This window comes from Asparagus officinalis, chromosome 6 (genome assembly GCF_001876935.1).
Source record: "Asparagus officinalis chromosome 6, Aspof.V1, whole genome shotgun sequence".
In the NCBI taxonomy this organism is placed as follows: domain Eukaryota; kingdom Viridiplantae; phylum Streptophyta; class Magnoliopsida; order Asparagales; family Asparagaceae; genus Asparagus; species Asparagus officinalis.
In genome coordinates this window covers 44,272,775-44,344,863 of record NC_033799.1, presented here as the reverse complement: position 1 = coordinate 44,344,863, position 72,089 = coordinate 44,272,775, and the positions used below count along the sequence as shown (strand labels likewise).

The 72,089-nt window shown below is 35.8% G+C and overlaps 1 protein-coding gene and 1 long non-coding RNA gene across 4 annotated transcripts in view; one reads left to right on the top strand and one right to left on the bottom strand.

Moving 5' to 3' along the window:
* Positions 1-12,144, bottom strand: part of LOC109845421 — a 30,535-nt gene extending 18,391 nt beyond the window's left edge. The window contains exons 1-4 of the long non-coding RNA XR_002248347.1: positions 11,867-12,144; positions 11,634-11,793; positions 11,230-11,397; positions 10,158-10,347 (exon numbers count right to left, since the gene is read on the bottom strand). This is a non-coding gene — a long non-coding RNA (uncharacterized LOC109845421). The remainder of the gene's footprint in view (positions 1-10,157; positions 10,348-11,229; positions 11,398-11,633; positions 11,794-11,866) is intronic.
* Positions 33,685-62,463, top strand: LOC109846491. Of its 3 annotated transcripts, none has more exons than XM_020415750.1 (12): positions 33,685-33,993; positions 36,679-36,778; positions 39,528-39,649; positions 39,798-39,948; positions 40,146-40,249; positions 42,254-42,337; positions 42,424-42,472; positions 42,578-42,669; positions 54,382-54,493; positions 59,879-60,935; positions 61,657-61,767; positions 61,869-62,463. In XM_020415750.1, exons 2-12 carry the CDS (start codon positions 36,686-36,688, stop codon positions 62,285-62,287), a joined length of 2,394 nt encoding a protein of 797 aa, XP_020271339.1. In that variant the 5' UTR covers positions 33,685-33,993; positions 36,679-36,685; the 3' UTR covers positions 62,288-62,463. The 3 variants fall into 3 exon arrangements, with proteins under 3 accessions (XP_020271339.1, XP_020271338.1, XP_020271340.1); XM_020415749.1 differs by having other exon boundaries at positions 54,379-54,493; XM_020415751.1 differs by having other exon boundaries at positions 54,379-54,493; positions 62,035-62,150.

Sequence of the window (72,089 nt, the reverse complement as noted above, 5' to 3'; positions counted from 1 at the left end):
CTGGCTTCATGATGCCGGTGAGTTCATAATACCACAACTGCACATTAGAGAAATAAAAACTTAACAAACACCTTCATCCGTAACAATTAATAAAGTAACCCTAACAATAAAAACGTAACCTTAACAACCAAACCGTAATATTAACAACCAAACCGTAATATTAACAACCAAACTGTAACCTTGACAACGAATCTGTAACATTAACAACTAAACCCTAACCTTCACAAATTCCAAAAAACATGATTACTTACACAAACTAGAGGGGTACACCCTTGCAGATATAATGTCGTCTTCCCTGGCTCAGGACCCTTCAGTGCCCTCTCTATCGCGTCAGATGTCTCATTGAATATATAGGTCCCCCAAGCAGTGTTGTTGATCTGTTCGATGCTGTCGACGTACTTGAATAAATACCTAGGAACGCCGGAAACACTGCTTGGACACCAAATCATGCTCAGCTGATAGAGGATCTGTAGCAGGACAAAGTCCTTCACATCTCGGCGATCAGAAGATAGTACCAGCTTCAAGAGCAGGTCCTCCACATTGCGTCTGGTGGGGCCTCCTTTGGGGGGAGCTATACTGCTGGAACCCCCCGCCTCGGGTTTGTCAAAGAACCTGGACCAAATCTTATTTTTCCTGTCCCGATTGTGGTCAACATGAAGCCCCTCATTAGAGAACCATGTATGCTCCATTACCCACTCAAGGTTGAATGAGCATGCGATCTCTTCTCCATCATTCCTATCGGTGAAGACGAATTTTTTGCTCTTCTTGTCCCACTGACTCAAAATGTGCTCAAAGGTGGGAAGATCGACGCCAGGTGGGCCAAATTGGACGTAGTGTCTGAATACACTATCTTCGTAGGCCGCAAAATACCTTGGCCCCATACGTGTCACCAAATTCTGTATGAAGTCGTGATAGGCACCGAAGCTGGCGGTGGGCCGCAACGTAATAGCTGGCTTTGCCCTTTTTCTACAAAACAAAAACACAAGACGAGAGCATTTTTTAGTATAATCAGTAAACATAACAACTATGCCGTAAACTTTGCGGGTAAACCAACAACCTTAACAGCAACCCCATAACCTTAACAACAAAAACCTAACATTAACAACCAAAGCCTAACCTCAACAACTAAACAACAACCTTAACAATAAAGGCAGTAACCAACAACCTAACCTCAACAACTAAACAACAACCTTAACAATAAAGGCAGTAACCAACAACCTTAACAACAACCCCACAACCTTATCAACCAAAACCTAACCTTAACAACCAAAGCCTAACCTCAACAACTAAACAACAACCTTAACAATAAAGGCAGTAACCAACAACCTTAACAACAACCCCACAACCTTATCAACCAAAACCTAACCTTAACAACCAAAACCTAACCTTAACAACCAAAGCCTAACCTCAACAACTAAACAACAATCTCAGCAATAAAAGCATAGACCTTGCATGTTAACAGTAACCTCAACAGCTAACAGACACCGTACTTTTGGACCTTCCCACCAGACTAAGAGCATTATCAATCAAACCATAACCTTAACAACATAAAACTTGCGGTAAAAATTACCTTTTGGGTGCTGCCACGTGCTGCTCTTTTTCTCCTCTCTGTAGACCAAGAAGCGCTCTAGTGGCATCGTTGGACGCGCCGGTGGTGCCGGTGCTGCCCTCTAGACCTTCGCGGGGGCCTACACTTCTATTTTGAGGCCGGCTTCTGGGATGAGAATGGCTGGTTGCGATGTCCTCTAGAACATCGCCAATCGCAGCTCGAGCTTCAGATTCAGTCCGCACTGCAGTTGTATGGGCTCTTTCTGAGATTTCGAATCGCTGGGCGTAATCGCTTTCGCTGTGGTCGGCATTGAGGTTGGCTTTGGGGGTTGAATCGCCGGCCATTGCGTAATCGCTTTCGCTGTGGTCGGCATTGAGGTTGGCTTTGGGGGTTGAATCGCCGGCCATTTTGATCACTTTGCTTTGATTCGGTTTGCGTTGGGGTCGGTTGATTTAGGGCTAGGGTTTTGAATTGGGTTTCTGGAGTCGGTTTGCTTGCAGAAGAGAGAGACGACAGGGTACGGACGAGGAGGTAACTCATAACGGGGAATTTTAAACGTAAGGGTATTTTGGGCATTTCGAGCGGGGTTTAAACGACGTTACGCCTGGGGATTGGTTTTGGGGGCTGGAAGAAAATCGGGGGCGGTTTTGGGGGTAAAAGGCACGTTGAAAAGGTCTTGGGGGGGCAGAGCATGTGGTGGGTTGTTTTGGGGGCTGGAAGCAATTTTCCCTAAAATCAATTATTATAGAAGGAGATCTATTTATCAAGTAATAAGTTGTATTGACTGCTTCGGCCCAAAAGTCTTTTGACAAACCAGCATTAGAGAGCATGTATCGAGCTCTCTCTAAAAGTATTTTGTTTATTCTTTCTGCAACTCTATTTTGCTGTGGTGTATAATGAATTGTACCATGATGCACAAATGCACAATACCTTCATTCTTGCAGAATTGACCAAACTCTGGGGAACAAAACTTCATCCCATTATCGGTTCTGAGGCGCTTCACTTTCTTTCATGTTTGCTTCTCAATCATAATCTTTCATTGCTTGAAAGTTGCAAACACATCACTCTTATACTTCAAAGGATACACCCAAACTTTTCTGAAATAATCATTAACCAATGTTAGCAGAAATCAAGCTCCACCTTTCGATGGAACCTGCAAGGTACCCCAAACATCTGAATGAATATAATCTAAAGTACCATTGGTTCTGTGGACACGTGTACTAAAGGAGACTCTATGGTGTTTACCGAAAATACAATGCTCACAAAAGTCTAGCTTACTAGTTTTTTGACCACAAAGCGGATCTTGTTTGCTCAATACATCTAATCATCTTTCACTCATATGCCCTAATCGCATGTCACAAACATATGGTGTCAGAATCTGAATCATCCAAGGATAATATTACTACAGCACCTGTCACTATGTTGTAGCACATGTCACTGTGCTGCATTTAAGGACATAGAGAGCATTTATCTTCTTTCCTTTCATCACAATAAGAGAGCATTTACTAACTCTCAAAAATTTTCAGCCGAAAACTTAAAATCATTTGAATCAAGGATGTCTAAAGAAATGAGGTTCTTCTTTAACTCTGGTATATATCGGACATTGTTCGATGTTCTAATAATACCATCATGGGTTCTAATTTTAAGTGATAAAATACCAATGTTACAAAAGACGCTAGGCGGATTAGGCGTTTGAACGAGCGCCTAGCTCCTAGACCCCTGGGCGTACGCCTAGACGTTTGACTATTTTTAAAATTATTTAATTATAATAATTGTAAAAATATGTATTAAATTCATATAAAATTTTTAAAAAAGATAGCAATCTTAGTACCATAATAAATCATGCATACTTAGATACTACATAGCCAAAATAATAACTAACAAGGCTAGAGCCTATGATGTTTTTTTTATTTTTTAATTACAATAATTGATAGTGAATGTCAATGTTATAGAAAGCTTAGATGTCAGACTAGTGTCTAGGCAGATTTTTTTTTTTATTTAAGTAGCGGTCGATGAGGTTTTGCTGAAGGTCAGAAGAGGTAGTGGAGGTGTTCATATTTGGAGGTTAATGGAGTTTGGAGGACGTGTAGGCTACAACACATAAAATCACAATCAATGCCTACAGGTTACAATCCATGTAAGCAGACAATGCTCTCCTAAACGTTGTAAAATCTAGGTGGGTAGCCTACATACTGTCTAGGCGCTAGGTGCTAGTTAGGTGGCCTAGGTACTGCCTAGGTCTAGGCGTACGACTAGACGGACTAGGCGAAGGCTTTTTAAAATAGTGTCTGATACTAACAGTCTTGCAATGCATGTTATTTTCTAACAAGACATTTCCATTATCGATAGACTGATATGTGACAAACTAATCCCTATACGGACACATGCTAGGAATAACCCGATTCAAGAAGCCACTCATCTTGTGAATGAGTATTAACACTAACTGAAAGAACTTTATGTGAATTAGAAGACTCTTCAGTTACAGTGGCAACTGAAGGTTTCATCTCCCCAGAGTTCGACTGTGAATTATCCCTTGCTTTGAGCACTGGACAATTAGGTTTTATATACCCATACTTGTGACAGTAATAGCATTCAATATTTTTTTCTTGGCTTGAATTTTGATCTAGACATATTTCTAGATTTGCTTCTACCACCAACACCCTTTTCAGGATGACCACGAGCAAATAAACCTTCAGCTTGATCCTCTCCTCCTACGATAAACACTTTTTGTCTTAACTCTTTTAAATGTAAGGCTGATTTGACATCCTCTAAAGAAAGTGTATCTCTATCATATAACATGCTATTAACAAAATTCTCATAGGAAGGAGGTAATGAACATAACAAAATAAGGGCTTGATTTTCATCATCAATTTTAACATGAACATTCTTTAAATCCATAAGAATAGTGTTAACTTCATCTAAATGGTTTCATGCGAAAGGTGAAGAGGCGTTGCTTCAAGTAGAGCTTGTTTGTTAGAGATTTCCTCATGTACAAGCTTTCTAACTTGAGCCACAAGCCGGTGGTGGTATCTTCATTGGTAACCACCTGCAGTACCTCATCGGTCAAACATAGTTGTATGGAACTATGCGCTTTCATCTCCAGCTCTTCTTTCTCATCATTGGGTATAGATTCCGGCAACTTATCCTTTTCGAACAAGATTTTGAACAGTTCTTATTGTACAAGGAGAGCCCTTATTTTTACTCTCCACAAACTGAAGCTGTTTCTCCCATCGAATTTCTCTACTTTGTATTTTGCAGAAAACATCTTGAAGCCCACTAGAACAGTAACTATAATGATAAATAGTAATTGTACTTGTGAACAGTAACCATACTTGTAAATAGTAACAGTACTTATGAATAGTATCGTACTCGTGAATAGTGTCCAATACCTTTAAAGAGTAAATGATAATCTAAACTTATTTTCTGATGTGGAGGATCCATTTTTAGTGACAGCCACAGAGCATACGATAAGCAGATACACGCACTTTAAGGCAGGCTTTGATATCACTTTGTTGTAGCGGGGGGCTTCACAAACACAGAAGATGTCTATATAAAAATGGATGATAGCAACACCGAATAAACATAGTGAAGACAAAGAACAACAAACAAAAATTTAACATGGCTCGGTTAGTATGACCTACGTCTACGGTCGAGAACAGCAAAGAACTTCACTAATCACAAAAGAGAAGATTACAAAGGATATCACTCTCTAACCTCACTAACGAATCACACAAAGAAAGAAACTAACTCCCTCTCTCTGTCTCTCTCTCTTCTATCTAACTTCTCTCTATCTGATGCATTCACCCTTCACCACTCCTCCATTTATAACCTTCCAATATTAATATAAAATTATTAATGGTTGGTGTAATAGAGAGTTAGGTTAGGGAATAGTTGGACTAGAATGTACGGAGGTAGGTGGGTTTTATCTTCATATGCTAAGTCACATTACAACATGGGTGATATATCCCCGATATATCAGCGGATATGTTAGAACAACTCCAATGGAGCGCCAAAACTCCATTTTAGAGTGTTTTGGCGCTCCAATGGAGCGCCAAACACCCCGCTAAATTAGCGGGGTGCTACAGTGTTGCGCCAGAAATGGCGCAACACTGTAGCGATAGCGCAGTTTTTTTTTTTTTTTGCTTTTTTTCTTCTAAACTTTATTCTTTTATTCATATTTTCTTTCCTTTTTGCTTTTTTCTAAACTTTATTCTTTTTGCTTTTGTTTTTTATATTTATATTAATAATATATATTAACTTATATTAATTATTATAATAAAATTAGAGTATAAAATAATTATTAAAATAAAATTCAACAAAATTTATTATAATGAAATTAGAGTATAAAATGATTATTCATAAAATATATTATTATAATTAATTATATGTAATGTATTATATAATTACATAATTTATTAAATATTTTAAATAGATAAAATGTTAAAAGATAAGAATAATAAAAGGAATATTCTTTTTGGTGTAAAATTTGGTGTAATGGGTTGGAGATGGAATAGTGATTTGGTGTAAAAACTACATCAACTTGATGTAAAAACTACACCATTTTGGGTTTTGTGGTTGGAGATGTTCTTAGTCAAGATATCCTTTCATATGACTTGTCGCAAAACAATATACCACGTTTGGCAATTTTTGGGTGAAATATCATAACTTTCGCATTATATCAAAAGACATTTTGACCTAAAAAATCATATGAAATGTTGCAATGTTGATTTGTACTTTTATTCATTTCACAAGGTTGATTAGTGACCCTAAACATATATTATTTACATTTTGTATGCTTAGATTTTATTAAGTATGTTGAGATTACATTTTAGTTAGTTCAACAAAAAAAAAGTAAATGCAAGATGAGAGGCTTAATTCCTCTTTAAAAAATAAAATTATTTTATATGATTTGCAGCTCCTGTTATAATCAAAGGAAAATTAGGTAGTGAGGTAAAAACTGAAAATGTGGTTGCAAGACAATACAACCTAGAAATAGCCTCAGAATATTTTACTTGATAACCTAGACCAACAATAGGTAAATTAATAGCATAAAAGAGGGTGAGAAGCAAAATCCAGTGAGATGGTTTCAAACTGGGGCTCTGGAAGCCTTTCATGGTTATTACAGTTGTTGCTAAATGCATCAAATTAGAAGGTAATGCAAGCACCACATGACACATGAAAGTGACAGCTATACAGATACGGCACGAGGTAATGAAACTGACTGCGACAGTTTGAGGTAATGAAACTGACTGCGACAGTTTGAGGTAATGAAACTGACTGCGACAGTTTGATAATTTGTAAAGTAGACAAGGGAGGTTTTCCTGGGAAGAGACTTCTATATCTAGGATGTAATGACTAATAAAAAGAGATAATGGCTATTTGTGCAATATTTGTTAGAGAAATTTTGGAGAAGCTTGCATTTTCATTCTACCAAAATAATATAAACTAATTCCAGAAATATGAGAAATTCTAGTCGATAAAGTTCTGACAATGGCCTCTTTTTTATCTTTTATAGCTAGCTGACAATCATAGTGCAGCAATACAGCCTGCAGCATTCGGAACAATATGTTGGTCACAATGCCAACAAGGGCAGTGCGGTGCCCGAAGCTCTGTCCATGAGCGGGTCATGGCAGGGGTCAGACCACTTTGGGTCTATTGTACTACCTTGCATTTTTTCCAATAGGTTGTTTCCACGAGTTGAACTTGTGACCTACAGGTCACAATTGATCACAATGCGAACAAGTTAATTGAAAACTTGCTCTTGACACAAATAGGCCTAACATACAAGTGTCTCACTCCATAGATTTTGACTTGTAAGTTCACAGATATAATTATGGATCACAAACCAGGTTTTTGAATTGTGAGAAGGAAGATCAAAAGTAGGTGTAAGTGAACTTGGATGGAGGTAGTGAAAAAGGATATGACAATGATTCTGTTTATTAATCTTACTATGGAGATGGTCACTGTAGGACTGAATGTGAGAAAGGGATTCATGTCTCCAATCCAAAATTGTGTTCGAAAAGGTTTTTGTTGCTGTTTAATGTTGTCAACATACTAGAATAAGTTAAACCCAAGAACTTAAATGCTGGAATCTGATGTTAGAATAATTTTATATCTAATCTATCTTAATTTTCACATGACCATGGGGTTGATTGAGACTTTAAATAGCATTCACACTTCTATCTGTTGTATATCATGTTGGACGCCAGTTAGCAATATTCTAAGGCACGATGATGTTACGTGTTTGGTCCCACGATGCATAATGTCTATCGAACTGCACTAAATTAAACGAATATGAAATTTTAGTATTATGCATATATAAACGCTAAATATATTTTAAAAAATAAGCGAAAAAAACAAAAGCGGGTTGGGGGTGGGGCGTTATGGGGGTGGAGGGAGTATATATTGATGTAAACTGAAAGGACAACTAGACTTCCGAGACATGTGGAGAAGAAGTTGTACAACCAGCAGCAAAAACTTACCCTCTACATAAGAACTTTGAAAAGAATAGAAAGAACTGGAAGAAAAAGACTGAAAAAAGAATACATAGTCGCAGCTGATAATCACCAGTTATCATTATCGCATTCACCATCATCTGTTGCTATTTTGCCATTTCACTGAATGAAGCATCCTTAAACACATAGGCATTTGAAGAATAAATGGGTTGAGGGTTGTTGGGTTTGGAGCTGATCTCCAAACTGATTGTGTGCCCATGTAATCGTCTATCAGATGCATAATCTGCATGGACCCAATTACACAGGTTGACTATTCGCTGGTACAGGGTTAGATCCACAAACTAGGCAACTTACACCATAGTTTCTAGCCATTCTTTTTCGACACACATACTGGACATGATACTTGTTTTGTAAGTACTCTTAGGAATTCATACAACATAGTTTATAATACTTCTTGTTCGACACACATACCAGCCATCGTACTTGTTTTTTATGTACTCTTAGGAATCAGGCTTCAATACATCATGTCATTTCATGCTATCTCCATGTCACTATTTCCATGTGGGTACAATATAGTCTCATACAACTTTTAATAAAGCAACAACAATTGGCTGTAATGATCAAGAATAAAGAAAAATATAAACAAGCAAGTCACAATGGAACAAAAGAAAGTGAAAAATGAAATCTTAGAAGTAAATTGGGCAAGGTGGCAGCGGAACCGAATAGAAGGAAATGAGATGGCATAGGCATGTAGCACAAAGAATTAAAAACTCCATTAAGGTTAGGACTTTAATGTGTCTCTAAAGGTTCAATAAACGAAATAAATAAACTATGGATCTGATCACTTTGGATGTTGTCTGCAGCACAAATTCACTGGATAGTGATTCACAAGATTGGTAATAGAAAAATTTCAGGATTGTAAAATTTTGAGGATTGTATTAGTTTTACAATGATTCCTAATCAAGTATCTTTAAAAACTGCCTTTTCCAGTTGGAAAGGGATTTGAACATTTCTATGATAAGCATCCCTTACACAAATCCAAAACAACTCTATGCATCTCTTTCTTACACAAGTTATGTGTGACACCCCCACTTTAGTCCCACATGGACTAGTGTGAAGAAATATTAGTGGTTTAAATAGATAAAAACCCAAGGTCCAAGAACAACTAGTGCTAGCATTTTGGCAGTAGATTTTAGCTAACACCGAGTTGCTCTTTGTAGATCCCACGGCTTGCACGCGCCAACGGGCCCTTGGGCCTGGGGCGTGACAAAATGGTATCAAAACAGTTATCAACCGTAAGTGTGGAGCTAAGTGCTATACAGGACTAAGTGTTACGCCGCATGGATGTGGTGGGAGCCACCTCTAGAGCCCATAGGAGAGTCCACATCGTAGTCACTGGGATGTGCCAATTGTCATGTCGTGATGACGAGGACATCGTCTTTGTAAGGTAGGGTGATTGTGACACCCCCACTTTAGTCATACATGGACTAGTGTGAAGAAATGTTAGTGATTTAAATAGAGAAAAACCCGAGGCCCAAGAACAACAAGTGCTCACATTTTGACAGTAGATTCTAGCCAAGATTGAGTTGCTCTCGGTGGGTCCCACGGTTTGCACGAGCCAACGGGCCCGTGGGCCTGGGGCGTGACATTATGCACCGCTTGTTCCATGTACAAAGTGATTAAGTAACCATGATCTAATGAGCTCGATTAAGAAGAGTGGCTGGGATATGTTTTAAGATTAGGGGAAAACGATGGTAAGCCTAAGAGAATATGGGATAAAATTGAAAATTTTGCTCAGTGAATCAACTAGTAAAAGTTGACAAGGCTTGTCATTTTGTTCTTAGAAACATTAATCTATTATGAACCCTTCATCAGTTCTAATTAGTTAGGTAACAAATTAATGCTACTTCAGATTGGCACCAGGATTGGACATTTCCAAGAAAGCTCCCTGAATGTACCTAAAACTTTATACTAAAGCCCTCTCATATAATTAAAAATAACAAGAATAAAGACTTCAGATAGAAAAAACAAAAGAAATAAACGTCAGATAGAAAACTTTCAAGCACTCCCTCTTTCTGTAACCCTAGTTGGTAATCCTCAAACAGTAATCAAAGAAACAAAGGAAAATGGTCAAAAAGGCGACATCTTTTTACCTAAATTTTTAAACAGAGTTTGGAACTTGGCATCAAAGGCATCAACCTCGAATTATTTGGCTGAGATGTGGAACCTTAGGTCTGCGCGCATTCCTCCTCTCCAATAGCAAGCAATTTCACTCCAAGATCCAAGTGTGGCAATTCTTTTGGATACAATCTGAGATTTCTCGCCAGCTTGAAGGGGAACGGACTAAGAAAAGAGAAAGTTACATGAAGGAATTAAGGTTAGAGTGAGAAACAGTCTTCGTCTTCTGTTTTTCTTAGAAGTAAAATATGTAAGGTGGCAATAGAGTGCTAGAGTAGAAGAAAATGAGATGATGTAGGCATATAGGGTAAAGAGTTATAGAACTCGGTAGGATAGCTTTCAGTTATTTCTAAGGCTCAACACGAGGAATAAATTAATTATGAATATGAACTCTAAGATAGTATCAGAAAAAGCTTGTAGAAGCTCTGGATGTTGCCTGCAACACACATAATTCACCGAATAATGATTCACAAGGCTGGTATTAGGAAGTTTGAAGGATTGTATTATTTTTAAAATGGTTTTAATTAGGCGGCTTTAATAACTGTCATTTCCAGTTGGCATCCATTTGTGTGAAAACCATCCATTACAGTTTACGCATATCTAAACCAAGCCTATTCATCTCATTCTAACCTTTTATTTCCATGCACAACGTGATTAAGCAACCAAAGAGCTGAGGAGCTAAGTTAAGAAGAGGTGCATTTTCAGACTCAGAAAAAGGAAAATAAATCTAAGAGGATGTGGAATAAACGTCGCAGTTGAGTATTTAGGGAAGAGCTTGTGGTTCTGAATGTTATTTAGTGAATCACCTAACAAAAGTTAGCAAGGCTGATCATTTAATTTCTCGACACATTAATCTACTAGGAACCCTTTACCAGTTCTAACTGATTAGCTAATAAATAAATGATACTTATAAGTGGCATGGAAATTGGACATTATCAACAAAGCATTCCTAAACACAGCTAAACCTTATTCTAAAACCCTCCTCAGGTGCAACAAGCTACAAAAGGAAGAATAAAGAGGCTAAATTCAAAAGAGAAAGAAACTTACATCAGATAGGAAACTCTTCCTCCAATCGGGCATATCGCTTCTTCAGTCGCTCGCTAAACTCTTACATCTCTGATGCTTTTTTCTCACTCCCTTCTACTTCTCTTGTGTTTCTAACTCATCCAGAATGCTCTTCAAAACCATAATCAACCATTTCCACACAGCAGCGTTCTACAGCAACAAATTTTAGCATTCGTAATTTCATACGAACCATGTGATCGGTAACTTTATCTTTTAAATTCACTTACGAACACATGTATTCTCTCCTATAGTTACTCTATTCTATTCTCCATTAATTCTCTATTAATAAAATTGCGCCAAAGCCCTTATCACCCAAAAGATAATAATAAATAAAAAATCCGAAAAAAGCACGAGGAATTGGCCAAAAGGTGCATGATGGGTTTTACCTAAATTCTCGAGCGGAGGGGCTTGGTAGTAAGCATCAAGGGCGTCAACCAAGAACTCTTGGCTTGAGATCTCGAATCCTACATATGCATTCCTCCTGTCTAATGACATGCAGCTTTGATCCGAGGACCGAGTGCCAGTTAAAGCTGCTGCTTCGAACCCCTAATCGATAGTTTGTAAGACAAATAACCCTAGAAATAACGAAAGGAATTGGCAAAACGAGACAAACTCTTACCACAATTGATGCTTGGTAGTAAGCGTCAACGGCGTCAATCCCGGACTTTCTGGCCCAAATCTGGAACCCTAGGTCCGCATTCCTCCGCTCTGATACCAAGTAGCTTCGCTCCGGGGATCGCGGCATGGAGAAATTAGGGTTTACGGTAACGGAGGAGAGAGGGAGAGAGTCTTCGTTTTCTGTTTTCTTAGATTTTTCTGAAGCTGTCGCCGGAGAGAGAGAGGATCCGACGGGATTCAGGGGATTGGATACCAGAGACGACGAGATGGGGTTTTGGCGGGAAATATTGCCCGATGGGCTTTTGGGCTGTTTGGAAAGAGGTCTTTTAGGGGGAAATGGCTGGAAAGCCCGTCAAAAGCTGCATTTTTGACAGGTTTTCCCCCTACCCAAATCGCAAACAAACAGCCCCTTACAGCAAATTCCGGAGAGTCCCCGATCATAATTGGATGCGTAACCTACTACAGATATAACATGTTCAATCTTTAGAGGGCCCATATAAAGAGATCCAATAAGATATATGGTCAGGTCAAACGATTTTTTTTTTTGTTGATGGCGTCTTTGGCGCACACGGGAATTGAACACAGACTCCCACAAGGGAGCGACATGGTTTTACTATGTGACCTACTGGACCGCCCCACTAGTTAGATAAAATGATTAATATATGGATTTTTCCCCCCCCTAAAAACCACCTAAAATATGGTCATTATATGAAAATTACTTTTTTATTCTCAATCTATATGTAAACCAACTTTAAAGTGGGTTTTGTTCCACAACCGCCTCCTAGTCAAATTTTACTAAAATAAAAAATAGACTTAACAATAACATATTTAAGGCACACGACTTGTATCATAACTAAACATAAAATATTAAGAAAGTGAGTCATATGTCTGGAATGTTGAGTTTTCAAAGATATTTTAGGGGATTTTTAGACATAAACAGTAACAAAGTGAATCACATGTCTTAAATGTGAGTTTTTCAAGGATATTTTTGGGTTTTAAGTGAAAATTTAGATTTAGAGATGGTTTGTTGGAATAAAAATCTATTCTAAAATTGGTTTGCATATAAATAAAAATGAAAGGTGGTTTCTGTATAATTACTTTTTTTATAAGGTGGTTTCTGAGAAAAACCCTCAATTTTTTCAATAAGTTTTGTCAAAATGACATCAAAAAGTTTTGTTACTTATCATCCAATTTTGAAAAGTAGGGTTGTGTTTGACAATTTCAAATAGGATTGGATTTAAACTAGCTTTTGCTTAATGAGACTAGAGTTGATCCATATAGGAGCTGGTACAAAACAAAACTAGTTTAAGGGCTAGAGTTTTGAGGAAAAAAATACTAGTTCAAATTTGCCAAACTAAAAACTAGTTTTTTAAGTCACTTCATATTTTTCATGTTCATGTGCAAAGCAGAACATAAAACAAGTGTGTCTAAGTGCAAAGCACGTGCATTATTGTTTCATCCCTGGCTCACAAGCTCGTTGGCGTGATGTAAGCACTTGGACTCGCTGAATGCAACATGCTATTTCGCTTAATCTACCGCCAAAAATGGCTTATCATTGTTGCACTTTGGTTCCCCAGTTTTACCATTTAAACTCATCAATAAGTCCTCAAACAACTTTTATGAGACTATTAGTGGGAGCATCATAATGACCCCTACTTTAAACTTCAGACATTCTTGTTGTTGCATGATAATCATTCAATCTTATTATCATCACCTGGCAATGTGGATTTTAGAAGTGGCTCCTATGGGTTCTAGACTCTCATACACCCATGTAATATAGCAATTAGTCATGCGTAGCACTAGTCCCACACTTTCTGCTAACTAATTACTTTGATAGCATTGAGACCCACTGAGCACGACAAAATTTTTAGCCTAATCCAACATGAAAAATGGTTAACTATCATTATACTTGCCTCCCTAATAATATTATTTAAACCATCAGTATGCTTCACGCAATAGATATGGGACTAGAAGTGGAGCCATCCCAATATTGCAACGCCCCATTTTAGTCCCATGTTTGGTAATGGTAGAGATGAGGATTGGTTTATAATGTGAATCTTGATATTCAAGTAGGAACACTGTCTAGTCATTTTTGGTGGTGAATCAAGCCAAAAAACATGTTGCATTTAATAGGCTCCATGGTCTAAACACCAACGAGCTCGCGACCGTGGAAAATGACTAATGGCAACAAACCAGCTAGCTAGCCAAAAGTGTGGAACTAATTATTATTTAGAGGTTGAGTACTACATTAGATGTGTTGGGATTTTAGATCTTGTAAAAACCCCAAAAACTACTAAACACATCAAATAGATTCACACAAGATTTAACGTAAAAACCCCTCAATAGGGGAAAAATCACGGGATCAAAATCAATCCACTATCACTTCCAAATTATAATCTTTTGCACGGACAAAGACTACCAAACCCTCTCTTTCACAAATACCTTTGAACCCGGTTACACTCTCTAAAACATTAATTACATAAATATTGCCTCTCTCCTTCTCTCTATTCTAAAATTCTAGAATATGACGCCTTATTTAAAGACACCCCTGACTTACCCCGCCAAGTTAACTTGACCTCTAAGATAACTACTAGGATTGGGCCTAGCCTTCAGACTCGCATCCAACTTGAAGTTTGAGTTGGTACCCAATATATCCTCCCTCGACAAAAAAATCTCCTAGTGTCTTAACGGCTTCAAAAAAACTCACTCTCTTGTTATTGTTCTTCACCTCTCCCTTGTGAACAAGAGCCTAAGAAGAGTCATCTACACCATTAACAGATCGCCCATTTAAATAGCAAATATGGTTGTTATTCTTCCTTCCTCGTAAAATTAAATTACTATTTTATACATTTTGCACCACTCTCCTTCACCCACATACTTGTACCTATGCGATGCCATCTTACCCAACAAAATTAAATTAGCACCACATGACGGCACAAATCTCACATGATGAAAAATTTTGACCTTCTCAGTGTGAAGCTTGAGGCAAACACTTCCAACATCTTTAACATTCATTTTTTCATTGTTTCTAACAATCACGTCGTCAAATTCTTCATATGTCTTAAATATGTCAAAATAATTTTTTTTGTTGCAAACGTTCATAGAGGCCGCAGAATCTAACACCCAAGTGTTACTCACATCAGTACTTGTACTTTGCATCAACAACAACACGTTTTCATCACACACAACCACCAAGGAGTCCGCCTTCTTCCTATTTTCTTGAAGCTTCTCTAATACTCTTCAAATCACCTCGCATCTGGGAACATCTGAACTGAATGTGACCCTTCTCTCCGTAATAATAGTACTCCCTTTCATTGTCATCTCAGGCCCAAGATATTTTAACCTTCCTCGATAACTGTCACATCTCCTCTTACTCCTCCCTTTATTTAAACCTTCAAAAGCTAGTACACTCTCACCATCATTAGATGTGCTCTCCTTTCCCATCATTCTTTCATTCTCTTTTTTTTTGGTCAATGAAGTAATTTTATTTCATTTACCAAAGTGAAACAGTTATGAACATCAAGATCTCTACAGAGAGAAAGCTAACAAAAAATCTTCTAACAACACTAACTAACTTCTATCAAACTAACTAACTTCACAAAGATGTAATCCAACCTCTATTTTCAGCTGAAATAGGATTATTCATGTAGATGGTTAGGATATCAATTTTGATATTCCTAACCACTTGAATTGTGCTTCTAATCATCATTCTTTCATTCTCACATAAGAGTGCTATCACATTGTCAAACTTTAAAGTCTACAATTATCGTCTGAACTAATAGCTTGTACAACTTCGATAAGGAAGACAATAGGAGTAGCACCTGCTCTTATTTTTTAATCTCATCATCAATATTCATAAGTTGGCAAACTAGCTGATTAAAGGCATTGATGTGATCTTGAATTGCAGTACCTTCTTCCATCTTTAACGAATAAAACTTCATCCTCAAACACAATCGGTTGGTCATCAACTTTGATGCATAAATCCCCTCGAGACTTTCCCACAGTCCCCTTGGTGTGGTCTCTTGCATAACATTATACTTAATCTCGGGGACGAGTGCCAAACAAATTGTGCTAGCTGTCCTCTTTTGCATGGAACTCCATTCAGCATCATTCAATCCTTCAGGTTTCTTCTCCTCTAAAGCTTGATCAACACCTTGCTGTGCAAAAAAATCTTGAACCGTGTATTGCCATATTGCAAAATTTGTCTTGCCCTTGAATAACGGAATATCGAACTTCGGACACAAATAAGTCATCATCCTCTAACCATAATCAAAGTTCAAATCAGTCACTATAAAGATTGAATTTTATAAAAATGATGTCAAAAATAAACTCAGCATGTCGAAAAACCCTAGGAACGACTCTTGAATCACCAAAATCCGCCTCCAAATCCTTGATCAAAAGACAAATCAATCTGCACCGTTGGATTTAATTTAAAAGTTTGTAAGCAAACCCTCACCATGTGAACAGTGTTCCCGCCACCGCTATAGTATTACCTACTACAGTACCTCTTTTCCTCTAATGTCAATCACCATGCTTCAGCCGCTAACGCCTTCACCAATCGTACACCGGTCAAACCTCCATGAACCATCAAACCCCGCTCTGATACCACTTGTTGGGATTTTTAGATCTTGCAAAAAATCCTGAAAATCACCAAACACAGTAAATAGAATCACATGAGATTTAACATAGAAAACCCTCAATAGGAAAAACCCACGAGATCAAAATCAATCCACTATCACCTCCGAATTATAATCTTTTGCACAAATAAAGACTGTCAAACCCTCTCTCTCACAATACCATTGAATTCAGTTACATCCTCTAAAACGCTTATTACAAGAACTTTTTCTCTCTCCTTCTCTCTACTCTGAAACCTTGAAATATGACGCCTTATTTAAAGACACCTCTGACTTGCCCACCAAGTTAACTTGGCATCTAAGAAAACTACTAGGATTGGGTCTAGCCTTTAAACCCACATCCGACTTGGAGTTTGAGTTGGTACCCAACAAGATGAGCATAATGAGTCACTTGTAAAACCTTTATGAGTCACCTCTAGAATTTACATCATCTAATGATGATTCGGTAATGAATTATTGCCAAGCCTTGAGAAAGACATTGCTTCTTCTAAACGTGGTGATTGTGACACCTCATTTTAGTCTTACATTGAATAATAGAGATAAGTTTACGTTTATAATATGAACCTTGAGAATTAGGTAGCAACATTGGCTAACCATTTTTGACGATGGATCAAGCAAAAAAAGTTGTGGTACTTAATGGGTCTCACGATTTACAATACACCAATGAACTCACAGGTTTGTGGCATGACAAAGATGTCTCATTATTCTAGTCTTCTATAGACATGGACTCATAACTTCAGATAACATCTTTTATCATTAAAATTATTTTATTAGAGTTATACTCATTTATAACTATAAGACGTTGTTTGGTCGGTGAATGATTTTTAATCGTGGGATACACAAATTGATATCCTCTCCATTAGTGAAATTTTTTGGAGAAACCTTATAATAAGTCTTGATATAGATGGTTGTGATTTGAATTTGATGCAATTAGGAATGATTTACAATACATGAAAACAAGGTGAAAGTCAGATTTAGAATAAATCATAGTGACTCATTGCACAACCAATAGTTATGATAATAATTAACGACAATAGTGGAGAGGATTCGGATCCATGTTTTCAACATAGATAGGTTTCAGAAAATTTAATGTATTCTATATTTGCTCAAGATTGTTTCTCATGTGATCATTAATAAGTGAATCATGCATTAAGGTAACCACCATATCTTTAGAATGTCTAAGTAGGTTGAACTAAATGAATATTTTCCTTTTTTATCTTCTAATTAAAAAATTGTGAAAAAAGATAATTTAAGCAACGTGTTATTGAAACGTCTAGATGAATTGAAAAGGATGACTATTTTTTGTTTTTATCTAATTAAAAAATTATGAAAAAAGATAATTTAAGCAACATGTTATTGAAATGTCTAGATGAATTGAAAAGGATGAATTGTAAAGAAAAAAGATATTTTAAGAAGGCTCACAAAATTATATTTTCTTTCTTTGAGGATAAAAAAGTAAATTTTTTTACTCATTGTTCCATTTGCAATAATAGAACTGTAGGGAGTCTATCTGCATTTGAGTAATAGGACAATGTCTATATGCAATTAAGGCACAAATGACAGAAATTTAATTCTATAAATTCATAAGTGTATAAACTCCATGACCTACTTGTAGCAACCCATTTCAAGCAATATTTAATTGTTTATCACTAGTATTTTGATGCATGTGATGTTGATGCATACATAATGCAGAATGTGATCTAGTGCTGTACTCGAATTGTCAAAAAAAGAGAATTTTTTTAGTTATATTTTTTCAAATGCGAGCCCAATTCTGTTTGTTTTTCAAGGGCGGGTGTGTCTCCATGAAGAGAGAGAGAGAGAGAGAGAGAGAGAATATTTTCCAAAATTATTTAAAGTGTGAAGATAGTTCCATTGATTTTTACTAGAGAGAGAGAGAATATTTTCCAAAATTATTTAAAGTGTGAAGATAGTTCCACTAATTTTTACTATAATGAGGGTATTTCAATAGCTTTCGAACGTGAAGACATTATAGAAATTGTGAAAATAAAGCTCACATCATCAAAGGAGTGGCTTTGATTAAGTAAAGAGCTTTAAGTAACAGTGATACACGAGAATACAACAAGAGAGATCTTTTTTTTACTTTGTTGTTTAATTTAAACTTTTTTGACAACCTTTTTTATTATTGATAACCAAGCATGAAGTCGACGTGGAAGCCATATTGAAACTTCCCAACCATCCAGATGACCTATAGTGGACACTTTTTCAACAACTTTAATTTAACTATTGAATGCCAAAACCATACTATTCATGATTCATATTTTCTATTTTTTAATTCACACTAAACACCATCACTGATCATTATTTTCAATCGTATCTCGAATCTCGAATTATGATTACAAATACCATACTTGAAATTGTTGGAAATTATCTGTAAATCAAGATTATAGCATAAAATAAAATCAGAAATAAATAAGTAAGAGATAAGAAAAACCAGGCCCGACGAGAACAGTCGTGTAATCACTGCCCTAGAAGATTGAGAGCCCGCCTATCACCCTGGCGTAAATGGTTCACTCCCCTAGTGATAAAAGCCCCCGAAAACGGCTAGCCTCCGTACTCGGGCGAGAGCACAGAGCTTCTGCTCAGATAAATAAGGTCGCTTAAAATAACACTATCGATAAAATAGTAGCACAAATTCCCCGTTATAATTTTCTCTTTATTTCTTTTTCTTTTCTTTCTTTATTTCTCACTATTCTCTTCTTTTCTTTGCTTCTATTCCATGAGCAGGGAGAGAGAGATTAGAGAGAATCAGACGAGAGAAGTCACTTCTTAAGAGAGAGCTTAAGAGGGTATTATAGGAAGATAGAGAGGAAATCATGGGTTACTGGATTTGGTTAGAGGGAGAGAGAATAGTGGAGAAATAGTCAAAGCTCTTTAGAGAAATATGGGGTTAGTTGGAGAATTAATAGGTGATAGTTAGGAGACAATATTGATTTTTTTCAAAAACATCCAACGCACACACACCCCCCCCAAAAAAAAGGCAATATTGACTGAATACTCAAAAATTAATAAATGAATCAATAAATCACAAAACACATATAGGTTGGGCAACCTTTCGTATCGTAAATTCGGGAGAGATAGCTTTCGACTTTGAACCTTTCCTTAGTGAGTTCAACGTCACCTGATGGACATAATGGACTAGGCCTTGAATTAGGCCTATTGAATTGGGTATTAATAAAAACACACACAATACGTCTACATCTATTGAGAAAATCGGGTTGAGCGTTAAAGGTCATGCTTACAATAACCGACTCATGAGAGTTTCTAGGGGTTAGCCCAGCCCCCCCTCCCCCCCAACTGCGGTTATCACGGTTCCTCTCACGTAGGTAAGTCCTCAAAGATTACTACAGCTGGATATTTAATACCCCCGTAATATAAGCGTTGGACTTATTAAGAGTAAAACTCAGCCTAACCAGCTGTATCATAAGAGCATCGTCACCATAGAGAAAGGGTAGTAGAAGATGCTACATAATGATAAATAAATATATCTAGGTTGATGCTCCACACGGGAGTCACTAGTCTAGCTTGTTACTACTATATTGAACCAACATTGGGACTACGTCTCCAAATAGAGGTTGGGTTACAGCTGTCAGACCTCATCTATGGGCTTAACCCCAACTCCCTCGATGAATCCAGAACCACACTCTTGGATAATCCCTTAATCAAAAGGTCAGCAAGATTCTTCTCAGACTTTACAAAGTCCAATGTCACAACTTTGCCTAGCAGGCGTTGTATAGATTTATCAAGTCCTCTATTTCTTAAGTTATTTTAAAATTAGTCATTCATATTGTTTGAAATTGATATTAGGTCCCCTTCTTGTTAAGTTATTTTAAAACTAGTCTCTACAGGCAAGAGTACAAGAAGCAAGACGAAGGATTAATTTGAAACAACTTATAAGGATAAGTGAACCTAATAGCAATTTTTAAATATTTGATGGACTAATTTCAATATAACTTTTATTCGTCATATAGAAAGAAGTTATAATATATACCTCTTGATTTGATTTTCCAGGACATTGATTCATCACATCTCCTGTAACTAGACATATTAGTTGACAAAGCATATTTATATTAATTCTAAGCATTTCCTAAAATCTCAAGAGAAAGCATTATACATGTAGTCAAATAAAGAGCTATAAAAATACTCTTTCTAGTCACTATTAAAATGATAGGACATCAAAACATGTTAGCTTAAAAGATCATGATCTATGATCGTGGTCTATGTCTGAAGATGTAACTGCATAGTGTTATGCAGATTAGAATTTTGCCCATAATGTGGAACTAAAATACTACAGTTATATCTTCACATGCATGCATATGCACATATATGAATGACATTAACAATAGTTACATGCAAAGCATTCAAGAGAACCTTATAATATGATTTCATATATTTCATACTTCATATGCATAAATTTTAAATTCTCGTATTATAAGAGGTTACAAATTTGTTACCTACAAAGGAGACCTTCCAAATTTAAATAGGTTGCCTATAAAAGAGGCCTTCCAAATTTAAATTGATTGCCTATAAAAGAGACTTTCCAAATTTAAATTTATGCATATGAATTATTCTCATAATTCCGGTCCTCTTATTCATGCTTGAATATAAAATGTTTTATTGTAAAATCTGTATTAATACAATCACATAAACATAGGACGTATAAGCCCCATATATATGGAAAAACGACCGCGAATGATGTGTAATAATATTGCATATGATTATAAAACAAAAGCTATAAATGAAATAATTTAACTAAACAATCATACCCCCACACCTGAACAAGGGCCTATACCCGTAGGCGTAGCCCGTGATCGTTGAGCAAGTGCCTATACTCGTAGGCGTAGCCTATGTTCGGGAGGGAAGATGTCATAAATATTATTACATTTGATTCAAGATTTTATTTTGCAAAGGATATTTGCAAATACTGTTTATTTATGAACTAATAATATTAATCAGTAAAATTACTAATGATTAGTAAATATGAACAGTAAAATAATAAAAGTAGAATAAAAACTGCATTTTTTATGAACATTAAATTTTTTTATGAACAACAACAATTAACAATAAATACGTAAATAGTAACTGTAAAACAATATCAATAACTGTGAACAATAAATGTGTGAACAGTGATTAGAGTTAACAGTAATAGCTACAATAACAAATGTTTGTGGGCAGCAAATACGTACGCAGTGCTGTACAATACATGAACAGTAAATATGTGAACAATACTGTGAACAATGACATCAAATATTTGCGCAAAGAATATATCGTATTCGATCAGTACGAACTGAAGAAAAAGGCAGATAAGTTTAGTTTGTACCTTGGGCTCCTGAGACTTTTTCAAGCCAACAACAAGCATCAGATGACGAATGCAAGGCTAACTCCCCACGTGAGCATTCAAATCTTAGGATCACATTCTTGAAGTTTATCCCTATCCTTAACAGTTAATTGAGATTAATTAACAGCAATCATAAAATTTTTGATTGCCACAAAGCTTACTTGCCCTAGACCAGCGCACATGAAAGAAATCTCTATGAATAGCTTAGTACAGAGAGCAGGAAAAATTCCAAATCAAATTTTATTTAATGTGACATTTTATAATTATTTTTAGATTTAATAATTAACATCTATAATAATATCAATCTTCTAGATTGTTGGAAATTATCTGTAAATCAAGATTATAGCATAAAATAAAATCCGAATTAAATAAGTAAGAGATAAGAAAAATCAGGCATGACGAGAGCAGTCGTGTAATCACTGCCCTAGAAGATTGAGAACCTGCCTATCGCCCTGACGTAAATGGTTCCCTCTCCCTAGAGGTAAAAGCCCCCGGAAACGGCCGGACTCCGTACTCGGGCGAGAGCACAGAGCTTCTGCTCAGATGAAGAAGGTTGCCCAAAATAACACTATCGATAAAATAGTAGCACAAATTCCCCATTATAATTTTCTCTCTATTTCTTTTTCTTTTCTTTCTTTATTTCTCACTATTCTCTTCTTTTCTTTACTTCTGTTCCGTGAGCAAGGGAAGAGAGATTAGAGAGAATTAGACGGGAGAAGTCACTTCTTAAGAGAGAGCTTAAGAGGGTATTATAGGGAGATAGAGATGAGATCGTGGGTTACTGGATTTGGTTAGAGGGTGAGAGATTAGTGGAGAAATAGTCAAAGCTCTTTAGAGAAATATGGGGTTAGTTGGAGAATTAATAGGTGATAGTTAGGAGACAATATTAACTTTTTCAAAAATATCCAACAGAAATTACTTAATTTCTGACACATTTTTATCAATTTTATTTTGTTTCCTATGATTCTGCAAGACAAACATGCAATTGATTTTATAAGCGTATTTACTAAAAATATCAGGCGTTAATAAACAGAAAAACTTCTAACATTCATGAAAATAAATTAATTTCCACCATTTTTTCATTAAATACAAAAAACTTTCCATCCTAAACCCAAAGTGACAAAAATGCCTCGGACAAAAAGTCCTTTCTTTATTCTTTTTTATTTTTTTTTGAAAATAAACCTTTACATTAGGCAATTTCCAAATAAACACCTCCTTGCTCTTCCTTACACCTAACCCTCCGCCTAATTTGAAAATAAATTAGTTAAAAATGATTTTTTGGGCAAGGGCATTTTTCATCACTTTGGGGATTATTTGGAGCCTACAGCTTTGGTGCTCCATGAAGATTTGTTAGAGCAACGATGTCATATCTGTAAATAAATTCCTTAAAAATAGCTCTCACATTTCTAGATAGCTAGATTTGACGGTTAGGAGGTGCTCCACACCCAAAATTGTAATTAACTATAGGTAAAAATGTTATTTTAGGAAATACAATTTAGGAGAGAAACATAATTTGTGATTAGTTAGAATTCTCCAACTAACTAATTACGAATGGGGTTCTTATTGGCTGAAACCTTCACTTTCGTCTCCGAGGGAAAACACAATGTCTCAGTTCCGAGGATAAATGCAACGTCTCGATGCTGAAGATTCTCTTCCGGGGGTGCTCGGTTCGTTAAAAAATTCCTGCAGCGTGCTCGTCAGGCTTGGTTGTGGCCCGCTATCGCTTGTCTCTTAGCTCAGCCCCGCAATTGAGAACATATTCAAGTAGACTTTTGAATTTCTGAGATAACGCCAGCCAGAATTATCGGCCCTAACGTGGTCACAACTCCTATGGCCAATGCTGATCATCGAACCCATTACGATGTCTCCCTTGAAGGCATTACCGTTGAACACAATAAACTCAACGTTCTGGTTCAAGCTCGAAAGATCATCATTGATTCCTGGGGACGACGTCCTCGTTCAATTCGAAATCATTCAGCAACGTTAGTTTAGTCGTCAAGGTGTCACGATACATCGCGTATCGGAGAGTGAAGGGTCAGACCCTCGAGTCTTATTTGGATGTCGATGCATGTACCAAAGATTTCGTTCTGGCTTGCCGGAGAGGCGGTGAGGTGCCGTCGTTGAACATGTTTGTTATGGTGGAGGGGGATTTGCATGTTGGTTTCTAATGTCGTTGGACTTTGAAGTTATCCATACTAGGTTAATACACAAATTTGAAAGTTGAGATACCCCAAAAGCACAACTCTATCATCACCAACCAACTGCTCCATCGCATCTAGGGGTGAGCATGGTTCGGTTCAAACCGAAAAAACCGACCGAACCGACCCGAACCGATCCGAAAAAAGCTGTTTTATGAGTAAGACGGTTCGGGTCAGGTTGACAATTTTTCAAACCGACCTGACTCGAACCAACCGAATATATTTGTGCCTTTGATTTGTGGGTTTATTGCTGTGTTCGATCACCATGAATAGCAGTTGCAGGGAATTGATTCATACATAACCAATGTTCTAATGAGTCAACTCCTTTTTTTGTCTCCACAAAGACCAAAGTCAAAGCTTGCTGCACAAAGACAAAGCAAGTTCGTTACTAAAAAATTACAACGTCAGAGTCTAGTATTTAATCCGAAAGGACAAGTTACTTCACTTAAAAACAGTATGCATACATGAGCAAGAATAATAAATTGAAGTGAAGTTAAAAAATAAATACATGCTGACATAGGGTAATAAGAACATATAAAAGATAAATTGAAGTAAAGTTATACTTAATGAAGTTAGAACCGAACAAACCGAACCGAACCGAACCGCACCGAACCGATTTGTAATGGTTCGGTTCGGTTTTGAATTGTAGGTGGTTCGGTTCGGTTGTTTAAATTTTGGTAAAAAAACGACCCGAACCGAACCGTGCTCACCCCTAATCGCATCAAAGCAACCTCAATTCTAGCTGATTTGTTATTTTTGTTAATTAGAAGATAATTTTGAAAGACGAAAATATCCTTTCTTATTTTAGCTAATTTGTTATTTTTGTTAATTTAATTTTTTTTAAAAAAAGTCTATTTTGGAGCACCAAAGCAAACCTCTTATTTGGAAAAAGTTTTTGGGTCTTTGGCGAGGAAAAAAGTTATTAGGGGTTTCTGAAGGAAATGTCCCAAAGTGTTGAGGTTTTTGTTAAAGTTATCCGAAAAAGCTCTTAACTTTATTACTCAAGAATATTTTTCTTATAGAGGAATTGTTTTCATAAGATATGAATTTGATGTCATCGCTTGCTTCAAATAGTAAAAAAGACGTTCTTTTAGTCGTTGTACCATGTATATATAAGTTATGATCCTTTATAGTAGATTATATATGCTGGTACAATAGATTAGGGTTGCAATGTAAGGATCTGACATAGCAAGGTACAAGAAACAAAACTTGGATGACTAATATTATGATAAGGATTTAGTTTGTAAAGATAAAAAAATAAAAGGCAGTTCAGAGAGTAGCCGACACAATCTTGAGGTCCCGTTAGATATGGGTATGCTTAGTACCAAGCATAAATTTTGTGCTTGGCAGTGAGGTGGCATAATCCCATCCACTCATTCAAATAGGGGGACCACATTCACATGAGTTTAAGTAGTGCATGAGGATATGCAACCATTTGAATGAGTGGAGAGGATTATGTCACCTCACTACCAAGCACAACTTTTTATGATTGGTGACACCACTATATAGATTGTCTGAAAATATTTGCATATATAAACTATACTGCTTAGGAAGAGTGATGTGCACTTAACTATGGTCTAATACATTTTAAGAACGAGTTACTCTTTATTATCATTATTAATTGATGAATCTATGCATTACACTGAAAAACACAATGAAAATATAGAAAACTACAAAAAAACACCCTCAAAGTTTTAAAATTGTAAAAAACACCCTAAAATTTTATAATTTATAAATATACAAAACTATTAAATATTACATTGAAATCAAGGAATTGTAAAAAAATCATTAAAATTTTTCAAACTTTGGAGGGGAAATTTGTAATGTACTAAAATTTAAGAGTATTTTTTATAAATTTTAAATTTAATAGATTTTTAATTAGTTATGCTCTTTCAAAAACGTTATGGCTAATATTGACAATGAAAAATATTTACTAAACCAATACTTTTAAAAGGAGTATGATATTTTTGTGAATTTTTAATTTTCTAGTGGTTGTTAGTAAGTTTGTATATTCATTTTAGTATCTACATGTTAGAAATTATCATTTTTTTTTTGAAAATTATGAATTTTAGGGGTTTTTATAATTTTTAAACTTATAGGCTATTTCTACATAGTATAAATTGTTTATAGACTATTTATAATTCATTTGTTTTCAATTTACTAATGAGTTTGCAATTCTCAGGGTGTTTTTTTGTAAAATTTAAATTTTGAGTTTTTTTTATAATTTTTTAAACTTTAAGGGTGTTTTCTATAAATTATAAATTATGTAAGGGATGTTTGCAATTCCTATATTTTTAATGTACTGTTAGGTTAGAAATTATAAGCATTTTTATAAATTTTATAATTTTGAGGCTTTTAATTTAAAATTTGTAAATAGTTTATAGTGTTTATTGTAAATTTTATAAATTTTTGGGGTTTGTTTGTGTTACTTTTAGGTTTTTAGTGTCTTTATAGGTTTGAAATTTTCAATGTGTTTTATACAAATTTTTAATTTTTAGTAGTGTTTTTGCAATTTTCAAAACTTACAAAATATTTTCTCCAAAGTCAAAAATAACTTTTAGTTTCTAGCTGAGATATGTTTTTCAGATTTCTCACTAAATTGAAATAAGTAAAACTTATAATTTTTAATGTGTTTTAATAAAATTTTGAATTTGTAAGGGTGTTTTTACAATTTAAAAAACTTGAAGGATATTTTTACAAAGTCTAAAAATTTTTAGGTGCTGAGTGGCATATGTTTTTTTAGATTTCTCTGCAAACAAAAATAAGTAAAGAATTTGAATTATATCAAACGTATCTGCTTTATCGAATAACATGTTAAATATCATTATGCATAGGATTAATTATTTAATTAACAATTCAAAGAAGATATGATAATTAAAATAGATTAGGATAATAATGTAATATTCAAAAAAGTTAAGGGTAATATTGATCATGAATAATTTTTCCGAACTCGTACTTTTAAAGGGAGTATGATAAAAAGTCTCTTCATATCTTGCATGGATCCCTAGGTATCATCAATGGATAGAAATTTTGTTGGATGATCCACTTAAGTTGACATAAGAATTTCTCTCTCTCTCTCTCTCTCTCTCTCTCTCTCTCTCTCTATATATATATATATGAGAAAAATGGGTATGCTTGGTACCAAGTGTTAGGTCTCATGTTATGAGCCTACATCTTCTAATCTTGTTTTGATGATTATAAACAATTTCTAATATTGTTTGTCTAGTGTTTATGTTTTCTTATTAGGTATTTTAGACAAACAAATTGGTTGAAGGATGGATGGAATTGCGCCACAATGATCATATCAAATGGAGGTTGGCGGAATATTCGGTATGAAGCTATTACACATCAAGTCTTATTCAAGATCAAGCTTCATCCGCAACCAAATCAAGTATATTGAAGATCTATCAATCTTGGGTAAATTAGTTTAGGGTTTATACTTTGTGTGTTAATATCTTAAGCTCAATATTATACACACACAATTTAATGGTTTATGTGTTTTATCCATAAAAGTTTTTACAAACAAATAGATATATAATACTTATTTGCTTTCTACGTGGATAAGTTATTTTAGTTTAGCTATATAGATATGAAGAAATATATATATCTTCATTTTCACATTTATATGCTTTATATTCTATTGAATTTGCAAAATATTATATTTATGGATTGAATGTTGGCCTTTTTGTTTTGATGATGTTTAACAAACAATTTACCACTAATGTTGTTTGTCTAGTGTTTGTATTTATCTATTTATTATAGACAAACAACATGTTGGAGGATGGATGTAATCAAGCTTTCACGATCATATCCAATGGAGGTTGGCGAAATAGTAGAGTGAAGTCATGCAATTCAAGTTAAAGATTCAAGTTCCCGCTTCATCCGCAAGTATACCAAGATAAAGCTTCGTTGAAGATCACAAGCTTGGGTATAATTAGTTTAGGAGTTTATATTATGTGTGTTAAGTACTTTAAGCTCAATATCATATACACACACATTTTATTGGTTTCTATATATATATATATATATATATATATATATACATAAGTTTTGGTTTCTTTTAATTTCATAGATATGAAACAAATATATATTCATATACATACTCATATGTTTCATATTCTATTGTATTTGTGAAAATATTATATTCATTATTTATAGACTTCATAACAATAGTTTATATCTTCCTTTAAGTCCATAAAATCAGTTTATAGAGTTTCAAAACTTGGTTTATGTCAAAACATCAAAATTCAAGTATCTCATGCTTTTATGTTTTGGACATATTTGCAAAATAATGATATTTTACAAATGGAAGATGCTTTTTGAAAACCGGTTTTTATAACATTTATATTATCATATTTACAATCATTTTCCAAAGTTTTGCATTTTTCTGACTTTATTTGCTATTTTTAAAAGACTTTTGAAAATCAAATTTCTATTTAAAATAGACTATGTGCATGTCTTGAGTCGACTCATGAACAGTGTTGAGTCGACTCATAAACTATTATGTAGTTTATATTTTGTTTTTGATGAGTCGACTCATAACATCATGAGTCGACCCAGACAGGTTGAGTCGACTCATGCCTGTCATAAGTCGACTCACAAACTGTGCTGGAAAATGAGTTTTGTTTCTGATGAGTCGACTCATGATCTTATGAGTCGACCCATGGTTTATGAGTTGACTCATGATTTTTATGAGTCGACCAATAAGTTGGTTTTTAGCCTATAACGGCTACTTATGAGTCGACTCATAACACTGTAACGGCTATATTTCCAGATTGTATTGTTTTTGGGTTTTTGGGTTTTTGGTCTTTTTGCCTGATTTTCTCTTGGCTTTGGGGTTCCTATAAATACCCCCACATATTCTTAGTTCTAAATATCCCACGAAAAGTTTAAACAAGTTTTTAAAGGATGTTTAAGTGTATTTAAGTTTGGTTTAAAGTTTGTTTGGTTTGTGAAGAAGCTTTCACAAGTGGAGGAGATCATCTACATTGTTTGAGCTCCATTTAATCCATCTCTCCATCTTGCTTTTCAGAGAAGAATTTCTAAACTCAATACTAGCTTTGTATTAATTATTTGTTGTTTATCATTTTCATCAAGCTAGGGGTTTACATTGAGTTTATAATTAATTTTCTCGTTGCTTACACACACAACCATTGAGCTTATTGTATTTGCATACATTGTATAATTGGGTTGTGAGGAGTTGTATCAATTGAGAGTGAGATTAATTGAGTTCTCGTCCATTATAGAGAACAACCAAAGTCATATTTGTGCCTAATTATGTAGATCACATTGTAATATACTTGTACATCGAGAGAAGTGTGTGGTGAGAGACGGGGTCATCCTAAAGGGAGTGGGGTAGATAACAATACCTAGAGAGAGGTTGTAATTCCTAACACTTGAGGGAGACACAGACTAGAGACCAACACTTGAGAGGGTGTAAAGTGAGATTTGCAAGAGTGTGAGATTAAAAAGTTTTTGGTGAACTAGAAAACCGAGTGTGAGGTGTAAACATTATTTGGGTGAGCATAGAAAACTCAGTTGTGATAGTGGAGATCTCCTTGAGGTGAGGAGCGGAGACGTAGGTCATGGGGACCGAACTCCGTGAATATATCTTTTGTTTGTGATTGTATTGACGCACTTGTTTTTATGTTCATATCTTATATCGCATTTGTATATTGCTTATTGCTTATATTGCCCACTATCTAATTTAGATTATTTACCTTTGTGTTATTTATATATCCTCGCATATATCTCATAGTATATCTCATTGCTAGGATATTTACCTTTGTTCATATTGCTTATTCTTGCTCATAACATATTGTATATCTATCTTACAAGAATAATTTATTAATAAGTTTTAATTGGCATAAAATCGGATTAGATTAGCACAAAACCCTAATCACCCCCTCTATGGTCTAACATTGAAGACTTACTTATATTATTTTCATATCTTGTATAAGTCTATAAATCCATTCTAAAGTGTTTCAAAGTTTTGTTTAAGTTATTTTAGCAAAATCAAGTTTTCAACATGTTCATACTTATGTGATTTTACAAAATGATGAGATTTTAGAAATGGGAAATACAAATTAAAAAATTCTTTTTATAGCATGTTCATTATCTTGTTTACAATCATTTCCTAAAGTTTTATATTTTTCTGAATTTATTTGATATTCTTAAAAGAGGTTTGAATTTTATTTTTATTATTCAATTCAGGTTGATAACCTGTTATCAGTCGACTGGTCAGTCGACTGATGACATCAGTCGACTGATCAGTTGACTAAAGAATGTGCCTGCAATCTTTAAAAGTTTCTGTTTTGTTTTGATCGACTGACCAGATAAAGGACGTCAGTCGACTGATGAGCTGGAAAATGCCTACAACGGTCAGCTCATCAGTCGACTGATGAAACCCGTCAGTCGACTGAAAGCCTGTAACAGCTATTTTTCTAGTTTCCGTTTGTTTGTCTTTTTGCTGGGTTTCACTTGGGTTTTGAGCTTTGTTTCTTCATCCTATATATACCCCATTCTATTTCACTCTGAACTGAGAAAAAAGAGTTTAAAAACAAGTTTTAAGGGCGGTTTAAGTTTGTTTAAGTGTTTACAAAATTGGTGTTGTGAAGTTTGTTTCACAAGAAGAGGAGATCATCTTTGGTTTGAGCTTTCTATTTCACATCTCCATCTCTCTTATTCTAGATAAGTTTTCTCAACTCATATCTCTAGCTTGTTTATGTTTTAATTGTTATATTCATATTTACTAGACTTTAATTGAGTTTGATTTTATTTTCTCATTGCTTGCACACACAACCTTTGAGCTTAACTATTTTCAATTATTGTATAATTTTGGGTTGTGATGAGTGTAACCTTGAGAGTGAGCTTAAATTGTGTTCTCACCTATTGTAGAGAACAAAATCTTGTATTTGAGCCTTATTGTGAGAGTTCACCTTGTAATACATATTTACACCAAGAGGAGTGTGTAGTGAGAACTTAGTCGCTACCAAAAGGAGTGACGTCGGTAGTAAAGCCTAGAGAGAGGTTGTAAAACCAAGCACTTGAGGGAGGCGAAACGTGAGGACCAACACTTGAGGTTGTAGTTTGTGTATGTACATTGTGAGAGACTTAAAGAGTTTTCGGTGAGCTAGAAAATCGAATGTGTAGAGAAGTTCCGGCTTCCAAACCGGGCGTGTCGAGATAGTGGAGACCTCCTCGAGGTGAGGAGCAGAGACGTAGGTCGTGGGAACCGAACTTCATGAACATATCTTGTGTTTGAGTTTGCTTTGTGTACATTTATGTTGTGCTTGTAATTTATATTATTACTCATAACTCACTCATATATCCTTTGCAAGAATTAATTAATCAAGAAAGTTTTAATCGTCATTAATATCTAATAAGATTAGCAATAACCCTATTCACCCCCCTCTAGGGTACATTCACCAAGCACAAAAAGTTGTACTTGGTAGTGAGGTGACATAATCCTCTCAACTCATTCAAATGGTTGCATATCCCCATACACTTCTCAATCCATGTGAATGTGGTCTCTCATTTGAATAAGTGGAGAGGATTGTGCCACCTCACTACCAAGCACAAAATTTGTGCTTGGCACCAAGCATACCCATATTTCTCTCTCTCTCTCTCTCTCTCTCTTTCTTTCTCTCTTTCTTTCTCTCTCTCTCTCTCTCTCTCTCTCTCTCTATATATATATATATATATATTATTATATATATATATATATATATACTATATATATATATATATATATATATATATATATATATATAATATTATATATATATATATATGAGAATATTAGGTATGCTTGGTACCAAGTATAAAAAATGGTGTTTGGAGTGAAGTTGTCACTTTCTCATCCACTCATTTAAAATTGGGGCCCCCCCCCACACTCACATGAGTTGCGGAGTTGGTTGAAATTGTATATGATGAATGGCGAAAAGTGACACCTCACTTACACAGCCACCAAATTTGTGCTTGCGTACCAAGCATACTCATATTTCTCTCTCTTCTCTCTCTCTCTCTCTATATATATATATATATATATATATATATATATATTCTTTCCCAAATATTGTCAAAACATCATTAGAAAACCATCAAAATAGGGTTTCTATAAGTGGGTTCCTTACAAAAATCTTCGACGGGTTTTCTAAAAATGGAGTCAAATTAACCAATGAGAGGGTGCCACCTCACCCTCTCACTTGATTTCAAAGTGGTGACCAAACAAAAGAAAAGCAAAATTTAGGGGTTGTTTGTTTTGTGCAAAAATAAATTGCAGAATGCGTTACAGTAACAAATGTTGTATCAATACATGTTGCATGCAGTTTTTGTTACAGGAAATATACTTCAAACTTGTTGTTTGGGTATTTGCAGGATATGTATTTTCAGTTCAAAGTCAATACTTGGTTGAAAAACAATTAATGCAAAATCTACAGTCTCTCCATATAAAGAAACTTGGGTTTAGATGTTTTTCTATTTGTATTTAAATTGATTTAAGGTGGAATTATTATTATTTTTTCTCATTTTGAAGCTTGCTTGTAAATTTTGCTCCCGCCAAATTGGCCGTAGCATTTGTTGCAAGCCCCCCCCCTCCCTATAAAATGTAAGTTCATTTTCCTTTCCTAATTACAAAGTTTTAAACTAAACAAATTATTTACGAAGCCGGTTGCTCTATTTTTTTTGAAACTCTCTTTCCATCCAACCATACATCGCCTTACAAGAAATAGGTTTCTCATAATTTGGTTTCTTAATATTTTTTTACCAACCAACTAATCAAGCCCTTAAGAGAAAGTATCACCCGTTGAGCATGATATGATTGATTATTGTGAACTATGATTGGGGAGGCGGATACAGACTATCTTTTTATGGTAATGCCTTCTTCTCACTGCATTGACGGTGATATGAAGAGTAGATTTCACGACACTAGTGCTGATTACCTTGTTTGCAGGGTGCAATTGGCGAGCTAGTTTTAGACGACGACAGAAGGCATTGAAACTTGGCCTCGTATACCATATATTAACAATGAGTCCGTCAACTTTAATCAAGCTCATTATTTCAAGAAAAGAAAATCATGTAGCAAACTCTCTATATTTTTATATCGTATATGAAGAAAGAAAAGAGCGAGATCCAACATATCAGTGTAACTATCATCATCGTAAAGGCACACATATCAGATCATTCGCTAACCACGCAACCACAAAACCACACCAAATAAATAATAATGATTGTACTGATAGACATTAACAAATATACGATGGACATCTCGAGGATTACTTCCCCAACAGGTATGACGAGTTAAGAATATGAAAAATTGCACGAGCAGCGAAGAACACACAATACATTGCCAAACGCAGTTAATTAAATAAGACCTAGAGCCATCAATTATTCCCAATGATTAGAATCCATTATAAAACCATTTGACCCCAAAGATCTTCACAGGCCCACACCAGCAAGTAGATTCAGGTCCCAATCCCCAAAGTGGACCCAACCAGTCAAACCCTTTAATTTATCCCGGGTTCTTCGCTGAGCGCGCTCAACCCTCTCACTCCCCTCAGCTCAGTTTCAAACCCAAAAGCCCCAAGCCCCCCCAACACCCCCACACCCACAAAAAAAAAAAAAAAAAAAAGACCTCTCGCTTTCCGAAAATAGAAACCTGGGTGTCGGAGGGGGGTTAAAGAGCGAGGTGTCGTGCGCCAGCCAAAAGAAGGAAAAAAGGTAACAGGCGGCACTCCCTCTAAAAGCCCCCCCACCCTACTTTTTGTCCTTATTTGCATTCAGAGGCAACAACCCCAAACCTTCATTCCTCCCTCGTCTCCATATAAACCCTCGATTCCTCTCTCTCTCTCTCTCTCTCTCTCTAGAGATCTAAACATTTCCTCTTCTCTTCTCTCTCGAAAGAGAGAGGCCTTGATTAGCTCAGCATTGGCGATCCAATGTGAGTAATGTTCATCTCCTACTTTGAATTCATCAGCTTGTTTCTTTTTGGTTGATCCTAGGTTTTTGTTTTTGGGTGTGTGATGGTCATTGATTGTTCTGTCTCGTGATTGCTTTGGCTGTGGTTTTAGGAGGTTTAGGGTTTAGTTAGAGCCATTACTTGTTGGGAAATGACCTGGTTTTTTTTTTTAAATCAAAGGAGCTGTCTTTATTTGTTTAGTGGTTTGGTAGATTTTGATCACTGATGGTAAATTTTTTAAAAGGAAATTTTGGTAGATTTTTAACTGGATCATGTGGCAAGTTTTGATTGTTGTTTCATTTTTCTTTTTAATGGTATATATTTAATTCATGTGAGGATCATGCTTGTTTCGGTGTTCAATTTTGGATTTTTGTTCATTGATGATGAATTCTTCCATCGATAAATTTTGGTAAAATTTTAACTGAATCATGTGGCAAAGTTTGATTGCTGGTATGTTTTTATTTACTAGTTATGTTAATCTTTAATGCATTTCGGAGGATTATGTTTGTTCAGCGGCTGTGTATAGATTTTGATCTCTGATGGTGAACGTTTTGATTAAATCATGCGGCAAGTTGTTATAATTGGTGTCTTTTTCCTTTTTCTTTTTGTAATCTTAACTGCATGTGGAGGACTGTGTTTGTTTAGTAGCTGTGTAGAGTCGTTGATCACTGATGGTGAGTGTTTAGCTAAATCCTGCGGTGAATTTTGAGCTGATTTGTTTTGAGGTGAGACCTAATTGAAGTTGATCGGTGATTTGGGCGAGAAGGTAGAGAAAGGAAAAAAAGCGGGAAAGGAACCGGGCAACTTTGCTATAATGATCTGCCTTGGATAATAAGATGAACTGAGAAGATTTAAGTCGAGAGAATGAGCTGATCATGGTTCCTTTCACATGGGAGAGTCTACGTGCATGCATGCACATTTGCACGGCTCCGTGCATGCACGATACGTGTATTCCAAAAGGTTTATATATAATGCGATCACGACAAAACACACTTTTCGGGTTTGGAGATGCAATATTTTAAACTCTTTATTCATGTACGTAATGAACAGAAGAGGCTCCTCGACACGTGTATAGAATGCGTCCCGAATGTCAAGCACGTGAAAAACACCATCTCAATTCTGAAATTGATTTAACCAAGTTTTGGTTATCAAATCTGTAAATTTTAATAGCTAGGTAATATATATAGAGGATACCGATATTCAGTGAAGGACGATTCACTTCTATCGATGTGAATGGACTAGTAGAAAAAAAGTTATTCTCTAGGATAGAATGAACTTTACATGCAAATTTGACCTATCGATGATAGACTAATTACTAATAAAGGGGTTTGACAGTTTGGTGCTTTAGTTGCATTCCTTAGTGTACTAATTAAGTGAGTATCTTCAAAAGCAAGCTATTTGATCTTATATGAAGTATGGATATGGATATGGGCATGGTTACATGATTGTATATACAGATACAACATTTATTACAGTTGGTGGGATACTACATCAGATACATAAGAAACTATATGAGAAATTTGCACCTGCAATTTCTAGTGAATCTTAAATTAAAAGATGAAGCAGCACCTTTCTCTGTTTAAATTCCTCTCCGTTAAGATAAAAGCATTATCGTGACTATAAATATGATCTTGAAATACTTATGCATCAGATCTAATACAGGATGTCTCCTGTCTTTGAATGTCCAGGGCTCATTAATCTGGTTTAAGGGAAATGATAATTTAATTTTCCTTCGCCTTATATGGAGTCGCACAATCTTGACCGATGTAGATATTGACACTGCATATATATCTGATATTTATTCAATTACCGCAATGGTTGATACTTTAGAGTTTAGACTCTCTTGGGTTCATCCTAAAGTATATTTATTGGTGAAGGCTCCTGTACCATTCAAGGAAACCATGACCAGGATCTCAAGTCCTTTTTTCAACTATTTATAACTGACCATGTAATTTGTACCTTGACTTATCAATATGGCTGTCAGTCTGCTCTATACCATTTATTTTCTGAGCTTACAACATAGTGCTCTTGGTGATTTCTTCTTTTAGTTCTATGCGTATGACCTATAGTTTTGTCTTCCTCTAGGCTAATTACTTCTGACTTTTTCAGAATTTATCTTACATTAGGATCCGCCCAAAGTGAATAATTGTACATACTTGAGGAAGTTCATCCTGAAACAGAGAAAGCCCGGAACTACCTGCATTTCTGTGCTCATTTAAGGGATTTTCAGTGGCTAAGGGATTAATCGGTATCCTGCCAAGTTCATATTCACACTTTACTCGTCCGTCTTCATTTACCGTTATCTCTCTCGTAATGGAGGACATAAAATGTCTAGGAAAATTATAATGCTTTAGAACAATGTTGGTGTGACACAGATTACTGTTACACATGCATACACATGCATGCATGCATAAATACATACACACATGTCCATACATACATACAGTTACGTTCACACAAGCATCTCAATGATTGTACTTTCTATCTTTTGGCTAGTTTTCTATATGGCTTTTTCTTTTTTTACTTATTAATAACTTTCTTACCTAATCATTATTGCTGGTATTAAGTGGAACCAGTTGGGAAGGTTTTATATAAATACTTTAAACTTAATTTTATAGTGTTATTTATAAGATTTTCCATGTAAATTTATCATTTCATTGATTTCAGAAGAAGTATGAGCAATCGAAGGGAAGTGAACTGCCCCCTCTGCACGGAGGCAATGGATTTGACTGATCAACAGTTTAAACCTTGTAAATGTGGGTATCAGGTGAGGGATATAGATCTTTCTCCTTCATCCTTCGCTATTGCACCTTGTTCTGTACAAACTACGCATACATATATGCTTCAACCCAACCCAGGAAAAAGAACAAAGGAGGAAAGATATTAGTATAACCATGCCTCATTAGATTCCAAAGCAGTATATCTCTCATTCTTTTAAATTTATGCACCCGAATTTATGCTTATTGTTCCTCTGTATTGTCCTTTGATTATGGGCACTGCCTTCTTACGCATTGAGGATACCACAAAATTTCATTAATGTCTGCAGACATGAGTATAATTACTTTGCCATCTAAAATAAAAATTCAGTAATGCTTTAAAGTTTTCAGTTGAATGAAATCAAACTGGCACATAGGATTTTAATATAAATATTTCATTTCATCATTTTCAATATGTTTTTATTTTTATGTGTTTCAATTAAATAGATATTCAGAAATTTGACAAGCAAAAATTATTGTCATTATTTTAAATAAATTGTTGCAAAAATAAAGGAAAATTTTGGCAAGGAAACTTAAACAATGAGTTAAGAAAGATAGCATTGCAAATCCCAGATATCTGTCATGTTAATGCAATTTTAACATAAAAATGACAGAACGACTAGCTTCTTGAAAGGAAAGAAGCAATACAAGCAACAAGAAATTGAAAGCGATTTTTACCGATTAAATCCATTAAATGCATTAATGCATAAATACTAATAGGGACACCCTTAGGAAAAAAAGGCCCACTAAATGAGCAATGCTAAATATGAAATTAATAACTACATAATAGTACCCCTAGCTGGAAAATTACCCAAGAAATTGAATAGAAAATAACCATTAAAATAAATCATAGAACTTCTTTCACTATCGTAATCAACATTAAATATTTAAAAAACGACAAATTTAGAAATCAATAAAAATACTTACCAAATAAAAGCTGGTGTAATATTTTATAACAGCTAGCTACAAATAGAAAAAGGAATGTTAGAATTTAGATATTAAGAAATTAGTTAAGAAGGCCATAACTTACATGTTGGATTAAACTTTATGTTTATCTAGATCTTATAATGCGGAACCACAATAGAATCAAAGAGTGGAATAATGAATTATTGTAATTAATGTTTCCAGAAGAGAGTTTCCATCTAATGGGCGGAAACATAATAGATTCAAAGATATCCTGTTTTTCTTTTGTCTGTAAGATTTCACACTCCCTGAAGCCTTATCTGTTAGGATCTAGTTAGGATACCCTAGAGGGGGAGGGGTTAATAAGGGTTGCATCGAAAACAAGGTTATTTTAAAAAACTTATGTAGCTAAATAAGTGGAAGTAAATAACCAAGCAAGCAATCAAACGCAAGCACAATTTTTTTTCGTGGTTTAGCATGAAACCTACATCCATGGGCTTCACCCCAATGAAATCAATACACTATTTGAGAAAGTACCGACCTTCCAAGTTTGTCAAAGCTTTTACACCTGATCCTATCCGATCTCACCAAGAAGTATAGCCAACACAACGCTCAGATACACTCAACGCTCAATCTATCCTAAGACTAAGAATTAACCTATGGGTTTACAATTTAAATTGAAATTTTTTTAAGATGAAAATACGTTCCTAACTACTGAGTAGATCTTTTAAATATAATGCTGATGTTGCTGCGAAGATCCCTGTTAGTTGTAGCATGAACATTGTCTTCAAAATGCAAAGAGAACAAACAAAAGCTCTAAGAAAAACTCCAATGAAAAACCTAGCTCCTCTAATCTTCTCTCTCGAACTCCATATATAATCTACGCAATTTGACTCCTCTTCTAATTGGGAAAATAATCGTCAAAGTCCTTATAAAGAAATACAAACAAACGGTTGAGAACTTGAGATTACATCTCACAAATCAAAGAGAATCTGCCAAAACGTGTCGACCTGGCTGAAAATTTCGGCCAGTTGGCTGGTAATTGTTCAGCCGCCTGCTCTAGAGTCCAGCCGGCTCTGTGAATTTTTTTGAGAACACTATCTTCTATCTTGACACTTTCAGCCGTCTGCCAGAGGATTTCAGCTGACTGACGTTCAAATCGCATGTGAACATCAGTATCAACTTGTAGAGCACGTCGAGAGCTTTCTGAAAACATATAATAATACCAATTCCAATAACCAAGTCAAAAGTTATTGTCCCAGTAATTATTCAACCTCCATGTGCATGTTTTCAGCCTGCAGATGCAAATTGCAGCCGCCTGTGCATGTTTTCAGCATGCTGATTTCAGAACCAGCCAGCTGAAATGTTTTGCTGCTGTTGTTCAATCATTTCATGAGCCCTTCTTCTCGCCATTCTTTATTCATATATTCTTGTGACTTCATATACATGTTTAGGGGTAATTAAACACCATCAAATACATGTGATCAGCATTCAACATTACCCACAACATTTGAAATTCATCAAGCATCTTCTGCTAATTGATCAGATACTTGCTGTTCATTTGCTGCATAAAGAGACTGTTCGTATTGTAGAAATAATTGAAAGCAAGGGTCGAAAGCCTAGATCCTCAATAACAAATTATTTCAAATAAAAAAGTTATAAAAGTTCTGGTGACACCTGTAGGCACATCCAATGATACATATAACTTTCCGGCTATTCATTGTATTTCTTTCTCAATTTTACATTTAAACATATTCAGTGTCTCTTTGCATTTTGTGTCCTGATTTTCATGTTAATACAAGTGGAAAACTTTGATCTTCAATCAGCTTACTATATTGGCTTTATTCCATCTTACAGATGTGCGTTTGGTGCTGGAATCACTTGGTCGAAGAAGCTGAAAAGGACGCAGTGTTGTGTCCCGCATGCCGAAATCCCTATGACAAGGAACGTATTAAAAGAATGACAATTAGCAGTGTCTGGTATGTTCATTTTCTAATGTGATGCATTGTTTAAAACAATCTTACTGGATTTAGCTCATACACATTCATTGTTATGAAGAAAACGTGGTGGAATATCATTGTGTGTGTATATGAGATTGTTAAGGTTAATTAAAAGTTGACTTTGAAGGCTGGCAGAGATAAGTTGCAAGGAGAAGGAAAAGATTCAAAGGGCCAAATCTAATACTTCTGAAATGAGATATGATCCTCATAAAATCCGCGTGGTTCAACGAAATCTGGTGTATATCACTGGTATACCTGTGAATTTATCTAATGAAGAGGTATGCTCATTCCACGCTGACTGATTTTTGAAATAACTGTACATTTTTTGTGAGCTTTTATGCTACTTGTATGCTTTCTTTTCTGACCTCTGGGTAGAGAAGATTCTTCAGTTAGTTTCGCGTTTGCAGCAAAAAAATCATCATAAAGGGAAGACTATAGACACATTTAAAGATCATGTGTACATGTTCTTTTGCAGACTCTTCGGAAGAGAGAATTCTTTGGGCAGTATGGCAAGGTCTTGAAGATTTATATTAAACCTACCAAACCCGGTTCCCCTTACTTTAAAAAGTCTTCTGTTATGTAAGTTCTTCTCTCTTGTCATTATGCATCCACTCTTTCTAGAATCTCTGGTTGATTATAAAATTGGAGGACCACTTATGAATGCACTTATCTGGTGGATATAAATTATCTTTGCTTCTTGTGTCTAAAAGTCCTGGACAACAGTAGATAAGGCTTCACAGACTTGAATATGGATATATGCTAAGTCTTAATTTGATAGAGAAAATGTTTAATAAATAACAGTACAAGTGATAAAACTGAACTTGATTAAAACTTCAAATTTACTTTTTTAGTCCTGATTCTGGGCCTCATTTTTTTCATTAAAACTTTTTTTCCTTATCCTACAATTCATATTATTCCATCTTCATTAAATCTGAGCTGAATTGCCGACCTTTTCCTTGCATATTCGTGATTAAATGCTTGTCTGTCTCCAATTGTCTACATTCCTTGGTTATTACATCATACCTTTAACATTTCAATTCTTCTCTTCTAATTTTTATGCTCCATATTACAAGGAATCTCTAGGTCCTTGTGGCTGTCTAACTCTCTTGGAAGTCATCATGATGGTTCACATATCCATACATATGAGGGAGAAATAAAAAAACATTATCCGAAAAGGAGAGGTTGTTATGGGCTTTGGGCCTAAGGCTCATTAATATCTTTTTGTCCCGTTATACTAATTTGATCTCAAATGAAAATAAACAAGATCATGGTATTCAATCATCAACACAAAAGGAAATATACTTTTAGAAAATCCAACTTCGTATTGGCTTCTTGGACATCTTTTGCATTTTCCACTGTTTTCTATTTCATGCTTGATACAAGTACTTCTTAAGATTTTGATACCAGCAGATTCATAGTCTAATCTTCCAAGCATGTTTGGATTGTAAACTTGTTGAATTTTGTACCATTTTCTGTTTCATGTTTATTGTATGTAGTTGCTAGCTAAGATATTGGTACTAGAAGACAGAAAACTGATCTTCCTTGCATGTTTGGATTATAAATGGGTGCATCTGTTACCTGCTTCCGCTGCTTGTGACAGTATGCTTGTGATAGCCTGTTTGTACTATGTTTAGATTACAAATGGCATGCATCTGTTACTTGCTTTCACAGAAGAATCAATCCAAACAACTAGAATCCTCTATGAAACCTTGGACCCACAAGATAAATAATACAAATAAGATTCTAATGAAAAGACGATATGCTTTTGCTAGGTTAATTAGATCACTAATCACTGTATTTATCTCATAATTGGATGCTCATACCTATGTTTTAATTGCTTGGATGGCTAATCATGTTATTAAATATTATTCGGATCATTAGTCACTTGTAATGTTTCCCGCCAATTAACATAATGAGTTTTCGCTGACGTGATATAAAAAATATTGATCATTTTATATAACGGATTTATTCCTATGCATAATACCCTGATCACTTACGAAAATGAAGTTTGTGATCTATCAGGCAACTTGTATTGAGTAATTATATTTCATTTGGCATTTTGTTCTTGAAAGTATTAACTCCGGACATATTGGGTAAGCTGTATTGCTTAAACATAAATGAAAATATACAACTCAAATTGATGGAAAGTGTTAGAAGTGGCTAATAATCCTATTAATATTTAATTACATGACAGGTCATCCAAGTGAGTAAAAACATAGGTATGAATGTTCAATTATGAGATAAATACAGTAACCATGATCCAATTAAGTTGCTTTTGCTTAATCTGCTTCTAGTTGGAGCTTGTTTACTCCAGAAAAGCCCAACAAACATCTAGAAGCTTTAAGCTAACCACTGTTCTAACTGTTACATAATCACAGCTGCGAGTATTGCTGCTCTCAGATTTCTGTTTTTTTTTTCAGTTCTTCTGCTGAATGTACTGAAGTAATTTCTTATTTGTGCAATTGATTTTCGGTTCAAGAATTACTTCCGAATGATGTACAATAGTAAATATGTCAGAAAACACACATATTTGCACTGTCATCTGTTGTGTGTTAATAAAAATATTAGTGAATTATCATCCAGATATGTTACATATTCAAATGAGGAAGAAGCCGTACGTTGCATTCAACTTGTAAACGGCTTCATCTTAAACGATAGCCCTTTGAAGTAAGTTGTACCTCATCATATTTTTTGTAATTTAATATACCACTGTAGTTCGATTTCATTTCTTTCATTTGAACCTTTCCATGTAGGGCATGTCATGGTACTTCAAGACACTGTTATGCATGGTTGCAGAAGAAGGTCAGTCATGCCTGTTTGTATTGTTTATCATATATTTATTTGAATTGTATGCATAAACGCAAGGATCCATTAGTATCTTGTTGACTACATTGTTATTTGTGACAGCCATGTAAGAACCCGGATTGTCCATATCTACATTACCCAGTACCGGCAGAAGATATGTGCCAAAAAGATGAGGTGCCCTTAACTTGTACAAGGTAAAATGACTTTCTTATGCTTATAGTTCATTATACCAGAAAGTTTAATATTCATCTCATAAACGTTTGAAGTATGCTACCATGGCTATGCAATTGATCAAATAATGTTCTACGTTTCTCCTAATTAAAGTGTGAAGTATATGCCTTTTTAACGTGTGAGTTCATGCAAGAATGTTATACATCTCCCTCTCACCTACCCTGCTTCTCTCTTTGTATACCCTTACCCCTCTGCCCCCACCAAAAAAAAAAAAGAAAAAAGAAAAAAAAAAAAAAAAAAAACCAAAAAAAAAAAAAAAAAAAAAAAAAAAAAAAAAGAAAAAACCCAGAACAACCTCAGTTCCTTAGCATATTTGCATTAAGTATATGAGAAGCCAATAAGATAAGTCTTGCCTATGCTTTGAAGAATTTCAACGTTTTAACTTCATACGAACCCCATGATTAACCTAGTCGCCTCATGATAAAAGGAAAACAACCATCTAATGATCTGGTTCTTCCCTTTTATCTTGGATGCAGGGTGAGAAAACTTTGTAGTTTAAATTTCTAGATATAAAGATAAAACATTGTCCATGGACTACTCACAGGTACTGAGTTTGGTTTAGGAGGATTGTGTGTTAGGATTGAGACCCTGTGCTATTGACCAAACTACTCAGATTGCAATATATGATAATAAATAATAAAGATAGGTAGAAAATAGAACATGAAATCAATCCGGAGTCGTGAGAATTTTATGAGGTTCACCCAAAGTTAGGGCTATGTTCTTAGAAGAGCAGAGTCTATGAATATCCACTATGACCTTGGTCCTTATCAAGCAATTACAATCTCGATCTGTTTATAGCTTTTCTTCTCTGCACGAGAAACCATAGGTGCTTTCTTTCTAAATTCTATAACAAAAGCTACAAATATCTCTCTTTGTTACTTTAGCATTTTTCTCTCTTTTCCATCTATTTTAAACCCTAGGACTTCAGGAAACCCCTATATAAATACTGTTCACAATAAATCGAAAAAATAATAGAACTCCTAACAAAATTAGGATTTCAAAATAGAAAAATCTGGTTGAATGGTGCATTGTGGTGTGACTGCCCTAAACCATCAGTTGGTACATTGGGTGGTCCTACTGCTTAGCGGTTTGAGAAGTAGTTTGGGGCAGTTCGACGGCTTAAACTATTGTCGCTCATCATCGCATCTGTTTCTGATCTAAAAAACAAACACACGTCTTTGGAAGGATCTTCACTTGTTAATGATAATCTCTCACTTGGAGATTCTTCTGACTTGATACCTGATAGTAACCAACTCTTCATAATTCCGCTCTGCTTGCTCTTTGTCAAGGTCGACTTTTGGAGAGATTCATCAACATGCAATAGAAATTGAACTTTTCTCTGTCTACAACCTCGGTGATCGTATTCGCCAGGTTCTTATTTCTTGATATTGTGTATTTTCAACTGTCCTTCATCCAAAGACATTCACATGAAGTTGTATCACACCTTATGCTTGGTTTGATAGGGAGTACGAGGAGTGGTGGTGAGGCGAGGTGAGATAAGCCGCAAGGAAGGACATACATTTTGTGATTCTTGTTTGGTTGGTGGGGTGGGAGATACATGATTTTTTTTCTTCTGTGGTTGAGGGGATGAAAAGGGAAAGTGAAGTGACGAGTTAAGTTAAAAAATACCTTTTGTTTTGATGAGGATAGGCAATTGGATAATTATAAAACATAGAATAAATCTCTTCTCCCCTCATGTATTCCTCCAAATTGGAGCGATGTTTCCCTCTGCACTTTTCATTCATTTTGTATGTTCTCTCACTACATCCCATCTCTCCCCAGCTAACCTCACCTTATACGAAGTTGGACAACACCTTATGCTTGGTTCAATTGGGGGTACGAGGAGTGGGGTGAGGTGAGATAAGCTGTAAGGAAGGACATATATTTGATGCTTCTTCTTTGGTTGGAGGAGTTGGGGGAAAATACATGATCTTTTCTTGTGTGGTTGAGGTGATGGGAAGGGAAAGTGAAGTGATGAGTTAGTTAAAAAATACATTTTATTTTGATAAGGATAGACAATTGGATAATTATAAAAATAGAATAAATCTCCTCTCCCCTCATGTATTCCTCCAAATTGGAGGGATGTTCTCCTCTACACTTTTCATTTATTTTGCACTTTCTCTCACTATGCCTCACCTCACCCTACCTAACCTCATCTCATCTACCCCTCTAAAATTCCCTTACCAAAGAGGATTTTTTTGTTTTGTTGCTCAGCTCACCCTACCTTCCCTCTTATCAAACCAAGCTTTAATGTGCTGTCATCCTTGATTGTTATGCTGCATTCTTCGTCAGATGAATTTCCACTGTAAATACCGTTCTATAGAATTCTATAATATTGCTTCTTTCCTAACTCTTCAAGCAATCCCTGCAATCATATCAGCTCCTTTGTAGCCAACCTACATACTTTGCTTCTGTTTTTGACATCGTAACAATATTCTGTAGCTAAGAAATTCAGTTAGTCATTGTTCCCTCTTCCATGAAAGCATAACTCTTCATGCTTCTCCCACTGTCTTAATAACTGGCATGATTCACATCTAACATATCCCCACATCTAGTGTGTGCCTTCACCAAAACATAAGCAATAAGTGGATGTCACCCGATGGTATCTAAAGATTAATTTGACTGCATTGTAATGCTCTTTCTCTGGATTGTGCATGTGTCTGTTCACAACTCCTACCTCATGTGCAATGTCCGGTCTCGTGCTAACCATCTCATGCATCTAACTCCTACTGTGGAGTCATATGATATACTTGTCATATCATCCCCCTGCTCTTGAGATGTCTGATGGTACTTACCACCAAGTTTGAAGTGTGGTGCTGAAGTAGTGTTGACTGATTTTCCCTACTTCATGCCGAACCTCTTTAGCACCTTCTTGATGTAGTCTTCCCGAGATAGCTATAACTTCTTCAACTTACGATCTCTTAATGTTCATGCCAAGAATATATTTTGCTTCTCCCAATTCTTTCATAGAGAATCTCTTTGTCATCATCTTCTTGAGATCAATAATTCTTTTCATATCATCAACATATAGACATAATATACATAAATTTTCTCATCATACCTTTGAAATACATACAAATGTTCAACCTTATACGTAGTTAACTCTATCTCATAATGAAACTGTCAAACTTAAGGTACTATTCCGTGGTACTTGCTTGAGTCTGTACAAGCTCTTCTTCAATTTGCATCCTATTTTTTCTATCCACTTGATTTTAAATGTCACTAACTAGTGTATGTAGATCTCCTCTGAATTCTCATAGAGAAACGTCATCTTCACATTTAACTATTCTAGATTTAAGATCATTAATGCCACCATGCTCAATACTCGAAGTCATCTTGACCATCGGAGAAAATATTTTCTTGAAATCAATATCTTCCTTCCTGTAGGTACTCCACAAGTCTCACCTTTTACTTATTTCCGTTAGCTTCATCCTTCATCTTGTAGGTCCACTAGTTGTATAGCTCCTTCCTTCCTGTAGGTAGTTTGATGAACTCCCATATTTTTACTTCAGGAATCCATCTCGTTCTCCATGACTAAATCCTGCTGCTTTTATCTCATTTTGCAATGCTTCATTACAGGTCTTAGGCTCACCATAATCTATATATAAGATATGATCCTCTACTGGAGAATACATATGTGTGCTCTGGTAATACATGGCAATCTCCTCGATTGTAGAGTTACAGGTTCCTCTGGAACTGATGCTTGTGCATGATCCTCTGATTCACTTTTGCTTTCAACCTCCTCGTTTTCGAGTCTAGCCTCATTATTTCCACCTGTGATAGCCTCGAACTCTACAAATTCTAGGCTTTCCACCTTCTTGGTTCAGTCTAGCCTATATTTGTACATGTGTTCTTCATCATCAATCACCTTATTATTGTGACAGTCCCAAAGCTTATAGGCTTATAGCTGAACTCATATCCTCTGTACCCAAAAAAAATACACTTCTGAAATTTGGAGTCTAGCTTGCTCCTCTTCTTCTTATCAATGAAGGCATAGCCCTGCATTCAAATGTCTGTAAACACGAATAATTGATTGTCCATACCTGTTTTAGAATATTGTTATCAAGCGCTTCATAATAATCATGTTCATCCTTTCAACGACTCCATTTTGTTGTAGCTGTGCGTGGTATGGTCTTTAGCCATCTGATTTCGTGCTCTGAGCAATGATTCTTGAACTCCTGCAACCACCACCATACTATACCAGCAACAAAGAGTGGAAGACTCTTATGTCCCCCTTACTACCCGTATGATGTCATAGTCAAATGCTAAACGTTCTAGTCTATAACGATACCGAAGCATGTATAACCTGATGAATATTTGTGTTAGTCTCTCTAGCCTAAGAAATCAATGGCAAATAGACGGATGTGGGGGGGGGGAAGCATCCGGGAAGGGTGGGATTAGTAAGGTGTAGGGGTAGGGGGGGTAGGGGGGTAGGGGGGGGAGGGGTAGGTTAGATAGGAATATATATATGATGATATAGGCGCGTAGTATAGGTACTCTATAGACTCATATACGGTAATATATAGTATGTACACGTGATATATGTAGGATGAATCGATCTGTCTAGGAGACGCTAGGTGTGATCGAGATGTCTGATATTATATTGTATCATCTGTAATTCAGTACACACACTAGAAGTCACGATATCACACTCTTCATATTTATTTCAACAATACAGTTTTGAAAACATACCAATAATGACATTCAGGTTATATTAGAGATGTATTAAAAATATGTGATAGTGTCTAGAGAGGTAATGTGGTGGGTCTTAAACAAACATGCATATAGTGTATATATTGATGTGATTAAAGATATACATGATAGAGTAACAACTAGAGTAAGAACTAATTAAGGATTGACTAAGGGGGGGTTAGTCACCTAGAACTTTTTAAGTAGAACTGGGATAATTGTAAAGTGGGATAATATTTTGACACTAGGATAATTTAGTGGAACAATAATGGGTAATTCTTAAAGTGGGATAATTTGGTAGGATAATTTGGTGGGATAATGATGGATAATATTATGAAGTTGCATAATTTGGTAGGATAATTTGGTGGGGGTAATGGTGGGTATAAATTACTATTGTTAATAATTATATATTAAAAATAATATAATATTGATAAGCAAATTCTAGTAATAACTATAAAATATAATGCAATAAAGCATCACTATTCATCTCAAATAATAAAATAATTTACAAATAAATAAAAATCTAAATCCCTAGAGTGACTCGACTTCCATCATCCCACATGGCTTCTATCATCCCACATGACATTTGTCATAGAATTTCTCCAAGCTCCTACATCTACTCGTTGAGTCTGTAACTCGTCTTCTTTATCGGAGTCATCGTCTGCATCAGCAACATTTCGTGGAGCTTCTAGCGGAGGATCATAAATGTCGAAGTTCAAATCTCATAACATCATAAAGAAAGAAAAATAAGCATTTTCAGCCATTAACCCTTTGGACCAATCTCATCATGATCGCTGAAATCAAATCAGCAAATAAATAAAATGTACATAGGAATCATCCATGGCCGCTAAACAGATGATCGACAGATGAACTATAAATATCCCAATTAATTTACTGAGCCAATTTAATAATAATAGATAATAGATATCACCATTAACCATTCAACATTTAATCATCAATGTGATCGCAAAGTTGCTTTCTAACTTATTAAAAAAACATATATAGCCCGCATATCTTTAGCACTAACCCACCAACACTATATTCTTAACCTAAACCACTGTTGTGGAGAGAAAACTTAGATCAAACAAATAATAATAAAGTAATTTAACGTCAAAAAGCTATCAATAAAGTAATACATCTTGAAGATAATAATAAAAGATCTAATCATCATAAAAATAAAGTAAAGACAGAAAAATGAACGGATGATTGACTTCATGGCAGAGAAATTTTCTAGGCGGAGAAACTAACCAAGAGGGAGGGAGTCGGCGTTTTACTTTTTTTTTTCCCAATTGTATTCTTTCCAATATGTGGGATAATTTGAGAGGAGAACTTATGGTTATATATATAGGTAGTATAATTTGTGGGATAATTATGACCAATTATCCTAATTCTAATTCTAGTAGAATTCTACTTGACTAACGCACCAAAAACATAATACAGTTCTAGTTCTACAAAAGTTCTACTTGACTAACACTATAAAAAAGTATCCCACTTCCTAGTTCTATGTGACTAACATCTTAAAAATTTATCTCACAAATTATCCCGGTTCTAGTTTTAAGTTCTAGATGACTAACCCCCCCTAAGCTGTTTCATATTACCATCGGTTTATATCAATGGTTAACCTTAAGTCCTTATCTTTTTATACTAGTTATTGACCAACTTACTAGGCACATCTAGGATGAAATCTCATGGCGTATGTTATTTACTGATGATATAATATTAATTGATGAAACTAGAAGAAGAATAATTTCTAAAATAGAAAGGTAGAGACTAGCTCTTAAATTAAAAATTTAGAATTAGTAGAAAAAAAACATAATATATGGAGTGTGTTTTTTACAAACTTAAGAAAAGAAAAGAGCCTATAGTACATATTCATGGTCAAAAAATATCTAAAAATGATCATTTTCACTATTTAGAATCAATCATTCGGCGTAATAGTGAGATTGAGGACGATGTTGTCCATCGAATGAAATCCAGAATGGTTAAAATGAAGGAGTGTGTCGGGGGTCTTATGTGATCGTAGAATACCAATGGAACTAAAGAAAGAAATTTTATAAGGTAGTTATAAGACCAACAATGCTTTACGGGTCAAAGTGCCGGGCAATTAAAAAATATGTGCAAAAAATGAGTGCAGCAGAAATAAGAATATTACGATGATTTTGTAGGTATAAACTAAAAGATAAAATAAGAAAATGAGTGCATCCATAGTAAATTAGATATTGTTCCTGTTAAGAATAAATTGAGAGTGAATCAACTAAAATGGTTTGGTCATGTACAACAAAGACTTTTGAGTGTACCAGTTAGGAAAAATAATAATATTATAGTTAATGAGGCTAGGAGACCTAGAGGTAAACCTAAAAGAACTTGGTTGGAAGTAATTAAGAAAAATATGATTGTGATTAACTTAACATGGGAGAGGTCCCATAATAGAATGAAATAGAAAAATAAGATTCATATAGCCGATCCCAAGCACTTTGGATAAAGGCTTTGTTGATGCTTTTGTTGTTCTTATACTAGAAATCTATGATGACAGAGTTTTAACTTGGAGTAGGGTGGCAAGTATCATTCTATAGTCGGAGTACAACTCACTCTAATTAATTATCAATTTGACATGGAGGTTGACATTCACCTAGTGAGTTTCACTCTACCTAAGAATTGTCATAAATCCTGAAGTGGACTTGACACGTCCCATGTTCCAAAATAAGAGTACAGACACATGACTCGACCGATAGCATGTACAGGGAACCGGGTCAAGGTGGCACTTGTGCATACTTACGTCATTATTTAGCTAGTCCAATGAATATGAGGACAAAATGGTAAATATGTAGTGTATGTGGTCAAACTACTAATATAGTTAACAAAAGGCAGACTATGACTAATCATAATAAGACAACTCTTAAACACGATAAGGTGGGTTCAAACTAAACATTGTTATAGTGGTAAAACCAAGGTTACAAAAGCCCTAGGCGGCCTAAATGTTGGACACTGCGCCTAGAGCCTAGGGGCCTAGGCGGGTGCCTAGGTAAGCCTAGGCATTTTTCTTTTTTTAATTACAATTAATGTTATTGAAAGTGCTAGGCACCCCGATATGCTAAACTGACACCTAGCGCCTAGGCACTAGGTCTTGGGGAGTATTTTTTTTGTTTAAATGGTGATGAAGGAGATTTTGCTGAAGGTTGACGGAGTTAAAGGAGGTGTTCGTAGTCGATGGAGGCGGTCGGAGGAGTTTGAAGGAGGTTAGAATACGTGGATGCAGCAATAGAGAAAATCATGATCAAAATCTAAGCTGAGTAGTCCGTTTAAACAGTTCTGGTCTTGTTGGTGCTCCCAATACCTAGGCAGGTAGCCTAGGTACCGCCTAGACATAAGCAAGAGCCTAGGTGTGCTGTGCAAGAACTTTTAAAACATTGTGGTAAAACTATAATATAAACACTCAATAGCTAATTAGAGAGTAAAACAGCCATATCTCACAAAATCTTGTCCATAAGCTAAATCATCATAACTTGCAGAAAGAAAACAAATACAAGAGTCGTTAGGCAGGCGACCCACAACAAGCACCGGGAGAGAAAAGAATGAATGAAAGGCAAAGAGAAGGTATAACCCATAGGATATACTCGGAGATTGGACACAAAAAGCATATATAGAGAGGTAGACCAAACAACAAAGAGATATATCGTGCATATGTTTAATATGAGGAAAACTATAGATAGCTCCATAGAAAGTGAAACTCAATATATCACATCACATAAAACGTAATGGAACAACCATACACTCAAGTGCTCAGGATCATTACTATCCATTATGCTAATCATGCAATGCAACATTTTTGAATCTCAAATAGATAGTCCATGTCACATATCACTTCCTCAATCCACTCTCAAATTCTAATATATGTGAACCATCTTATTTGGAAAGTTTTTCATTAGTCTATGTGTATGAGACATCTGTCGGATTTATGATATCATCTAACTTTATTAAGTTTATGATAGCAGAAAACACATCCACCAAGTAGTCATATAACTTCTCATATTCAGTCCCCCGATTTTACCTATCAATTTACTTTATATTAGTTTGTTGTACATAAAAATTTATACACTTATTCTAAAAATCTCAATGCATAGAAAACATCGCTTCATGACATTTGATACCCATATGAATAATGATATCACACGATACTCATTTATGGTGCCCTCTATGTTGAGAGCTCAACGATAACGATATCTCGAATTATGTATCCAAACATATTATCCTTCATATAGCTTGCGTGAGAAATTCCAAACGAAATCCAAGAATCCGGTGAAGTGATACCTTGGATATTAGACCATCAAATGTCAAACAAACAAGAACGTCAAGTGGGTAATGAAAATCCCTAATAAGCATATTACATTGTCATTTCCCAACTTGGGTTTTAAACATAACATAATGGGTCTCGACATCACGCACAACTGAGCCTTAGGGCTTGTTTGGATTGAGGGGAATGAGGGTGAAGGGAAGTTAGGGGAACCACTCACCTCCATTCACCTTGTTTGGGAACACTTAGGAGGTGAAGTTAATTCACCTCCATTCACCTTGGTTCACCCCCTAATAGTATAAAAATTGTTACCCCCCAAATTGGGGTGTAACCAAGGGGAAGGGAATTCCCTTCCCTTCCCTTCCCTTCCCTTCACTCAGTTTCCCTTAACTTCCCTTCACCCCCTACAAATCCAAACATGCCCTTAAACCATGATGCAATGTTACATGTCCGAAATCCACCTACAAGGGGATCATTGTTCATGTACATCATAAATAGAACAACCATCTAAATTATCTAAGTCAAGTAATTTCAACTATCGTCACACATTCCTAACATCATCACGTCAGACATACTAGAACACAGAAAACATGCATATATTGTTGAGAACTCAAAATCATATGTTTGTCAAATACTACTAGTTTTTAGGACTTTTTGGGCAAACTCTAAAACCATAGGAAATCAAAGCTGTATGTAAAATCTTCTGGATATAGGTAATCTCCACTTATAGAAATGTATGAAGAAGGAAGGACTGAAATTGAATGTCTAAAATCCAAATTATGAAAAAGGGTAATAAACTTAATGTCTGCCAAAACGATGTCGGATAATGAGGCAGCCCCGAATCAAAGCACATTCCGATGCCTACTTTTGCATTAGTTTAAGTTCTAAATGGTATCAGAAGACATGAGGAACCCATGGAGGAACCAAGCTCAACTTGCACATTAGATCCTTTCTCTTGACCATAGAAGTTGGGAACGTGGTACACTATAGCAAACCGCGACCCGGGTTCAGTCGCCCTAGATCGCGTGGAATACGATCAAATTCACCAACTCCAGCGACCCAATTTAGAATCCAAACCTGTTAAAATTTTGAAGAAAAATAACTCTTTTGAAAGAATAAACAACGAAAAAAAAGTGAGAAATCAAGATCCTTTTACCATTAATATCATTTAGCATTTAAGAATCAAACCTCAAACGTACCACGTTTCCTGGCAATACCATATAAGCCTACCCCTATTGTACCTAATTCCTAATCAGTGGTGTACCATCTCTCCATCCTGTGAACGAGACTAACCAGGTTCCATGCAACTATGCTCTTAACTCACTGCCCGACAAACTGATGTTGGCTTGAAGAACAATTTGCATCAGAGTGTCTGGCAATAGCTTATCTTGTGCCATTTGAATTATTATTCCCTCATCTTTTGATCTCCCCCATTCTAAAAAGTACCGATCTCATTAATTCATGTCAAGAACCATTTGCATCTAGTTTGGGATCAAACGACGAAGTATTTATAAAATGAGAGCATAATTTCAGTATTAATCAGAAGTATAAGCTTTTTATAAGTAAATAAGTTAGACTATCAAACCTACTAATTTAAACCATAAAATAATAGAACCCAATCATGCCCTAAACTCAAATTTGAGCGAAGGATTTGTAGAAGATGCTTTCCTTAGAGAGATATCAGTTGAGCTTCAAGCTTCTCCAATGGTAGATTGGGCAAAAGAACATCTTGCTTCTGAGATTAGAGATGAGAAAGTCATAAGTTTGAGCATTTTGGACGAGGTAGAGAAGAGATTATATGTAATTTTCTTGGGAGAGGGTCTATTGCACTAGATTGGGGTTTGAACTCCATTCTTCACTTCTAACTTTATCTCCTGTCTATGGTAGTCGCCATGGCCAGTTTAAGCAACTTTACGAATATTCTAAAATGTTGATTTTGATGACATATTATACATGGATTAATGATGTTGAAATCTTTTAAAAATTTATTTTTAGATAGTTCATGTGTAGTAGATAACATCTATAGGTTTGAATTTTTATTTTTAGGTTATGAATTTTAAAATTTGGTTGATAGGGTTTACATGTTGGATACCATTAATAGCAGCCTAGCTCAACTATATGTGTGTGTGTGTTTTTGTGTATTTTCACTAACATAAACACCAAAATGATAGTTTTTCTAACAAATCCCAGCATTAAAGCAACTGTACCTACTCCATTTCATGTACAATAGGAAATGAATCTTCATTTTTAACATCTTTTCCTTAAGAAGTCATTAGTCAAATCTAATGCAACCTTGATATTAGTGTTGGATGTAAGGATCTTTAGGAAATGAATATTTATTTATAATAAACATTTTCTTTAGAATGTCATTAGTCAATATTTGGGTCAGATAGCAGTAATAATGGAAAAGTAGAGGAATTAGAACTTGAAATGGCTTCTCCATAATCTATTATGACGTTCATTATAACTTGATGAATTGGTATCAAAATTTTCTTTATCTTTGGAGAAAGGGCAGTAAATACATCTTTATGCATGCATATTTGATGTGGGAGTGCCATTCCCTTTATCATTCTATTGAGACTTTACTCCATTTTAAATGCCAAATAACGTTCCTTTTTTAAGTTTTTATCGTGGATGTCAATTGAGTAACTTAATTATCTGCTGAGACTCTATTGTTTTGTTTCTAAATCAGAAGACATTATAAGGGTCGCCAAACCGCGTTGCATAGTCAGCAATGTTCAGGAAGTTCTTTACCTCAACCAACAGATGGTTTTTGTAGCATCATTGAGAAACCTCTTGCTTCATCAGTAAGTCCTGTAGGAACAATATTCTAATCTATCTGATAAGTGTATGATTTCATATTTTTGTTAAATATATTACTCTATTCTTGTTTTATTTAGTCTATTTTTATCCAGATGCAAATTCTGCCAAAGTAGTGGTTTCTGTTGACAACCTTAGTAGCTATCTTGTATTCATGCTTACAGTTTGTGACTTTAGGTTCCTTATTTTGGAAATCATGTCTAGCGAGGTGAATCATTTGTTAGAAGTCAACAACTCCTGCCCACCTAACCTCCCTATCTACCTAGCTACAATAATCATCTAACTCTAATAGTATATACCTACCTCATAAGAAAACTTATGTATACCCCCTAAGTTTGATTTGTAAGGCATCCTAGTAGCAGAAAGAGAAAGAGAAAGAGAAAGAGAGAGAGAGAGAAAGAGAGTATTTGTATTTAAGAGTATAATGTATTTGTACCACTAAAGAAATAATAACAATATATTTCTTAGTATCCACCACTCCTCTCAACTCAACAAGTAATATCATAGCCTGGTTTAGGGGCGTGTATCTGCTTATCGTATACTCTGTGACTGTCACCAAAGGTGGATCCTCCACATCAGAAATTAAGTTAGATTATCATTTACCCTTTGAAAGTACTGGACACTGTTTACGAGTACAATACTATTTATAAATATGATTACTATTCACGAATATAATTACTATTCATAAGTACTATTACTATTCATATAAAATAGTAGAAGTTGTAGCTCGTGATAGAAGCAAGGCGGTTAGGGATCTGCTCTCTCCTATGGTGATCCTATCGGCATTCTTGAAGGCTGAAGTTCGTGTTCAGTTCGGGACTGTGAAGTTGGTTGATTAGGGATTAGACTTTGCGTGGAGATATTGAAGCAATACCACATCACGATGGCGAATCTGGCAAATACGACTACTACACTCAAGAAACTTAATGATAATAACTATAACTACTGGAAGACGTGTATAAAATACTGTTTACAAGGACAAGACCTCTAGGAGGTCATCGGGGGTGCTGAAACTACAACACATCGGGAAGCTGGCGAAACACTAAGAAAGTGGAACATCAAAGCTAACAAGGCTATGTATGTGCTAAAGACGACAATAAAAGATCTCGTAGACTATATGCGAGATGCTAGAACTTTGAAGGAGGCATGAGATACGCTCGCAATACTCTTATAAAAAAAGAACGATGATCAACTTCAACTCCTGGAGAATCAATTGATGACCTTACAACAGAAAAATTTGACAATCAGTCAGTACTTTAAGAAAGTAAAATCACTCTGTTCAGATATTGCTCAACTAGATTCAGATTCTAAAGTATCCGATGCAACGACGAGGAGAATAATCATTTACGGTTTAAGATCAAAATATCACAGACTTGTTGTTGCTACACACGAGTGGCCGATTCAACCAACATTATTAGAGTTGGAGAGTTTGCTCGCTACACAAGAAACCCTAGCTAAACAAATGAACGACGTTTTAATAAAAAGCGAAGATGAAACACTCTTCAGTAGTAAGGAGAGAGGCAAACCAAGAGGCGTGAGGAAAGAGGAGTATGAAAAGGTTGGTTCAAGTTAGGACGGTCATACACCGACAAAATACAACAGCATGAGAAGCAATATGATCGTCGAGCAAGGAGACCTGACAATAGCTGCTACAACTGTGGGAAGAAAGGACAATTTGTCAGAGACTACCGTTATAAAAGAAGGTCTGCAGAGGGCAATGCTGCAACATCGCACAGATGTCAAGATGATGAAGAAGAATGGGATGTCCAAGCATTCGTGGCTATCATTAAAGATGTACTAGTCGACGAAGACGAGGTTGTAGAAGAATCCGAGTCTGCATTTGCAGCGGTTTCAGATCGAGAAGAAATCAGTTATAATAAAAATTGGATCGTTGATTCTGGCTGTTCCAATCACATGACGGGAGATAATGGGAAGCTTGTCAACATGAAGGAGTATAAAGGTGACCGAGAAGTTGTGATAGCGAATAATTCAAGATTACTTATCACATACATCAGAAAGACTATATTTATGCCTCGCTACAACCCAAATTGAATATAACTACAAGATGTATACTATGTAACGGGTATGAAAAAGAATCTTCTATTTGTTTCCTAATTAACAGCTTCTGAGAATTATGTAGTATTTGGACCACAAGATGTAAAAGTCTATTGAAACTTGAAGCCACCTAGAGAACCTATCATAGACGGAATGTAGAATATGTTTATGTGATGTCGACATAATCGACATACACAATTAAAGCCAAAAGAATGAGACGATTGATTTGTGGCATGCTCGGCTTGGTCATATGAGCTATCACAAGCTCAAAATTATGATGGAAAAGTTAATGTTGAAGGGGCTACCACACTTGGAGATTCGAGGAGGGGCCATATGTGAAGGTTGTCAATATGGTAAGACGCATCAATTACCGTATCAGGAGTCATAGTTCAGAGCCAACGAATCTTTGGAGCTTGTACACTCAGATGTATTATTTAGTAGAGTAAAACAAGAATCAATCAGTGGGATGCAGTATATGATCACTTTTATCGACGATTACTCGAGGTACGTCTGAGTTGATTTTATAAAAAAAAAGTCTGAAGCACTCTAAATTCAAGCAATTTCGAGACGAAGTCGAAGGAGAACTTGACAAGAAGATTCGTTGCCTACGCACAAACAACGGGGGAGAGTACACATCAAAGGAGTTTTACGACTATCTAAAGCAACACAAGATTCAGTGACAGCTAATGTGCCCAAATACTCCGTAGCAGAATGGCGTAGTCGAAAGAAAAAATCGTCACCTCGTCGAAATTCGCAGAAGCATGCTTCATGCCAAGAACGTGCCAGGACGTTTTTAGGCCGAGTGTATGAAGACTGCAGCGCACGTGATCAATCGGTTACCACAACCGAAGTTGGAGTTCATGTCGCCCTTTCAGAAGTTGTGGAATACCAACCCAACTGTAAGCCATTTCAGAGTCTTCGGTTGTGTATGTCATGTCTTTGTGCCTAATCACTTACACAGCAAGTTCGATAAAAATGCTATAAGATGTATATTTGTGGGGTTGATAATAAAAGAAAAAGACGGAGATGTTGTGATCCCACAACTGGACAACGCTACACATCAAGGAATGTTGTGTTTGACGAAGCCTCCTCTTGGTGGGCTTCACAAGAAGTTGCACTCCCAGACTCTAGTGATCTAGAAGATCGGTTGCAGAAGAAGCTGGGGGAGCGAGGAAGGACTACGTCAATCAGAGAAGACAAAATCAAGCTCTTCAACATCCTCAAAGGAGAATAATTCATAGACAACTGGTGTTGATCAGACAACGTCAGAAGAAGAGCACCCAAGCCAAATAGAGAATATCGAAAAAGAACCAACAAAACAACTTTGAAGATCAACCAGACCCAGAAAGCCGAATCTCAAGTATGCTAATATGGCCATTATGAAAGATGTGAAGGAACCATCTACCTTCAAAGAAGCATACGAGAGTCAAGAATGGAGACAAGTAGTGAGAGAGGAAATCCAAGCACTGAAAAGGAAATTAGAATTTTTGAACTTGTGGATAGAGAAGTCGCTGTTGGGGGGAGTGTTAGAAGTCAATAGCTCCCCACCCCACCTAACCTCTTCAACCTACTTAGCTACAATAATCACCTAACTCTAATAGTGTATACCTATCCCATAGGAAAGCTTATATATACCCCCTAAGTTTGATTTGTAAGGCATCTCAGTAGCAGAAAGAGAAAGAGAAAGAGAAAGAGAAAGAGAGAGAAAAAGAGAGAGAAAGAGAGTATTTGTATTTGAGAGTATAGTGTGTTTGTACTACTAAAGAAATAATAACAATATATTTCTTAGTTCACACCACTCCTCTCAACTCAACATCATTATTGCAAAATTTTCTCAAGTAGTTTCTTCAGACTTCTGATAGGGTTATTTTAGCTCTTCTTTTAATTTCTGATCCTTCAATCCAACCTTGAGAGGTTCTTCTCTGTGATGACTCTTCAGTTCATCTTTGCCTGTGCTGTTACCACCTTAGCACTTCTCTGCATGTTATCCGTGGCGGTTGCGACTCCTAGATCGGAGTTGCCTCTGTCCAATTATTCTACTTAAATATAAATCCATCATCAATTGCTCTTTGTATCATTGAAAGCCTCCCTTGTCTATAGATTTCTTGCTTAGGAATTTTCCATAAAAATGTAGAGGTTTGCATCAAGTCCCTAGCATGTTTCAGAATTGAGCCAATTCTCTAGGGGCATAGTGAATTGTTGCGGTTACTGACCAAATCAAATAGTGATGATTCATTTTCCAGAAGTGACCCTTAATGAATCTGAATGGGAGAAAAGGATTCATGTTACCAATATTTATCGGAGTAAAAGGTTCTGTTTTATGTCGTATACAATATCCATCCATCGCGACATTCCTAGTATGGCACATTCATATACCATGCTAAATAATTAGTCATACATTTATTCAAAATCAAAATATATGACATCGTAGAATTATTAACTTCAGCTCATTTGTGGTCCTACTCAAGGCCTTCTACAAGTTCAACTACAAGGCATGTTTACTAGCATTCTGCCGGACTTTAGTTTGGAACTGTTAGCTATTAGCATGTTAACTTTTCTTTCATCATGTGCAGAAGTGTTTATCATGTAACTTGTTAAACATTCCTGCACCACCAGTAGCTATTTGCATTAAACTTGGCCTTTCGTTGACATGCAGAAGTATGTGTACTTTTTTTTTTCCTTCAAAATTTTAGTTCAACAGCTTACCATGTCCACTCTGGAGAAAAGATTGAAGCTTCTCCATTCACCTTAATGCTATTTCTCCTCCGCTTTTTAGGCACGGACAAAAACTAAGATTAATAAATCCTTGGAGGTGAAAACAATCACAGGAAAGTTACGAAAGGTCATAAGTTTACACCTTAATCATTTACTCACTCAGCAATCAAATCATACTGTTTCAAATATGATTACTAATTTACTGATAAAAATCTACAAACACCTTCTTTTAACGAAGCCTTAAAATCATTCATGTCCCTAAGTTAATGAATAATAATACCTTCTGTTTATGTATCTAAACTATTGAATACCTATTGAAAATGTTAAATCGAAATAGGCTCTTATAGTAGGTTTCGAATGAATCCATGTCCATAATGATGAGAATAATTTAGTTATTGATATGTTCAAACAAAGAAGCAGTTTTGGAAATTTACCAACAACCTAGAACATGCTAACAAGGTAACTTTTATCTCCTTTTTAGTAATTGATGGGAGGGGCATGATCCCCGCTGTCCCATGCATGAAGGTGCACCTGTTTTTTGGTCTCAGGCTCATATTGAAGTTTCATTGTGCTAATTTTTCGCCCTCTCTCTTTTCTCTTAGAGTCCTTCTGGTTGTGGTAAAAAGTTGACCATTGGTGAAGATGAATCTCCTACCCCTTCAAGCAGTGACTCGACAGTTGCTTGCGATAGAGCACCATCTGCTTGTGCTGCATTTGGTGAGGAGCCTCTCAATACTTCTACTAAGTTCAACAGTTCAAGGACATTGTCTACAGGCATGATATCACATGTGCCAGAAGAGGATCTAAATGAAATTGAAAATAAGAAGAAAATACTTATTTTGGATAGTCAGAAACAAAGTCTAAGTGGACATCAGAACCATGAGTCATCAAAAAAATATTGCCAAAGTGATTACTTGCTAGAACATATTTTGTCATCCTCTGAGGAAAACCCCAGGAGTAATAATTCATCTTCTCTCTGGGGCAATGATGATATCACAGAAGATATAATTCCCGATACACATTGGTTGGATTCAAGGGAATTTAAGCAGCCAACTCTTGTTGCAGATGATTCAGCAATGCAGACCTCCTTGCTAGATTATCCAATTTCAATCTTGCAAGCAATGGCTCTTAGTACTTCCCAAGATTCTGAAAAGGTGCCCCCTCACATTAACTGGGACGGTGCATCTTCAGACTGGGAACTAATGAACTTAGCTTCTGATTTTGAGGCTACATGTACCCCAGGGAATCCCAAAAGTGTCAACACTTATAATACAGCAGGTGTTAATTCAAGTCGGAAAATTGGTGAATGTTCAAAACTTCCAGATAATGACAAAGGAACCTCTGCCCAAGGTGAACAGCACAGAGTTCAAAATGTTGATCCATGGTACGAGGGGGATCTAAGAAATGGCATGATGCCAGATGAAAATTATGCCAACTCAAGACAAGATGGAGTTAACTCAAACATCCCTCGTTGGAATCATATTGTAGCTGATCATCTGGATAACCCTCAGAATCTCGCAGATCATCTTTATAGCATTAATAGAGGTGGTGATTGCTCAAATGTACCCTATTCTTGGTCGCCATTCAATAGCAGTGATACAAGATCTGCCTTCGCAATTTTAGGTAGTGCTAACCAAACAAGTAGCCTCTACCAGCCAGGTAACAGTTCATTTACATTTCAATCACCTTATAAAAGATTGCTTACAGTCTGCCATGTCATATTTTGTCCAATTAAGTTGCAAAGGAAAAAGCTTAATAACCCACTTGTTTGTTTTTCTTCATTTGTTTCTTTTCTTAATGATATAAACTTCGTTATTTTGTGTTAATTGCAATCTCTTGCATGGAACTAGTCTCCACTGTTCTTCGGAAATCCTAAGAGATTATATCACGTCTATGAATAGTATGTCATTCAATTTCTTATCGTCATAATAAATTTCAGTATATAATTCAATTTCATTATATAATTTAATATCTAATTGTAATAAGAAACAACAACCATAGGCAAAAGTAACCGGGTTCAAGGGACAACCACCCACACAACATCCTGACCTTTTCCCATGAAGATGAATTAAGAAATGATGCATGAAGAAAACCACAATAGAGCTCAATGAAATAGACTATCCAAATTTAAGGCCAATGTCAACCTAGATTTTAATCCTCCATGCAGAAAAATCTCTCAAGAAGGAGACTATGCTTGTTGATACAAGGTTTTCCTAATTTCGTTTTATCATTTTTTCCCTTTTATTATAACTCTTCAAGTTCCAATGTAACATGACAACCGTGCGTTTTTACTTGTTGAGCTATTTTACTTGTTTATTTGTCTCAGCTTAGCATTTCTCCATACCGTATTGCTTATTTAATGGTTTTATTGTGCCAACAGCTTCACCCATTGCAAAGGCAGTAATATCTCGACAACCAAGATATCCTCCTGGTTTCACTCCTAGAAATATGTCAAATGAAGGCCAGTTATCTTCTAGATCCATGAGATCTGGTATGCTTTTTCTCTTATTATTATACAGACTTATCCAGAAATAATAATGATGGTCACTTAGAACCCCACAAAAAAAGAAGAGTAATGGTTTCATGATACAGGTAACGCTCAATTCAACTTCTCTAGAAATCAATCTCTTGCAAATTCTTCCCAAATAATACCCAGTAACAACAGCTTGTTCAGTGTGGAGCCTATCGATGCTCTTAAAATGGTATCCAGGGCACATCATACTTCTCCAGACTATTCCCATTTGCTTGTTGATGACAGTGGCAGGAGACTTCAGTATCAGTTGAATTTAGGAAGCAGCATGTACCAGGATCAAACAGAAGTAGATCAAGATGAAACTTTCCTATCTCAAATGGCTTTGTATGGAGGGCAACAAACTTATCATAGATCAGGGGAAGCTTCTACTTTTAGTAGCCCTACTGCAATTGATCCTCGGGTTATAGGCAGAAGAACTCAATCTGGGCTGACTAAAACTACGAACACTGGGCATCATCAGTTGCAGCAACCATTTTGATTGCTAACCTCGCTGAAGAAATTTCTACTGGAAATTGAAGGAACCAACAAGTCCATTATAGGAATGTACATGCGGAATGGGGGATAATTTGGAAATAGTATCTTATTTCTGAACTTTCTAAGCTCCTGAAACTTGCAGTGTTTTCAGGTAATGGCCGAAGGCTTATATAGTGAACTATATGGACATATATATATATATATATATATATATATACATGTTACAAAAATATGTGTAAACAATATAAGTAATCTGTCATGCCAATAAGCGTCAGACAATATATTTGCTATGAACTCTTAAATATAAATATATATTTGAATAAAAATTCGTATCTTTAAGTTTCCATGCTGCTCGACAGTTTCAGGAGCTTGTTAGTTTTTGCATTTTATTTTTTCTTCCTTTTTTGTTTATCAGCGAGGATTAGGTTATTGGCTATTTTCTCTTATTTGCTACAAGCAAATGTCTTGGGAAATATTCTCTAACTGAATCGCAGGCAAACTTTAAGCAGACGATTCACTATCTTCACCCATATTTTACTGCATTGAGGGAAAGATAAATGTACCATTGTCTGAGATGCTTTTTATGGGTAACATTAGCCTTTTTTTAGTTTTTGTGAACGTGGCTCATATATATTTTTGGAGTAACTCCATCTGAGACCTTCGACTCTTGATCATGTTCCACAACTCCATGAGGTGAAAATTTAGTTGGAGTTGTTTGCAAAGTTTCTTCTGGCATTGATTGATCGTATCTTGATGCAGACGGTTACCTTTTGAAGGTTCGGACACACTCTACTTTATACCATCAACAATTTGAGAAGATGTGTTTATGGGAATGCAAATTCTATTCTATTGCAAGACGCACGTGAAGAATGTTCTTTTTTCCCCTTAATGTTTTATGCTAGTGGTTATCATAGGTGCAAAAAGGTCGGTTTTTTCTCAGATGCTAGTAATCGTGTTTTTGTTATCTAAAATAATTTTTTTTAAATCAAATGCATATGAGATGGAGATGGAGATGGAGATGGAGATGGATTAGATAGCCAGATGAGAAGGGGGAAAAAAGTAAGACGTCTCACTTTTCTTTTCTTTTTTTCTTTTGAAAACAATTGCTTCGGTGCTTCAATAATAAAAAGAAAATTTTAATTGGTAGGAAATCAAAATTGGCCTAAATAATAGGAGGTTCATTTTCCTCTTTCTTTTCCTTTAAATGCCCCCCCTCTGTTTAATCTCTCCAAAATCACTGTTCACACTTTACTTTTTCATTTTTATTTTTTTAAAAATAAAGCGCTCCGCCATGCAAGAAATTTTATAAGGCCCATCCCTTATAAGAATGACTTTAGTCTTTTTGTATTTGTAGTCCTATCAACATTTCCGTGCTCATAAAAATGGACTTTGTTACAATCAGATTCTAGTGCTCATACAGAAGTTACTAGCATAATTTTGTTAAAAAATTTTTAAATGACCAACTTCATAAAGGAAATCGAGATTGGAGACTTAGGCTCCACGACAAGCAGGGGTTGATCTAGTATGATGGTGTCAAGTGACACCTCTCAAAATCTTACAGTTTAAAGTTTAAAGAAGCACATATGACCTTGTGAAGCAAAGTAACACCTCTCCAATCAGTGGGCCAAACATAACCCATTAACTTAAATGGCCTAATTCACTACTTACCAAAAGCTACCATCAATTTTGAGAGAGAGAGAGAGAGAGAGGGATATATTTAGCAGTATTTTGAATAAGATTATTATGTAACAAGTTTAAAACACAAACACGCATAGATTAATTGTAGATGTATTTAGTTAAATATATTGTGTACGTATCTCATTAAAATTTCTGATTATATATTGAATGTGAGAGAAAAATCACTAATATCGTTAGTTTATATATACTATGATACCACTATTATGAATTTCTAGCGTCGACTTGGACAACAAGTTCAAATTAAATCCAAATTTGGCAACATCGGGGTCCAATGCTGCAATAAAAATACACAGTCTCACAAACAAAAGGGAAAAAAATTTCAAGTCGGCAGTAACTTCTACACACTGTTGCAATCATAACAATTTCCTCACTTCTTGTTTGCGTAACCATTTTTTCCCTCTACACATGTTCAAACTTTTTACACAAAAAAATTTAAATTTCGTATATAGTCTTCGATTTAATCACGCACAATAAAGTGTAGCAAACCTTTCACATGATTTGCAGAGGTAAAATGAGCTTCATCATTTCAACAAAAAAAAAGAGCTCATCACAAGTATATGATCTCAACCCATACATGAATCACCTTACAAAAATAAATGCAGTTAAATCTTAAACCCATGAGACGCAACACATTAAAAAAGAAGGAAGAAAAGAAAAGAAAAGAAAAGAAGACATGTCATGCCCCCAAACCGCACTGCAAAATCTGGGGTTAGCGACAATGGCGACAAGTGCGTGAATGCATGCCAAGCCTATGGTGCGTTTATATATATATGAGAAATATGGGTATGCTTGGTACCAAACACAAATTTTGTGCTTGGTAGTGAGGTGGCACAATCCCCTCCACTCATTCAAATGTGGGACCCCATCCATATGGGTTGAGGAGTGCATGAGTATATGCAACCATTTGAATGAGTAGAATGGATTATGCCACATCACTACCAAGCACTATTTTTTTTTCTTAGTACCAAAAATACCCATTTCTCTCTCTCTATTATATTTCTATAATATATATATACTATATATATATATATATTATATATATAGTATATATTTATATATTATAATATATACTATATAATATTTATATATATATATGAGTCATTAATGATGTATCCCTTGATAGGAGAGGGATTCCACTCATGAACAATGTGTGCATAATTCCCACCATGTAAAATTTTCCTCTCCACTTTATTCTACTCCCATTCACATGGTGGGTATTCTAAGTTGCCGCCATCATTGTCAAGCGAAGAAATCCGCCATTGTCAAAGATATCAATTAAATCTTTTCCATCTCTCTCTCTCTCTCTTAATAATATTTTTACTAATGATACTACATTATACCTCATGATACTACCGAGAGAGAGGGACGACGGAGAGGAGCGGAGAGCACGAGAGAGAGGAGAGGCGAGACGAGACCGAGAGGATTAGACGAGAGAGAGATGAGATTACGGATATTAAATGTAGTATCCTTACTACTTTCGCAGGCGAGATTCCATTGCCAATGATGTGACACCTAATTTCCACTTGCTAAAATTTATCTTCTTACTTACTATTCTCTCTCCTTCACATTGTGGTAGATATAGCCACATATCATTGTCAATGAGGAAATCCACCTCCTTATCAAGGATACCATCTTATAAATTATACTTTATATATATATATATAAATATACTTATATATTAGAGAGAGAGAGATGGTTGAGAGAGAAGAGAGAGAGAAGATTAATGAGTATCATCTTGACAGATGTAGCGGGGATTCCCTCACTTGACAATGATGTGCACTATGCTTCCCCATTCACAGGTGGCTGATAGTCCCAATCCATTATAAGAGAAAATCCTCGCTCCTTATCAAGTATACCATTAGTCTCTCTCTCTCTCTCTCTCTCGCTCTCTTCTCTCTACTAAATTATATATATAATATTATATATACTATATTAATATATATACTGGCCTCAGTCGTATATTATATATATGTATATAATATATATATAGAAAAAATAGACAAAACTGCTTACCAAGTGGTTCCAAAGCAACTTGCGATATGATGTGACCTATATTCGATGTCCTACCATCATATCAATTGGAGTTGAGTGACAGGTGTGATTCTATTGCTCCTTATACTTCGAGGTGTGATTTAAGGGAAAGATTAGACAAGCATCACTACCAATTGTTTAAGCGACTCTGGTACCAAGGTTCTTCATTATTTCTATACGGTTATATTATATATATACTATATATGTATAATTATATTATATACTTATATTTTATATATAATTACATATATTAAAATTATATATCATATATATATATATATATATTTATATATTAATATAATACTATATACATATAGAGAGAGGAGAGATACGAGAGAAATTCGGAGGTCTTCTCCTGTTACGAGGACGACGAGCAGAGACGAGGAGAGAAACTTGTAGGTGAGCTGTCACGCCCGTCGTTCGTTCAGCGTGCGCTGCAGCTGGTTTTTTTGAAAAAAATCCCACCGCTTCCCCTTTTTGGATTTACCTAACTCTCTCTTCCTCGTGACCTCAAACCACAGATCCCACCCTCTCCTCTTCTCCCTCCAAGATCCAGATCTCTCTCTCTTACACCCACGATCCAGATCTCTCTCCCTTCTTGCCTACTCCACCTCCAGTCCACCCATACCCCCATCAAGCCCTCTCCACCCTCCTCCCCTCCCCTAAATCTCTGCCACGACACCGACGTCACCCGAGAACCACCAAAAAACCCCCCGTGTGTTCTTCCTCCTCCGCGTCGAGCTGCTGATCTCGTCGCCATCACTCTCGTCGCCATCACTCTCACCCGAGAACCACCAAACAACCCTCCTCCTCCCCTCATCGGTCTCGTTGCCATCACTCTCATCGTCGAGCTATTGATCTCGCTCCTCCCCAAATCGAAGGCATTGCAGGACCCCCTTCCTCCTCCGCGAGCCCAAATCTCGCTGCTCCCAAAAGCTTCATCCAGGACTCTTCCTGTGACGCCCCTGGGTTCACACGAGGCTGCAGTCCTCGGTGAAACCAAGAATATCAAACCTGCCATGCACCACACCGTGCAATAACATGTTTCACCATCACAATTAACATATCTCTAGTAGAGTCAACAACAGGTGTAGGTACAAAAGCAAGTAAAAGATAATACAAGAGATACTGACGAAATCAAAGAGATCAAATTAACACATCTCCTCAACCAAATAAACTGGAATACATAGTCAAAGTCTGAAATGAATAACAATGATCTGGAGATCTCAACATGTCTCAAAGTACATAATATCTGATACAGGAAATAAGGCACACAGCCTTTACAACTCTAGAACATAAACCTCTTAAGTCGAAAAATGTCTCAAGTGGAGTACAAAATAAAATACATCTAATAAGAGGATAAATAGAAACTAGTAAGGGTCGTCCCCATCCTGCGACTCTTCGGGCTCCTGGCTCGTTACCTGAAAGGGGGAGGGACAACGAGCGTCAAAGCGCTAGCGAGCAACATCACAACCAACCCCAAGGAAAAGGGCTCGTTGTATACAGAAAATACAGTTAATACATAATAATATAAAATCATTTGTCCTAAAACAATGGGTTTTGGTATTTAGGAAATTACAACACGAGCGTAGGTACGTCGAGCGAAATAATCCAAACAAGGAAACCCTCATGTATATACCTTATATCTCAAATTGTAGATCCCTAAATACTAAACCTGAAGTCTAATACAAGAAACAATAAATAAAACTAATACAAACCCGTCTCTACCGATAAATGAAATCACGACAAGGCCACCACAAGTGTCATGCAAACTCACATGAGTGTCATGTCCGAAAACGATTAAGTGTCCAAAACAGAGACTATATAAATTAAACGTCCAACCCATGGACTGAAAGTAACGAGTGTCCAACGCATGGACTGAATATAACCAATGTCCAACGCATGGACTAAATCTAACCAATGTCCAACGCATGGACTGAATATAACCAATGTCCAACGCATGGACTGAATATAACCAATGTCCAACGCATGGACTGAATATAACCAATGTCCAACGCATGGACTAAATCTAACCAATGTCCAACGCATGGACTGAATCTAACCAATGTATGTCCAACGCGAGGACTGAGTTGGATTATAGTCCAACACGAGGACTTTAGTGGATTATAGTCCAACACGAGGACTGAAATGTGAATGCACGTCCGACACATGGACTGAATAAAATACGTGTCCAACACATGGACCGAAATGATAAGTATCCAACACATGGATCAACAGTAAGATATGCCCAACACATGGACTATAAGTAAAGAGGTGCAATTGTCAAAGGTATATATGGAAAGATATACATATCCTAAACTTGCACGTGTCTCGATGTGCGGGTCTAAACTTGTGTCAAAGTTGTCAACTCACATGTATAGACAAGTCACTATCATTGCAATGTAGTGTCAGATAATCGAGGCAACCCCTCGGACGTATAAAATACACAACCAAAACAAATACATACACAAACAGTGCGGCGGTCGACCGCAGAGACCACTCCGGTCGACCGCGCATAGGGCAGAGGCATTCTGCTCGACAGAACGCCCAGCGGTCGACCGCCGCGTCACACGCGGTCGACCGCGAAATGAACAGAAGCTTTTTCCAGATTTCTGTTCTGCTTCGAAATCGATCCAAACAATACACCCATGCTTCCAAACAATATATTACACATTCTAATACATATGAATCATCATATAATAACTTCTAGCATGTAAACAAAATCATCACCAAGATTTGTGAACTTATATACACATGATTTAAAAGTTATAAAACAGTAAACTTGCATCAAAACTCAGAGTTCAAAAACAATTTTTCAGATCCGGAGACAAAAGGGGTGAAGTTGGGCGAGATGTTACTCGCCTCTGATGAGAACCAAGCCCTAGATCTGTAGGAGAATGATTCCTCTCACTGAATCCACCAAGAATCTCGCGAAATTCCACCGAAAATCCTTCGAAACGCCCAAAAATGCCACAAACCGAGCTAGGGTTTTGAGAGGAGAGAGAGAAGGGGGCTGAGGCTATTAGGGTTTGAAAGAGGGTTCTGAGAGCTTCAAAACGAGTATATATAAGTGGGGTAACAACCGGGTTTGGTATAAACAAAACCCGACCCGAAACAGAACTGGCAGAACCAGGTTCGCTGCGCGGTCGACCGCAGCGACCACGGCGGTCGACTGCGCAGGTTCCTGGGTCATTCTCAGACTGGGGTTCGGTGAAAAGGCTATAACTTTCTCATATGATCTCGGAATGAGGTGATCTAAGATTCGTTGGAAAGCTCTTGAAGAGACCTACAACTTTGATCTTATACACTTTTCCAGATTCTAAATGAATCAGTGTACAAAACATAGAAACTCTCAACTGGTCAAAATTCTCAGATTCTCACTATTTGCCTATGCGCATGTTTTGTGTATTTACACTCATATATTCACAAATATACATTGAATTGATCTCAAATCAATTCCTATCATACTCAAATATCAAAATACATTATTTTCACTATATAACATATTTATAATTATTTATCACACTATATTCAAATTTTCGGGGTTTTACACTTCCTCCTCCCCAAATCGAGCATCCGAGCAATACCAGATCGAGGCCTCTGAAACGTGTTCGTGAGAGATTGTGCTTTTTTTATTGGAGGTGAATAATTATTTATGTTTGTGTTTGCTAAGATCATGCTTTTTTTATTATGGGTTAAGTTGTTTTTTGTTATGGGCAGTCCTAATGGAGCTTATTGTTCTGGGTTTAAGCCAATTACTCATCAGATGAGGCTTTATGTATATTCAAATTGTGCATGTTTGTATGGTTAGTGTAAGCTCAGATATTTCTTCGCAATGGTTAATCACTTATACTTTCTTAACATTTTTATTAGCATTTACAAAATTGTTTTTTAACTGTGATTATTGTTTGGCAGCTATCCTCATATGCTGATCCTTTATTTCTATAAAGGAATGGGTAGTCCTAGAGTTTAGTTCCATGGACTTCAGTGTACTGTTGATTTCATATTTGTTTGTTTTCAGTTTCCAATATTTAGTTTCGCTATGTTGCATATAAACTGTGATTTTTACAAATTGTGATTGTGCGAGTGATTGTGAGAAGTTAATTGAATCTGCCACTACAACAAAGAAATTAAGAGAGTTGAAGACAATAACTTCCTAACATGTATGTACATGCTACCGCACTTATAATTTACTGATAATTTCTTTTTAAAGCACAAATTTTTAGGTGGTCCATGACAAGAAAGAGTTTTTATATTGTGAAGAGAGGTCGACGATGTGGCATTTTTGATAATTGGAAGGAATGCAAAAAAGCAAGTTGATAAATTCCCAAATGCCGCATATAAAGGGTATGAAACGTACGAAAAGCCTTTGATTGAATGGGATAAGCACATCATCGACCGTGATTAAGCATCCAACTCAAGGCGTGTCTAGACACCTGTTTATGTCCAAACATCTGATTCAGCATCTAGCTCAAGAACTACTATTTCCCCCATCTATGCTTTTGCATTGGGTTCAGTGTTTACAATATTAGTGCTTGTAGTATGTATTGTTGCAGTATTTATTTTTTTCTATATTGCAAAAAGAATGTGATTGTGAGAACTTTCTTGGATATTCACTCTATTGTGTATCTTGGTAGTATGTAAAGTACGCAAAAAGTATGTGATTGTGAGAACTTTCTTGGATATTCACTCGATTGTGTATCTTGATAGTATGTATAGTACGCAAAAAGTATGTGATTGTGAGAACTTTCTTGGATATTCACTCTATTGTGTATCTTGGTAGTATGTAGAGTACGCAAAAAGTATGTGATTGTGAGAACTTTCTTGGATATTCACTCTATTGTGTATCTTGGTAGTATGTATAATATGCAAAAAGTATGTGATTGTGAGAACTTTCTTGGATACTCACTCTATTGTGTATATTGCAAAATGCATGTATATTGTTTTCTTGTCTTGTAGATGTTAGTAGAGGAGATAAAAAAGAACAGCAACATGTACGCTTACAAGTTTATAGAGGCAACAAAATTTATAGAGGCAACATAATTTATAGAGGAGATAAAAAAGAACTTTTCTTGTACATGTTTATAGAGGCAACATAATTTATTGAGGTTAGTAGTACTTTCCATGTATGCTTACAAGTTTTATGGCTCCTGATGGGAAGCCTTGACATCAAATTCAAAGACAACAACAACATCAGGTAGGTGGGTAGAGAGTGTTATGCTGGGAAATGGGGAGTGTCAACCTCCAAAAAAGAACATCCAAATTAAATCTATTTCATGCCTTTAAAAATCATCCACCAAATCAAAATAGTAACAAAAAAGAATAGCCAAACCGCTATTTCATGCATATAAAAAGCATCCACCAAATCAAAATAGTAACAAAAAGAAATGAATATGCCAATTACATAGTCAATAAAAATAATCAAGATGACAAGAAATGAATATGGCAATTACATCTTCAATCAGACAAAGTGACAATATATATTACATAAATTTTCCTTGATCAATAGCACAGGAGATGCAAGATCCAGAACTATAGATCTATAACATGCACATGCCATCTTGTGAAGCTCATCAATCCTTTTCTCTGCAGCAAGAAACAAGTAACAGTTAATACATAGACTTGTTAACAAAAAAAAAAAAATCATATGATTCACTCATAACTTCAAAAGTATTCATTGACTAACTAAATCAGGTGCAAAAGTTTTCCTCGTAAAACTGGGCCCAAAGGCATAATAAGGTGTAACATCAACAAAATCTATACTCAATGGCATAACTCTATATCTCAATTCCCAGAACAACTCTGTACAACCTTTAAGTAAGAATCAAAAGCATAATAAGGTTTTGCGCATGTCGTCTCCCAAAAGAAACTCATGTTTAGGAAAAAGCATGACTACTCTTAGATCTGTTGACACATTCATGACTTCTAGAAACAAACTCTGCATAAAACAACAGATAGTTGCAGATTATATTCGGTGTAACGTCAACAGAATGTATACTCAAGAGTTAAGAGTAAGTATATAACAAATTGCTCAATTTAACATGCCCCGCTAAGTGCTAAAATTCAAGCATAATGTT

Coding starts and splice junctions, on each gene's coding strand:
- LOC109846491 (XM_020415749.1), top strand. CDS start 36,686: ATGAGCAATCGAAGGGAAGTGAACTGCCCCCTCTGCACGGAGGCAATG. Junction 42,338..42,423: donor TTAAACGATAGCCCTTTGAA/GTAAGTTGTACC, acceptor CTTTCCATGTAG/GGCATGTCATGGTACTTCAA. Junction 42,670..54,378: donor GTGCCCTTAACTTGTACAAG/GTAAAATGACTT, acceptor TTTCTAAATCAG/AAGACATTATAAGGGTCGCC.